The 72,089-nt window shown below is 38.6% G+C and overlaps 1 long non-coding RNA gene across 1 annotated transcript; it reads right to left on the bottom strand.

The window, feature by feature from the left end:
• Positions 1-24,017: 24,017 nt before the first annotated feature.
• Positions 24,018-56,295, bottom strand: LOC130540620 (uncharacterized). The gene is made up of 4 exons (XR_008954618.1): positions 56,119-56,295; positions 53,343-53,424; positions 50,967-51,081; positions 24,018-24,183 (listed from the first exon to the last, which is right to left on the bottom strand). It is a non-coding gene; the product is annotated as an uncharacterized LOC130540620 (long non-coding RNA).
• Positions 56,296-72,089: the final 15,794 nt, after the last annotated feature.

Below are 72,089 nucleotides of genomic sequence, written 5' to 3'. Positions count from 1 at the left end.
TTTATTTGAAGGGAGTTGTGAGATGGCTTATCATGGAACTATATAACAGCTATAGCTAACTAATACACTTTTATTTTCATTTTTCTCATATTCTGTTCAAAAACTTATGTTCCAAGTATGAGAAACTACAAATCTGTTCATTGACTTTCTCTTGACTGTAGCTATGGAGGCTCATGGGAAGGTCCTTTTAGAGGAAACCCTATTGTTCTTTTTTCCCCACTAAAGTTATCTAAGAGAAGGAGAAGTATTATTAACGTGTAACTCTAGAAACATATTTAGAAATTCCATAAAATCACTCTTGATTATTTTATTTAAAACATGCAAGAAGTATTTTTGTTCACCCACTTGACTGTAAGCTCCTTAAAGCAAGGATGTGCTTTGCGTGTGACCTTCTTTCCACATTCCTATTCCTGTTATATCAATTTCAACACTATAAAATCAACTGCAATCTTCTCATAATAATGCTAAGTTATATAATTGAATAAACACAGCTGGACAAGTGACTGAGAATTGACGATTAGAAGGGATAAAGGAGTTAACTTCTGTTGAGCACCTGCTATGCTAGATACACAGCACATTTAAACACCAATCCTGAACGGTATTATCTTTCTGATTTTACAGAGGAAAAAATTGAGCCTCAGAGAAATCAAGTATGTTTCATATTCAATGGCAGACTTATGTTTTTAATGCGAATTCATCCAGCTTCAATGCCAAAAAATGTGCATTTTGCTATAGGTATAAATACATTGGGGTTGGGATGATCTATGAGTCTCTGCCTTGATACTGCCTCTGAGATTAAACATCCTTATACATGTTGATGCTTCAATCGCTATTTTTGTCTGTTTTTTTTCCCAAACTTGTATAGCAATTATAACAAGAAGGCAATTACTTTTCACCCTGGGGAATAGATATTGGCACTAATCAGGCAAATTAATTCTAAAGGTCAGATGAGAGTGTAAATGTGGGTCAGTACAAGCTGTAAAGCAAACATTTTGGCACTGGAAGGGGCAAATAAATTAGTGTTAGAGAATAGAGTCTAAAAAGAAATCTGAAAGTACGTGAGAAATTAATATGTGATAAATGTGTCTCAAAATCACTGGGAAATATATTAAATAATGTTGGAGATATTGGAAATAAACTTAGAAGAATATATCCTTAGGTTTTGACATTAAATGCTATAAATAAAGGAAATTCTGGTTGGTTTACAATTTAAATTAAAAAAATCTATAAACATAAAAAATACATAATACATTTTTAATCTTGGATAGAAGGCAAAGGGGAAGACAATCTTCCTGCATATATGATATTCTTATATCTATTTTCCTATTATTCATCTGTCTATCCATCTATCTACCTGCCTACACATGCACACATTAGCATTTGTATGTGTGTTGCATCTATATCCATATTCAAAATTGGATTATTGGTGGCTTATTTTTTGTGTGTATTTGTACCTTTTTTTAGATAAAGTTAAATCTATTCTTCATCTATTTGCTCTTAAAAATTTTATTGTTTAAAATATAATAGTTATACATATTTTGGGGGATAGATGGCATTTTGATACATGTGTAAATTGTGTGATGATCAAATCAGGGTAATTGGGAAACCCATCACACCAGACATTCATCTTTGTTGCAATATGGATAGACCTGGAGGTCATTATGTTAAGAGAAAAAAGCCAGGCACAGAAAGACACACACTGCATGTTCTCTTTCATGTGGAAGCTGACAAAAATGGATCTCATGGAGGTGCTGAGTAGAATGGCGGTTACCAGAGGCTGGGCAGGCTATGGAGGGCGCATGAAGAGAAGTTGGTTAATAGGTGCAAAAATACAGTTAGTCAGAAGCAATATGTTCTAATGCTCTATAGTACAGTAGGGAGACAATAGTTAACAATAGTTTCTTGTATATAAATTATCTATAATATAATTGTATTTGAATTGAAATATTCTCAACATAAACCTATATTTTTAAATGAACAAAAGTCATCAACAATATTCAGTCTGTGAACAGGTACCATGTCTTTATGTGCAGCTATTAAAAGTGGCCAAATACAGAGCCTCCTTTTGGACTGAAGTGATATTTTCCACAAACTGAAAAAGAACAGATGGCCCTGGCTTTCCTGCAGCAATTGAGCCCATTTCTGGATACACCAAGGGTGTTCCTCTGCCTACCTTGTTCTGTGTTCTTCATCTACCAGCCCTGCAGACATAGCCAGAGTGGGATTCCCCAGGGCAGAACCTGACAATGTGCTTCTCATCAGTTAAAACTCGTGCAACGGCTTCTTTTCCATCTCTCTCCTTCCCCATTCTCTACTCATGTTTTCTCTGACTTGGCACTTTCATGCATAAAACACTGTAATGGTAAGCTCAAGCTTAGTATACCAAATCTGTTTCTAAGAAGTGTTGAAGCTCAGTTGGGTGGGTTTATAAGCCCTTTCTGAAAATCCAAATCTTGGGGCTTAGAATGTATTCATTCTGTCTGAAGAGAGTTCATTTACCCCTTCTTCCCTTTTTCTCTGTCATTAGCCTTCCTTCCTCTAGCCCAGCCCCCCTGCCTATGTCCTGTTTCTCTTCACCACCTCTGCCCCCACTACTCTGCATACACAGAGATAGAAAAGGATGATTGTATTCACGTGGCCAGCATAGTCTGTTATTTCTACCGTGCGAAAGTCAGGAGTGAGCGATTAGAGTCCAGCAGATCAGAGGATGCACAGAGAGAAGACGGTGACGGACTCATATTTCTGGGCCATGGAAGTGGGAGATGGAGAATAAGAGGCATAGCACAGCAGACAGGAGACAGTTTTGGTTTGGATTTAGGTCAGGATTTAGGCATTTCACACAAATGGGAAAGGGAAGACATTCTAACAAAAAGGATTCATTTCGATCAGGATGTGATCTTTTGGGTTGAGAATCAAAGGAGTCAAACTGTAGTGGCTGCCTGAAGGGATAAAGGGAGATGGAAATAAAAGCACTTTACTAATTCCTGCCACTGAAATGTGGTATTACTGTTTTTTCCCCATTGAGCTCCTGTTTATTTCCTCTCAGGTGAACCTCTTGTGCTACCTCTTATCCAATGATTGTCAGCTTCTTCAGGCTGGAAGTTTCATGTCAACCAGAAATCAATGGGGGTGGATGAAAGAAGAATTTGAAGCAGAGTTGTCTTAAGCTTTACTCAAGCCGGACAATGTCCAAATCACTATGATTTTTTTTTCAGAAGAGGAAATCTCAGTAATAAGTGGAAAAGGTACAGCAGTATTAAACAGGAAGGTTTCTTGTCATCTTTTCTAATGAGTTTCTTTGACCCCCGGCTATGCTCTTCCCTGCTAAAACCTGCTACTCTGAAGGAACATGAGCTGTTGCATTTACCTCCTTGTTGTCCCATGGCTTCAGGGCCTGCGGTGGATGGAGCTAACTTCATTTCTTTCTTCTCAATGCTAGGGATGATTTCTATTGTGTACTTCTTGTGAAGTCTTATGCCCTGATGGATATCATGTATTTTCAGAAGTCTTCTGGGAACATAATTCCATATCCTACTGATGTTGCTGATACGAACAGAAGGCAGGGAGATACTGGGTAGAAGAGGGCAGTTCCCCAGCAAAGCCTCAAGCCTGGAAACCTACAGCCCTAAATGGGAACAGGCATTTCTGTTTCTGCACCCAAATGTTGCCTTTTGGCCTGCCACGCCCCCCTATCCTGTACCCATATAAACTCCAAACCCCAGGCTCCATGAGCAGAAGAGCAGAGGAACAGAAGAGTGGCAAGGCAAAGAAGGAGAGAAGAGAAGAAGCATCTGAATATCAAGAGGAGTTCAGCTGGGGGCAGTTGGAGAGAAGATCAGCTGCAGGCTGGCTGAACTCCAGGTGAAGATCATCTTCCCACTCCATTCCCTTTCATCCCGCTGAGAGCCACCTCCATCTGACAATAAAATTCCCCGCATTTACCATCCTTCAATTTGTCTGTGTGACCTGATTTTTCCTGGATGCCAGACAAGAACCCAGCTACCAAGAGGGCACTGAGCTGGTTAACATTTAAGCTGTCTGTGGACGTCAGAGCTAAAAGGAGCACTGCAACAAGCCCATCGAGATTTCAGGAGTTGCAGGTACTCTCCCCAGACGCTACTGTGGGGCTGGAGCCCAAAAGTGCTCATCCCGGCACCTGCGCCTGCCTGTCTGAATGGTCCCCCTCCAGTAAGGGGTTTGAGCATGTGGTGGCCAAACAGATAAGCCACACCCCTCTAGAACTTCCTGTGAGGGGGGTCAGGGAACTCTCCCATCTCATTGCTTCTGGTTAAGATCTTCCATATGTAATTTGAATTCTACATTTTTGGAGTAAGCTCAGATCATGTTAATTTTGCTTTTGCTCTAGAATATCTTCTGTTTCCTATTTATGTGAGGAAACATTATAGCAGAATGTCCACATTCTAGACCTAAAGTATCTCCTAGCTGGTATGCCACAGTGGCTCATTTTCAAGGAGCTGAGTTACAGATAGGAAAAATATTGCCTGACTATTACACCTTTCTCATAAAATCTAAGCATACCCTGCCTGGCCCTGTTTTTGTGGGAATGCAGCAGCTCATATGAATATCATTAGAAAAAGAATAAACTCTCTCTACATCCCTTTCACTCTCATGGCATTAAGCAAGATCAGGCCCTGATTATAAGGCACGGGGGCTTTTGTCCAAGGAGCAAATTAAGTAAGTGACCCTTTCAAGGAAAAAGAGGAATACAGTAGTACTTAATGATATCACAGTTTCTGAGAGCAGCCTGTGATCAAAAGTAAAGGCGGATTTTGAGGAAAAAATGATGCAATGAATGTGTGAATAAAAGTAGTCAGAAATTTGATCTAAGGTTTCAGATAGTAAATCAAAATAATTTATTTGAGTCTCTACATGATCTCTCTCTTTCTCTCTCTTCTGTTGGAATTAGATACTTGGATTTCATTAGTTATTTTATTTTCTTCTTTACTCTGTGGCCTTTCCCTGTAGCAGGAACACTCAAGCTATTCAATGGAGAAGAAGCCAAATAAATCAAATTCCTTAAGTCACAGCTTAGAGATACTTGCTGATTCCTGTAGACCTTGAATCTCCAGAAAGATCTGGGATACTTTAAATGTGAGAGTAAGAGAGATTTAGAACTTTGCAACCATAAAACTTATATTTGACTGAAGATATGGGCCAGTGGATACAACTTCCTGAGGAATATAAATATGTCAAATATGCAAAAGAATATTTGATCACCCATGACTGGAGGAAAGCTACTAAGTGACTCTGCCAGGCCATACTGTTGACTTATTTGTAAAAGGAGGAGGCTGAAAATATGAAAGACACCTTTAGAATTAAGTGAGAGCCAAGAAAATACAACAAGAGAGGAACGTATTCTCATCCACTGACTCCCATAGCACACAGACTTTGGAGTCAAAGAGTTGAGGGCTGTGTGACCTTCTCATAGTTGTTAACTGTTCTGAGCCTTCGCTAACATGATTGAGAATGAAAATCATCATAGACTGGTTTCAGTGTATTGTTGGTGCCCCAAAGCAACAGAATTGTGGGTGTACACAGGCTGCTAGATGTGCCCAAGTGTGAGCGTGCTGGAAGTTAGAAAGCTGATGAAACATTTTAATCTGAGATTTGTGCCTTGAATGAGCTCTGTGTTCCTCCTGGTAGCGTACTTTACCCTAGGAATCAAAATAGAGCTTTGAACCATTTTCTTTATAAACTGTCCTCCTAACCCCCATCCCCTGCAGTTCCTACACACACTGAGGCCAGCTTTGGCCCACTTTGCCTTTCCCAGGCTTCAGGAGCCCAAGAGACACTAAAACCTGGATTTGTTGGAGTCGTCTATCCTGCAATTTCCCCAAACACATACTGAATAAAGAACTCTAAAACTAGTTTTCATGGGCTATTTGTTCTGTCTTCCCCCAATCTCTTTATACTTAAATTATGACTGAAGTCAGCTCCAAAGTACTTAAGTGCCAGTGATTTTGCTATTCGTATGCTATGTTTCTATTGACTTTAAAACTAATCTGATCATTCAAAAAGCTGCCAAACCCAGCCCAGAGGAATAAAGAAATAAGAGGCAACCTTTAAATAGGGGAGAGTGGGCATCCATGGCTGCTGGTTAAGAGAGCACTTCCCCCAGGTGTGACTATATTAAAGCCATATTTCACTTTAATGGGGAAAGACTGGAGGGGAATTGGGAGAAGCTGACCCCTCCTGACGCATGGGATTCCATTTGGGCTAATAAAAGACCACTTAGCTATGAGGGCTCATTACAATTAAATTGTCTCTAAACAGTTGCTTGCTTGGTAAACTTCAAAAGTGGAACAGCTGGGGCATATGTAGGTTGGGGGGCTGAGGTCTGTCCCTGCCCTGGAGCCAGCAGTGGATTTCAGGGGCCCTTGTAAATCTAACTGCATAGGAGGTGCTGTTGAATGTCCTTGTAGTCTTTTTCTCTCAGCAGAGGACTCCAAGCCAAGTACCAAATCTGCCCCAAACCTAATATAAACTTTTTCCTTTCTCATGCTACCCTATTCTAGTTTGGTTTCAAGGTAATATTACACTTGTTAAATGATTTGAGGATAGTTCCCTCCTTTTCTATTTCCTGATACAATTTATAAAATAGAGACTATTTATTACTGGATAGTTAAATTGAACTTGCTATAAAACCTTAACACAGTGACTTTGCTTATAGACTTTTATTTTTAATGTAAAATTGGAAAAGTTTTGATATATGTGTATACTTGTGAGGCCATGAGCATGATTAAGATAGTGAAAGCATCTGTAATCTCCCCAAATTTGCCCTCGTCCCTTTGTAATTTATCTTTCTGGCTTCTCAAATCTCTACCCTAACCTAGGCCCCAGAGGACCATTAATCTATTTTCTATCATAGTTTGCATTTCAATTATACATGCATTATAGACTTTATGTTATATTTTTATTTGTCTGTTTAAACAACCAATTATCTTTTAAAAATCTTTAAGTAATAAAAAATTGAATATATTTACCCACGTAATTAGGATTAAATAGTATTTTATTGCTTTGGTTTATCCATATATCCATATGCTATCATTTTTCATCTGCCTTAAGGACTTTTTGTAACATTTCTTGTAGTTGAGATATTTTTGTGATGCATTATTTTAACTTGTAATGATACATTACATTACAATGATACAATACATTGTATCATTTTTAAAGATTTTTTTCTAGACACAACATTCTAGGTTTAGAGTGTTTTATTTCAGTACGTAAAAGGATGTTGCTATACTGTCTCTGTGCTTGCATTGTTTCAGACAATAAATCTGCTGTCAACCTTATGTTTTATGTAATGTTCCTTTTGCTTCAGGCTCCTTTTAAGATTTCTCTTTATCACTAGTATTGATCAATTGGATTATGATAAGTCTTGGAGTAGTTTTCTAAATAATCCTTGTGCTTGACATTGATTATGCTTCTTAGATTTGTGGATTTGTAGTTTTTCTCAAAATTTGAAATGTTATGACTATTATTTTTAAAATATTTTTTTCTGTCACTGGCTTTTTCAGGAATTTAAGATACATGTGTCAGCTTACTTGAAACTGTTTCAGAGCTCACCGATGCTTTTTTCATTTTTGAAATTATTATTTTTTCTTTTATGTGAATCACTTGCATATTTATAATGTCTTCTGGTTTACTTATCTTGATATTTAATCTGTGTTAATCTCATTCAGTGTATTTTTTAATTGATACATAATATTTGTACATATTTGTTGTTCCCTTTTACCTGAGTCCTCACCAGCATCTGTCATTTTTCAGTCTTTTTAATAGCCATTCTAACTGAGGTAGGGTGATATCTCCTTGTGGTTTTGATTTGCATTTCCCTGACGATTAGTGATGTTGAGCATTTTTTTCATATACCTGTTGGCCATTCGTATGTCTTCTTTTGGAAAATGTCTATTCAGGACCTTTGCCTACTGTTTAATGGGATTATTTATTTTATTTGTTTATTTATTACTGTTGACTTATTTTAGTCCCTTGTCAGATGAATAATTTGCAAATATTTTCTCCTACTCAATACATTGTCTATTCACTTGCTGATTATTTTCTTTGCTGTGCAGAAGCTTCTTAGTTTAAAATAGTCTCATCTGTCAATTTTTTTAATTACCTATGCTTCTGAGGTCTTAGCCACAAAATATTTGCTTAGATAAATGTCCTGACGTGTTTCCTCTATGTTTTCTTCTAGTTTTATAATTTCAGATCTTACATTTATCTTTAATCCACTTTGAGTCAATTGTTGTATATGGTGAGAGATAGCAGTCCAGTTTCATTCTTCTGCATATGAATATCCAATTTTCCTGGCACCATTTACTGAAGACGGTTTTTTCCCCCAATGTATGTTCTTGGTGAGTTTGTCAAAAATTGGTTGTCTGTAACAAATATGTGGATTTATTTATGGGTTCTCTATTGTGTTCCATTGGTCTCTGTGTCTGTTTCTGTATCAGTATCATGTTGATACAAACTATGCAAAGTTACTACAGTTTTATGATAAATTTTGAAGTCAGATAGTGTGATATCTCCAGTTTTGTTATTTTTGCTTAGGATTGCTTTGGGCATTGAAAATCTTTTTTGGTTTGATGCAAATTTTAGGATTTTTTTCTGGTTCATGAGAAATGACATTGGTATTTTGATAGGGATTACATTAAATCCATAGATTGCTTTGGTTAGTTTGGTTATTTTAACAATATTAATTCTTCTGATCCATAAGCATGGAATGTCTTTCCATTTGTGTGTGTCCTATCCATTTTTTTGAATTAGTATTTTGTAGTTTTCCTTGCAGAGATCTTTCACCCCTTTGATTAAATTTATTACTATGTTTGTTTGTTGTTTTTTGGCAGCTACTGTAAACGGCACAGCGTTCCTGGTTTCTTTCTCAGATAGTTCATTATTGGTGTAATGGAAATGCTACTGATTTTTGTATATTGATTTTGTATCCTATAACTTTAATGAATTTGTTTATCAGGTCTAAGTGTGTTTTGGTGGAGTCTTTAGTTTTTTTCTAGATCATCCTGAGACTTGAGATACTTGTGAACAGTTTGATCCTTTTATTTCTTGCTTTGGAGATTTGTTGGGTAGGAAAAGAACAGCATTTAGTCTAGGCCTAGTTATGTTCCACTACTGAGATAAGACTTTCTGAGACTTTTACCTAATGCCCTATAAATTATAAGGTTTTTCTCTCTGTCTGGTTGGAACAATCCAGGTGGTGTTCCCGTACAGTGAGAATGTGAGCTACTATTTCTTCTAATCATTTTGGATGCTCTTTCTCCTGTGTCATATAATTTCCTCATACACATATACTGAAGAGTGCTCTGTTGAATAATCAAGGATAATTTTCTGCGTGTCTCTAGTTTTCTCTCTGTGTGGCTCCCTCCTCTCTGGTATTCTGTCCTGGGAAGTCCAGCCATACTGATAATCCCCGATTTTCAGTTCTGTCTTCTCAACTCAGGAGTTTTTCAGTCTTCATCTGGATTGCCTCTTCCTGAATTAAATCCTGGACAGACTCTCGAAAGAGTAAGTTGGGAAGGCCTTAGGCCTCAGCTCATTGCTTTCCTAGATCCCTCTGACAGATCATAATCTTTTGTTGCCTGATATTCAATTGTTCCTGGTATTTTGTCTGTTTTATTTTTGTTTGTTTGCTTCAGGTGGCTAGGCAAAAATGACTTCTGTTACTTTTTCTTGGTGGAAAGTAGAATCTACATTAATTCATTTTCTCTAACGGCTAACGAGTATATTTTGTTTTGTCTGTTAAATTTTTTCTTGAGTACTTTTAAAATAATCTTTTAGTAAAAGTTTCATTACATTTAAGTTGTCAAATTTATTACATGCCAATGTTCCTTATATTGTCTTTTAATTTTTAAAAGCCTATGTCATCTGCAATTACATCAAATTTTTACTCTTAGATTAATTACTTGAAAGTTCCGTTTTGCATTGACCAACCTGTCAACATTTTATGTATTTCATTTTCCTACTAATTTTTTCTGTTGCTTTTGATGGTTTGTTTTGTTTAATGTTTCATTAATGTATTCTTTCATGTTTATTATTTTCTTCTTTCTATTTTTCTTGGAATTACTCAGATTTTCTAAATTGCAGAAGTAAAATTTTAAGAAATACTTTTTACTTCCTAAAATAGACACTTAAGACTATATGTTTCATTTTAAGAACTTTAGCACTGCTTTTATTACAATTCATTGTGGAACATGTTATCAATTCTCATATGATTTCTATACTGACTCATGAATTACTTTAAAATATTTTAAAATAACCCAAATACAAAGAGTGAAGGTGAGAATACAGTTGTCTACCTTTATTGGGTTTGGTAGCTTTATTGTCTTATGATCTGAAAAAAATCTAAGCTTAAAGTTAAACATATTTTGTTGCATAGTTTTCTTAAATCTTATCAATTGTTTGGTTAATTTAATCTGTCAATTACCAATATAATTTTTTTCATTGTCTTCTTAACCTTCCTTGTTTCTGATGAGAAGTTAACAGTTATTTGAATCATCATTTTCTCTCTGTATGCAATGTGTTGTATTTCTCTGACTGCTTTCAAAATATTGGTTTGTAGCAATTTTTGTGTGATATGTTGAGGTATGATCATCTTCATGTTTAGCCTCTTTGGGTGGCTGAATTTCTTGATTCTTTAAATTTCTGAATTGCTTCAAATTTGTAAACTTCAGTTGTTAATTCTTTGAAAATTTTTTTTTGCCATTCTGTATCCTCATTGTCTGATATTTCAAATAATCATATTTTAAAACATTTAATATTGTCCTACAGGTCTCCAATACTTCCGCCACTATTCTTTTTCTCTGGGTTCTTCAGATTGGATACTTTATATTGATTCATCTTGATGTTCTTATGTTATTTTCATTACTTAGTTCAAACCACCTCATAATTTTTTAGAATTTTTGGTATTGTATTTTTTATTTTTATAAATTTAAGGGGTACAAATGTAATTTTGTTCCATAGGTTTATTGCAAAGTGATGAATTCAGAACTTTTAATGTATCTATCACCCAACTAACATACATTGTACCCATTAATTAATTTCTTGTCATCCACCCTCCTCCAACCCCTCCAACTTTCCTAGTGTCCGTTATCTATTATTCCACATTCTGTCCGTGTGTACACATTAGTTAGCTCCCACTTATAAATGAAAACATGCAGTATTTGTCTTTCTGTTTCTAGTTGTTTTACTTAAGATAATGGCCTCTTGTCCCATCCATATTGCCACAAAAGACATAGTTTCATTCTTTTTTATGGCTAAATAGTAGTCCATTGTGTATATGTACCACATTTTCTTTACCCAGTTATCCACTGATGGACACTTAGGTTGATTCCATATCTTGGCTATTGTGAATGGTGTGGTAAGAAACATGCTAGTGGTGGTATCTTTTAGATATAAGTAATTCTTTCCCTTTGGGTAGATACCCAGTAGTGGGATTGCTGGATTGAAGGGTAGTCCTATTTTTAGATGTTTGAGAAATTTCCATAGTGTTTTCCATAGAGGTTGAAATAATTTACATATCCACCAATAGTGTATACATGCTCCCTTTTCTCTGCATCTTTGCCAACATCTGTTATTTTTTGTCTCTTTAATAATAATCATTCTGAGTCAGGATGATATCTCATTGTGGTTTTGATTAGCATTTTGCTGATGATTAGCAATGTTGAACATTTTTCATGTATCTGTTAGACATCTATATGTCTTCTTTTTAAAAATGTCTATTCATGCCCTTTGCCCACTTTTTAATAAAATTGTTTCTGGTTTTTGTTTGTTTGTTTTTGAGTTGTTTGAATTCCTTGTAAATTCTGGATATTAGTCCCCAGTCAGATGCATAGTTTACAAATATTTTATTTTGTTGTGTAGGTTGCCTATTCACCTTGTTAATTATTACTTTTGCTATGCAGAAGCTTTCTAGTTAATTAAGTCCTATTTGTGTATTTTAGTTTTTGTTGCCTGTGTGTTTGAAGTCCTAGTCATGAATTCTTTGCCTAGACCAACCTTGTTCAACCTGTAGCCCATGAGCCACATGCAGCCCAGGTCGGCTTTGAATGTGACCCAACACAAATTCTTAAACTTTCTTAAAACATTATTATTTATTAGTGACTTTTATGAGCTCATCAGCTGTTGTTAGTGTTATTACATTTTACCTGTGGCCCAAGACAATTCTTCTTCTCCAGTGTGACCCAGGAAAGCCAAAAGATTGTACAGCCCTGGCTTACACCAATGTCCAAAGTATTTTTTTTCTAGGTTTTCTTTTAGTATTATTGTAGTTTCAGTTCTTACATTTAAGTCTTTTATCCATCTTGAGTTGATTATTGTATATAGTGAGAGATAGGGGTCCAGTTTCGTTCTTCTGTATATGGATATCCAATTTTCCAATTTTCCCAGAATTATTTATTGAGAAGGGTATCCTCTCCCTACTGTATGTTCTTGTCAACTTTGTCAAAGATCAGTTGGCTATAGAGATATGGCTTAATTTCTGGTTTCTCTGTTTGGTTTCATTGATTTATATGTCCAATTTTACACCAGTGCCATACATCGCCCTGTATTATAATTTGAAGTCAGGTAATGTGATACCTTCAGCTTTGTTCTTTTGCTTAGGATTTCATTGGGTATTTGGGCTCTTTTTTGGTTTCATGTGAATTTTAGGATTGTTTTTTCTAGTTCTGTAAAAAAATAACGTTGGTATTTTGATAAGGATTGCATTGAATCTATAGATTGCTTTGAGCAGTCTGGTCATTTGAATAATTTATGAACATGGAGTGCTTTCTATTTTTTGTGCCATGTACAATTTCTTTCATCACTCTTTTGTAGTTTTGCTTGTAAAGGTCTTTCACTCCCTTAATTAAATATATTCCTAGGTATTTTATTTTATTTTGTTTTGTTTTTGTAGCTATTGTAAATGATATTGCCTCTTGATTTGCTTCTCAGCTTGATCATTTTTGGTGTGCAGAAACGCTACTGAGTTTTGTCAGTTTATTTTGTATCCTGTGAATTCGATACATTCACTTATCAAATCTAAGAGGTGTGTGTCTGTGTGTGTGTGTGTGTGTGTGTGTGTGTGGAGTCTTTCCAGGGAAGGGCAAGTACAAAAGCTCTGAGGTGGGAACACAGATGGAAGACCAGAGGAACAGCGAGGAGTCAAGAGCAGCTGAAGTGGATGCAAAGGGAAAAGTAGGACAAGAGGCACTGAGTAAGTTTCAGGGCCATTCCTCTGGGGAGGCAGGAAGCATGAGGGATTTGAACAGTAACAGTTTAATATATACAAATAGGGGATTAACAGGAGACTGGAGTGACAAGGGATTGACTAGTACAGGGAAAAGAGAGGCTAAAGAACACAGAAATAGTAGCTCCAGGGAGAAGCTACTGCCTATAGGACTGAGGCAGTGTACCTGTATTAGTTCATTTTCATGTTGCTGATAAAGACATACCCAAGACTGGGCAATTTACAAAAGAAAGAAGTTTAATGGACTTACAGCTCCAAGTGGCTGGGGAGGCCTCACAATCATGGCAGAAGGTGAAAGGCACATCACACATGGCAGCAGACAAGAGAAGAGAGCTGGTATGGGCAGACTCCTCTTTAAAAAAACCATTGGATCTTGTGAAACTTATTCACTATCATGAGAACAGCATGGTAAAGACCTGACCCCATGATTCAGTTAATTCCCACTGGGTACCTTCCACAAGTGGGAATTATGGGAGCTACAATTCAAGATGAGATTTGGGTGGGGACACAGCCAAACAATATCAATACCCAAGGGAGGAACAAACCTGGAGAGGGGCCTTCCTCGTAGGGCTGAGAGCTAGACCTCGTGGATTTGCAGGATTTCTAGTGTTTCTAGATGCTCCTCTGTCTAATACATTTCTATGGTCAATGTAAAAATGCAGTCCTCTACAGCAGGATTTAAATAGCAGGCCCTGACCTGATTTGCCTGCATTCCAAATTGCAGATTCATAGTTTACTCCTTTCATTTCTTAAGCGTCTTGCACAAGATAGTTAAATTCTCTGTACTTCTGTTACCTTATCTATAAATAGGGATAATAATATTAAATCACACAGAATAACTTTTGTGATAATTTATAAATTAATCTCTACAAAGTACTCAGAAGGATGCCTGGTGCCTAATCAGCGTTCATTCAGTGTTACTCTTATGAACATTATTGGACAGATTTCACATAATTTCTATGCCTCACAAAAATGAACAGATTTTTATGGTCATGATGATTAATTAGTTACGATAAATCTTTTGAGAAAAAATACCCTCCCCATTATGTTTCGATGCAGGGACAAGTTCAAGTTAACGCAGAGTTGATTGAAAACAGTCACTCCCTCCTCCAACCAATTAGTGGGAGTGAGTACAAGAGAGTCTTTTAGGATACCCACATGTGAGTATTCCCCTAAATTTTTTATGGGATGGGCTGCTGGTTTCCAAATGTACCCACTGGGTTAAAAAGAGGGGGAATGGAGTGAGATGTTATGGCTTGGTATCATTGGAGAAAAACTGGGGAATAATATCTATTTTAGAAAGAGGATGACTGCACATTCATGAACCCTGGGTGCAGCCCCTTAGAAGGAGTAAACATTCAACCCAAGTGCATTAGCCCTTCTCCATGCACTCCCAATCAGTGCTGCAAAAATAAACAGTTTATACATTCGACGTAACCCTAGAAGACCCCCTCACCAATTATTTTATAAGTATTCCTTGGAAGATAAACACATTTCTCTAGCTTTTCTGTCCCCAGCAGGCATTTCTCTGCTATCAGCTATGGAAGTGGGATGGTAGCCCGCTTACCCCAGCACCCCAAGGCCCAGAGCTATTTTGGGAAATAGGGTATCTATATATTTACCACCCACTGGTGAAGTGTTTTATCATCTTAAATTTCCATCTCTATAAAGCTCTCCTACCTCTCCAGCTGACTGAGGTTTTCCGTCCTGGAGTATTTGAGCATGTCTGGTTGTCCATGCAGGGCACTGAGGTGGGGCCTAATGAAGCAGTGTTAGAGGTAATACTGGAACTTCTCTTCTGTTCTGTTCCATGGAAGTGATAAAATATCTACCCTCTGTTGAATACATACTATGAGCCAGAGACTGGTGTCATTTGATTTAATTCATATTACTGTCATGCCTGGTGGGTATTATTAGCCCCTCTTTAAAAAGAGGCAACTGAGTCCAAGATTACAGAGCAGGTCAATGCATGGCATGTCTCTGAAACTCCACCTACCTAATTCCAATGCTGTACTCTTTCTACTGTGACATGTTGATTTCCTATGAGGACAGGTAGCATGCATTTCATAATTCTCATGTGCTGGGAATGGTTCACAGAGATTAATGAGACCAATTGCCAATCATTGCAAGGAGCCAAACAGGTGGCATGGAACAAACAGGGAAGATAAAGTTCATTTTATTAGGCAAATGACTCGAGGTCACATAGTTAGTAAAAGATAGATATGAGGTTTGAACTCAGGTCTCTTTTCCAAAACACACTTGTCATATTGCTGCTTTGCTCTTTGAGTCAACAATCTTTTAACCCTCTCTGATCTCATTTTCTTCAAACTTACCATGATCAATAGCGGTAGGTCTGAGCACATTACTTTTCCCCCTATGAGCCTGCCTCATTGGGCAAATTTAATATGGTCTTGTTTCCCAGTATTTTTTCCTTTCATTATATGGGAGGGTTTTTTTTTTTAACTTTTCTTCTTCTTAATTAAAAAAAAAGATTATATGGAAGGTTTTCCTTTGAAGAACTTATTAAGCAACTACTATTTCTTCAAGGACATTTTGTCCTTTGTTATGAGATTCTTTTAAAGTATATGGAGTTTCAAAGTTCTATAGACTTTATGGTGAAGAACTAGATTTATTTTATTAAGTCTTGGGTAAATATGAGCTCTGGGATAAGATGCCAGAAGCTAAAACAGGCCCTGGGACTGAAAAAAATATTTTGTTTTTCCTCTGTACACCTTTGTACCCTTTACCCTCTGGAACATCTGTAGGTTAAAGTGAGCAGGGTCTAGGAAGGGGATTGAGATTATCAATAAGTGAAATTATATCAGAAATTATATCTGAGTTAGTTGGGAAACTGAGTGAATGAAAATAAAGTGACATTTATTTATAGAAACCTGACCTATGAGCTTGTTATTTGAGAGAAAGAGGCTTTCTAGAATCCAACCCAAGTTCCAACCAAAAGCTGAATTAAGGTTGTGGAGAGTCTCCTTAATAAAATATTTAGGCTTCAAATTTAATGCCAACCTAAAATTAGATTAAAACCTTTAGAGACGACACTACATAAAATTCTTTTTGTAGCAGCTTTACAGGTAGGGTTTGTTGTGGAAGCAGTAAATCTATCGGGTGCTACTTTAAGTACCCAAATCCCTCTTCTCTCAAAACCTACTAACTTTGGGTGAGAATCAAGCCAATTACATCCTCAGATTGATGTAAAATCAAATAAAAAATAGAGAAAGTTGATAATAATATTGGTTCTTGATGTCAACTCAGTGGTAACTATACTTCTCAGTAAATAGGAATCCTTTCTTGAACTCTCTTGTAAAAGAGTCTGGGGCTGGAAAGAAAGCTCCTCATCTCCTTCCTCTATGAGGGGCACCTACTACTTTACCACTTATTTCACCTTCTTCACCCCATTTTAGTGCTTGTTTCCCTCACTAGATCATAACTCTAGCATTGCCCAGATGGAGCACATAACTGTTAATGTTGATCAAACTCTAACCATATGCTAGAGTTTTCTAAAGAATTTTTCGGGGATTAACTTATTAAAATCTCTTACGACCCCTTTTGGGTAGCTAATGTCATTATATCTATTTCACACATGAGGAAATCACGACCCAGCTAGGTGAAGTAACTTGCCAAGGTCACACAATAATTAAGTGGATTTGAACAAGATTTGAACTTGAAAAACCGGGTGCCAGAGCCCAAATTCTAAACTACCAAGCTACAGTGCCTTAAATTGCTGTTGAATGAATGTCACTAGTATATATGAATCTATTATATATTGATTGTTCTATACATTCTAGAATATAATTTTACATTAATTTTATATGCATCATTTCAACATGTTTGTATATATTTACATTACTCATATAATAGTTACATACTATATATAGTTTATTATACATTACGGTTATTATTATATATTGTCTCAGTATTTGTTGAATAAATGTGTGTATATATATATACATATATAACCTGTAAGACATATGAATGTATAATTATTCCACAAATAGTTGTCAGGGTGGGATATTACATATTGTTATATATAAGGTACATAATAAATGAATGTTGCATTATTGATATGGAATATATGAATATTAAATTAACATGAATACTTCTTGAGTTAATAATTCTCTTCTCCTTGTACCTGTGACTTGGATGTTCCTCAAAGGATTCAGGGGCATGCAACATTCAGGCTGTTTTTGGAGAAGGGATGAAATAGAAGCATTATATTCTCCATTATGACAAATAAACAACCTTTGGTTCCCCATTTCCTGGAAGAACAAATTCTTTTTATTATGGTAACTTCCTATCACTAGGGCTTTTTTTTTTTTTTTATGACAACACAGCTTGTTTTTCCAGGATCTTCTGGACTCTGAAGCTTTTTAAATTAATTCTTCCCCCAACTTAGCAGTGACCTGTAAGATATAGGTAATGGCTTCCTCATTATGGTCAAATAGACTTCTCTGAAGAAGAAGAAGGATATTTGGCTGAGGATGTACCATCACGTCTCTGTAGAGGATCATCTGTGTGCTCTGCTTGAAGGCTGAGCATACCACTAGTCTTCTCTGCTAGAAGACAACCACTGTCTATTTTTCATCTTTTATTTTGACAATAAACTGAGAGATAAATAATGAAAACAAAATCCCCTACATTATTTTTCCAATGGGAAACAAAAAAATCTACTGTTGTGATCAGACAATAAGCTGAAGCCAAAGACAGGAGTCTGAGAACATCTACTCTGTTAATTCAGATTGTGGATGGAATTCAGGCAACATTCCCACATTGGAAATTGGGCAAGAGATGACCATCGGAACTAAGAATTAAGGAATTAAGAGTCCGTAATTATAGATTGCCTCATCCAGGAACCAGTGTAGACACAGAGATCATCCATGAAATAGCTCCAGCTTGCATATGGAAGGATATATGTATATATATGTATTTCTTTGTTGGTCCAATGAAGTTGTTTGCATTCATGCTGTTGCTTTAAGACCCTAGCCTTTAGTGAGATCCTCCATTTTCCCAGAACAGTTCAAATGAACATGGAATTGAAAACAGATGTGGGCTCCAGCATGTTATTGCACAAGGGCAAATGGGGCATAGGGAGGGAAAGGAGGGGGAGGTGGCAGGGACTGCATGAAGGGACCTTCAGCAGCCCCAGGACTCTCATCACTCGAGGGGGTCTGAACTCCGAATTCCACCAGCCTGCACTCTGAAAATGAACTCTTAACAGAAAACAGATGGGAGTGGACCTGGAGTTGGGGGAGGGGAAATGGAGGGAGGCCTGAGGAGGGGAGTGTGGTGAGGAAGGCTACAGAACAAGCAGAGTCGAGCAGTGTAGAGGGTGGGCTTGTTGACATTCTTGGTGTTAAGGACTCAAAAGTGCTCGAGGAGGTGATGCGCATTGGGGGCCACATATGCCTGGGACACCTACAGTCTCCTGCAGATAAAATGCCTGTTGTTTTCGCTCTGCTGAGAAGCATCAATGACATTCAGAAGTTCCAAGAGCAGTGAGAATCTGGCCAGATTTTTTTCTTCGTTTTGCCTGGGAAACATCTCATCCAAACAGACCATTTGCTTTTGCAAATGCCAGTAGTCCTGATAAATCAAACTCACTGGAGTCAGCACAATCCTCATGTTACTTTCCATAAGGGCTCTGTCTGAGCCGAGGCATGCCAAGGTCCTCGGCAGTGGGGGAGGAGGGAGCGGGGCTGGAGCATCGTCTAGACAATAATACCTCCTAGGGCTTCCCATCCTGGGAGCAAGAACTAATTCACTTCTGTCTCTTTGGACCGGCTTATCAGAGATTTGACAGTTCCCAGACTTGAATGAACCTTTCCACTTTTTTTTTTAAACAGCTTGAACCCCCCTGCTCAGTAAGTGAGAAGAAAAGGCAGATTGCTATAGGACTGTGGTTAACCTAAGGAGAATGTCATTTTGGGGTCCTGCTATGTTAGAGTTTGAGAGTGCTGCTTGTGGGTGGTGGTGGTATTTGGCCCTTGATGTACTTGTTTGGCAAGACAGCTTAAATGTTCTTGGACAGATGGATACTATATAATGACAAAGCAGTGGTTCTCAATGGGAGAGTGGGATTGGAGAGGAGGATTTTGCCCCCCCAAGTTTGGCAATGTCCAAAGACATTTTTGGTTGTCACAACTGGGGAGAGAGTACTACTATCTTTTCATGGATATAGGTCAGGCTTGCTGCCAAATATTTTATAATCTACAAGATAACACCCCACAAAAATGAACTAATTATCTGGCCAGAAATGTAAATCATGCTAATGTAGAGAAACTGTACTATAACATAATTTTTAAACCTTGTGATAATTTGAGGACAAGGATGGTACAGATATATAAAATTCAAGGATTATTCTTGAATACCATTTTAAGGACATAATTTTAGATCCTACCCCACTAAAAAAAAATTCTTTATCATGATGATCATACAATAACAATAATAGCTATTAATTATATTGTGCTATATGCCAGGCACTATTTCAAGCACTTTACACATTAGTAAACTTGTTTTCACAACAAATTTATAAGATAGGATAGGTAAGATCATTTTCCTAATTTACAGAAGAAGAAACTGAGATACAGAGAGGTTTAGAAATATACCTGAGCTCCCACAATTAGTAAAGGCACAGGGCTGACTTTATGGGTGTTTAGCCTGTCCAATCACACAGGGCCCCATTCTCAGAAGGGTTGCATGTTTGGTCTAATGCTCCGCTGTTACTGTCCTGGAAGTCATAATAATTCTATCTTTGAATTTGTGTTTTATAATTGAAGCTCAATGTGACAAGAATGTGCGTGTGAGCAGAGGAAGTATGGGCAATGTGGATGTCCGCTGTTTTTTATTGCTCCATCCACATGTAGTGTTGATGATGTTCCTTGAACACAGAACTCCAGTGGACCCCCAATGCATGCGAGTGCAGAGAGACTCAAAGCAAGCACAAAGTAAGCATGTCGTATCTATGACTAAGCATGGGTACTGCAGCCCTATGGGGCTTTGCTTTCTATTCAAACCAGAACTTGCACTGGACACAGAAGGCAGTGGCATGTCTCTAAGAGACATGAATGCCCAGGCACTTTATCACATCCCTGCTTACTCATGTTACTTCCCTGTAGTAGCCAACTACTTATGCTTGTAATGATGACATAGAAGGAAAGGGAAAGATGGGGCGAGCCATAATTCCTTTTTCTTTTCGTCCTTCCTTACTTATCAGTAAGCCAAAGATAGAGAGTGTTGGTAGAATGTGCACATATCGAGAAGTACAGTTGAGTTAGTTAAGTGCAGTTTCCACTGTTCTGGAAAGAAACAAAACACATATGAATATCTGAATTGTGGAAGACAAATTGTGTAATTTAAGTAATTCTGCACACAAGTTGAATGGTCTTAGATTTGCATTTAAACTGGTATGCACAATGTAAAGATGAATGGTAACATTTGTGCTAATAATTTACAATTTTAATTTTTTTCTCATAATGACACTTTACCCCTGATTTTTGGACAAGAGACCCTGCATTTTCATTTGGAATTGGGCCCTATAAATTATATAGCTGTATCTGAGGAAGGCAGCCATGATTAGAATTTTGGCAGTGCAGACCTAGCATCAATGTGCTTATCCACAAGAATATCCATTTCCATTCTAGGATCCAATGTGATAAAAATGAGCTAGACTTTAAGAGAAATTTCTCCATCTGTGACCAGACACCTTCCAGGGTACAACCATCACCCTTCTCTTGGAGGGGTGAGAGTGGGGTCAGTTTTCTCCCAATTGGAATTGTTGGTTTTTATGTGTGATGAGTCTGCTGCAAGGACGACCTCCTGAGCAGCATGCTAAAAACTGTCGAAAGAAGCAGCTGAACTCTTATGTGCTACCCTCCAATTTGTATGTTTTAGTATCACACTTTCTATTGGTCTAGAACTCTAGTTGGTCATAGTAGTACATTTAATTTATACATCCATGTGATCGATGTGCCAGGCATTTTACATATCTTATCTCAATTTAATCTTCTATACATTCTTAAAAGTTGACCTCTGAGTCAATGAAGAGCAGAGGTCTCATAGAAGGCAATTGTGCAGCCATTATTGGAACCCACACTTGAATGATTTTCATAGCTCATTTAGTCCTGACAAGCCCTGCCTCATCTCCCCTCTGCTGTAAAGCTGTCCATGCTTGGCTATTTTCCATCAGGTTTTTAGTTGAACATCTTTTGCAAGTTGAAATATTATTTAGAACATTTCCTGTGATTTTAAACATACCCAGTAAAATTTGACATCTTTAGAAAGTTGAATTTTTAAAAGCCTTCTTAATTTATAGCATCTTGATTTAAAATCAAACCTTGTGAAACAACTTAAAGAGCCCATCAGTTTTACTCAGTAATGTTTGCTGAAATAAGCATAAACAAAATGTTTTCCTCTAAAGTACATGAGGGTTAAAAGTTTGTGGTAAAAGAATTCTCAAATGGAACATTGCTTGGGACCATTTTGATTGTGTTGGTGATGCTACTGGTCTTATCCTGGATGAGAGCTGGTATAAAATTGTTTAACTTTTGCTTTGAACTCTTTTAAAACTCCAAGCATAGGTTTAAAAGAGAAATAGCTAAAGAAAGACAACTCTAAGCAAATTTGATCTTCATCCACATTTGTACACGTCAGCATTGCTAAGATGATCACATGCGTCTTCAGGAATGATGTTTACAGCCTTTGATCTAGCATGTAAACGAATGGATACATTGGCACACAGCCTCCTTAGGGTCCATGATATGAATGTGTGTTTTACCTACAGACTCAGCTACTCAGAGGTCTGGTTCAGGATACTCACCTCAAAACACAAGACACTAGAGCAATGGGAGGGAGGAGAATGGTAAAGATTGGTGGCACATTATACCCTTCAAAGGATACATTTCCATCAACTCTTCAGGAAAAATACCTGGAAACATATGGCCTTTTAGTGTATGATGATTCCTTAGGTGTAGGAGTCTATGTGCACATCTTGTGTGCGTGAGATCTCTTTGTTTTAGTTTTGCTCCTTTTATTTGTTTATTTTTAGCCAGCTTGTGCAAATGACAATAGCAGAGAAGTTATCATAGTCTAAGGAGTCATATGCAGCTGGGTTTCATTCTCAGAACCTCTACTTACTATACTTACTACCTTTTTTCTTCTTTTTTAACTTGAGTACAGTTACCTTACCTCTCCAAAACTCACTTTCATCTATAAATGTAAATAAAAATAATCTGTCTACTCCACAGGCATGTTAAAAGACTACGTGACAACAGTGTCAATTGACTGGCACATGGTAAGTGCTCAATAAATCAATTCATGGTACTTATTATACTGAGGCCTTTCCATGCTGATAACAAGAAAAATGGCATTTTCAGTTAATTTTTTCTTAAATGTAATGAAATATAATAAAATGTAACGAACTATAATAAAATGTAACTTAATGTGCTGAAATCTGCCCAATCTCTTCTGATACCCATGCATTACAGTACTGAAACACAATTGCCAAGCTACTACAACTGTTTTTGCAGCACTGTATTTTATTTTAAAATGATAAACATGCTTGGCCAGCCAAAACACATAATTGTGAATTACTGGATTTATTTTTTCAGTGTAGGATTTCAGTTTATTGGGAAACTAGAAGTTGTCACATTAAAAGTAAATTGTACACAAACAAATATGCAGTAATGTAGTTCTGTGATTTCTTTTTTTTTTTTTTTTTTGTGAGAGAGGAAGAGGAGAGGGTCTTGCTCTGTTGCACGTGCTGGAGTGCAGTGGCATGTTCACGGCTTACTATAACCTCCACCTTCTGGACTCAAGCCATCCTCCCAGCCTCCTGAGTAGCCGGGACTACAGGCGTATGCCATCACTCCTGGCTAACTTTTGTAGTTTTTTGTAGAGACGGGGGGTTTCCCCATGTTGCCCAGGCTAACTCCAGGGCTCAAGTGATCCACCTGCATTGGCCTTCCAAAGTGCTGGGATTACCGGCATGAGCCACCACACTCGGCCAGTTTGTGGTATCTTGAACTCCTAAATTAAAGATTCATGAATATAAAGCATCCCAAATCTCTGCTTAGGGATTTTTTTTTTTTTTTTTTTTTGAGACGGAGTCTCGCTCTGTTGCCCAGGCTGGAGTGCAGTGGCGCTGTCTCAGCTCACTGCAAGCTCCGCCTCCCGGGTTCACACCATTCTCCTGTCTCAGCCTCCCAAGTAGCTGAGACTGCAGGCACCCACGATCAAGCCCGGCTAATTTTTTGTATTTTTAGTAGAGACAGGGTTTCACTGTGTTAGCCAGGATGGTCTCGATCTCCTGACCTCATGATCCACTAGCCTCGGCCTTCCAAAGTGCTGGGATTACAGGTGTGAGCCACCGGGCCCGCCCAGGGATCTTTGTAACTGACATTAAAACGTAAATACTGATGTTCACATTGAGGAGCGTTTTGGCATATCATCATTACTTTGATTTGAAATCAATGAGTTGGAAAAGCATTTGTGTGTCTCACAGGTTATCTATAACAGCATGGATTAACATTTTGGGGTAAAACAAGTATGGAACAGTTTTTATGAGTTCTTTTTTCCTGTTAACTAATATTCACATCAGTGAAAACATTTGAATTCTCATCAATCTGTTTAAATTTTCTTATTATAATTAAGCACAACACATTTTCCCTTTTTTTAATTGACGTATAATAATTTTACAAGGTACGTAGTGATGTTTTCATACATATCATGTCTAGTGATCAGATCAGGGTAATTAGCATATTTATCATCTCAAACCTTTATTATTTCTTTGTGTTGAGAACATTTTCTTACAAACAGTTTTTCATGAGTTGGGTGGTTTTCCCTAGGAGAGACACTGAGTTTGGGCAGACCCGAGGAAAGTAAAATGAAAAGATCAGGAGTAGCATCTCTTGATGAGGCTGAAATACAAGCATAGGGAAAATTTAAACACAAGGCATTTTATTTCTTTCGATGATATTATAAAAAGAAAATCATGACTGAGTGATTCATAAATGAATAAACATTATTTTATTCACTTTTTTTTTTTCTGTACAAAGTCCTGATTCCTGATTTTCCTATGACCTTATGTTCTTCAGCAGCACTTGTTTTTACAATTAAGAGCTAATTACTATCCTGGACCCCTGGAAACTTGTGAACTTGCCAAAGGTCATTATAACTTAGTATCGGCTAAATGCAGCTCGAGAAGGTCCAAATGAAACAAAACTTAGAAACTGTGTTCTTAATCTTGTTTATCATTAATCTGGAGACAAATGGCCTTTATCTAGTTTATACGAAAACTCAGGCACTGGAGTCTGTGCACACACACACGCATGCACGTTCATGGTCAAATGTTTTGCCGAATCAGCTGAATGAAATGATTCATGGGAGGCAAACTTCTCTGTCAGCTACACATCAGATAATTGATGCTATTTATAATAGAAATGAAATAGGAGGCTAAAAACTAACAAAGAAAAGAATTCCTTGGAATTGCCGTTGTTTTCTTTGGAAGAAGGGAAGGAACCAGTGACTCAGTTTGGCAATACATTGATCTCATTAGAGAGAACAATGCCAGAGCATGGAGTAAAGCTGAATATATTGCAAATAAGTGTAACATTGAGACATATTTCACAACGGACTGTTTCCTAGCAATCAGATTCAGTATAGGGAAAGGGCTGTGACAAATTCAAACAGGGGAGAAAAGAGACCAAACACAGAATGAATCTCTCTTCTTCTTTTTTTTTTTTCTTTTGAGACAGAGTCTTGCTCTGTCGCCCAGGCTGGAGTGCAGTGGCGTGATCTCGGCTCACTGCAAGCTCCGCCTCTCAGGTTCACGCCATTCTCCTGCCTCAGCCTCCCAAGTAGCTGGGACTACAGGCGCCCGCCACCAGGCCCTGCTAATTTTTTTGTATTTTTAGTAGAGATGGGGAGAATGGATCTCTTCTAATCCCTTTTAACCAAACCCAAGAATCATGCCAATATTAAGAAAATGACAGAATGCTTTCCAGGTTATTAGAAATGTACTGTGAAGATGACATTTTTGTATGACTATGCAATGCAGATTATACAATATTTACTACACAATGTAGCCATAAGACTAAAAGAAAAGTTAACTATGATAATAGGTTTTATACATTAAGCACCTTGTATTGTTTTAAATATCTTCTGTAATCTAAGTAAATTAATCCTCACAACAGACTTGAGACTTTGCAGTATTACTTCTTTTGCAATTGTTGTATAGGAGGTTTGGAGATGATAAGGATAAAAGGAAAATAATGTAATCTTTAATTCACAACACACCTGAAATGCAAGGGATGTGGCATTCCTTACAAATACCCAGATGACCATAATGAAGACACATGTATCTGAAATAACTTTGGTAGAGGAAAAAGTTGTTTCTTTGCAGATGAAAAATATTTTATAGAGACTTAAATTTTCATCCTGGGTTCATTCATTTCCAAACCTGCTTTTCCATAAAGTCTGTGAAATAAGAGACGTAGGAAGCCTCACGTCTACCGTTCAGTGTGCCTTTTGACCCCTAGTTCTCAATCCAGTGCTGGTTGGGTGGGGTGTTCTGAATCAGAACCACCTACAGGAGCTTTTTCAAACCACACAGTCCCCCCATTGGTAGGAGAGATTCCATGCTCTGAGAGGAAGACAGAACCAGCTGAGTTATTGTATCAAAGGGGCTTCAGAGGAATATGAGTGTGCACAGCAAGGACAGTGCTATTCACCTCTTGTTCTTCATAAATAGAAAGCCTGATAGGACAGAGTGCTGATTCACTTCTAAGTGCCCCTTCTGACATCAGAAGGTGGGCTTTGTTTGGGCCCAGGACGAGTCTGTCAACACTAAAGTATTTCCTTAGTGATCTCAGCACTCAGGGCCACCAGAAGACCCCATTAGAAAAGCTGAGTGGCACATTCTCACTGAAAAAGCCACAGGGAACTGCAGGTGGGGGACTCAGAAACATTCGGGGAGAGATGACAGACAACCTGAGACTATATAGAAGGGCTAGAATTCTAATTTGATACATACGTCACCTGGAATTAAGTGTCCTGTTAATAGAAGACATTTGGAAGTTTCAGAGTGAGAGAGAGAAAGAAAGAGAAAGAGAAAGAGACATAGAGCAAGCAACCGTATGTAGATGGCAATTATAATCTTGATTTCAAAGACATCTTCCTTGTTTTATGACTGTTCCTTATTCACAGCTTCCTGTTTCTGTTATGAGTGAAATATGTATACTTGAATTTTGAAGATCTCATTTGAGTGATCTCAAATTCCTTTCCTATTCTTCAATTAACTCTTTTTTTCTGTGTATTGGGTACCTGCATGTGTGTATGTATATGTTTGTACAGAGATATTATTTCATTAGTCAGAAAACCTGATCTAATTAAAAAACTAAATTGCCTCTTTATAAATGCAAGGACCAGTGATGCTGATGGTGCCCCTTTCACAACTGGCTTCTAGTTTTTCACATGATCTTTGTCTCTGGTGTTAGCTGGCTATGCAAGGTCTCTTCAGCTCACTGTTTCTTGGTGAGCTCTTCTATATAATGTGCCTGGTGAAACCTCTTCTGGATGTAAATAACTAGGATGTCTCTGAAACGTGACACTTCCCCACTATTAACAAGGCAACAGTCTGATATTAACATTTATTTCTTAGTGTTTGTGGTATTACTTTTATCCTGTCCTGTTAAATCTGGGCATCATTTATATACATTAATAGTTACTGTGGGATCGGATGACCACACAGTTCATGATCCCTTTTATCATTTACTGAGCTTACATTTCATGAAAGATATTTAAGAACACATTCTATTTAATTTAGCGATCTTTAAAGTCATATAGTCTCCGGAATTGGTGGGTTCTTGGTCTCACTGACTTCAAGAATGAAGCCGGGGACCCTCGCGGGGAGTGTTACAGCTCTTAAGGTGGCACGTCGGGAGTTTGTTCCTTCTGATGTTCGGATGTGTTTGGAATTTCTTCCTTCTGGTGGGTTCGTAGTCTCGCTGGCTCAGGAGTGAAGCTGCAGATCTTCACGGTGAGTGTTACAGCTCATAAAAGCAGGGTGGACCCAAAGAGTGAGCAGTAGCAAGATTTACTGCAAAGAGCGAAAGAACAAAGCTTCCACAGTGTGGAAGGGGACCCGAGCGGGTTGCCACTGCTGGCTCCCGCAGCCTGCTTTTATTCTCTTATCTGGCCCCACACACATCCTGCTGATTGGTAAAGCCAAGTGGTCTGTTTTGACAGGGCGCTGATTGGTGCGTTTACAATCCCTGAGCTAGACACAAAGGTTCTCCACGTCCCCACTAGATTAGTTAGATACAGTGTCCACACGAAGGTTCTCCAAGTCCCCACCAGAGCAGCTAGATACAGAGTGTCCATTGGTGCATTCACAAACCCTGAGCTAGACACAGGGTGCTGATTGGTGTATTTACAATCCCTGAGCTAGACATAAAGGTTCTCCACGTCCCCACCAGACTCAGGAGCCCAGCTGGCTTCACCCAGTGGATCCCGCAATGGGCTGCAGGTGGAGCTGCCTGCCAGTCCCGGGCCATGCGCTCTCACTCTTCAGCCCTTGGGTGGTGGATGGGACTGGGCGCGTGGAGCACGGGGCGGCGCTCATTGGGGAGGCTCGGGCCGCACAGGAGCCCACGGAGTCGGGGGAGTCTCAGGCATGGTGGGCTGCAGGTCCCGAGACCTGCCCCGTGGGAAGGCAGCTAAGGCCCGGTGAGAAATTGAGCACAGCAGCTGCTGGCCCAGGTGCTAAGCCCGTCACTGCCCGGGACCGGTAGGGCCGGCCGGCTGCTCCGAGCGCGGGGTCCGCCCAGCCCACGCCCACCCGGAACTCGCGCTGGCCCACAAGCGCCGCGCGCAGCCCCAGTTCCCGCCTGCGCCTCTCCCTCCACACCTCCCCGCAAGCTGAGGGAGCGGGCTCCGGCCTTGGCCAGCCCAGAAAGGGGCTCCCAGAGTGCAGCGGCGGGCTGAAGGGCTCCTCAAGTGCCGCCAAAGTGGGAGCCCAGGCAGAGGAGGCGCCGAGAGCCAGTGAGAGCTGTGAGGACTGCCAGCACGCTGTCACCTCTCAATATAAGGTAACTGTTCAAGCCCAATTTTTTAAAAAAGTGAACTAAGATTTGGATATATTGAGGAACTTTCCTAAGACAGCAGAGCTAGTAAGTGATAGAACGTTGAGTCAAATTGTGATCACATGAACCAAAAAATTCATTCTGCTCAGCCTTAGAAAATGCAGGTCATGAATTTTATTATTCATTCAACAAGAATTTGTGGAGCACAATGCCACGCAATAGCCATTGTTCTAGGCACTAAATTACAGCAACAAATAGGAAGAAGCAGCAATGAGGATTCTACTCCCTACCTGAATTGCCTGATCAAAACTCTCTACCACTTTGCCTCTGCTATCCCTGGGATGTTGCTAAGCAGTGTTCAGCTTCTACTCAAAATCCATTATTAAGGATAAACAGTCGTCTTTGATTTAAATTCAGTAGCTGTGATTTCCTATCAGCCCCTTCAGAGGAGGCTACTATCATTCCCGCAGGGTCCCTAGAATTTCCCATTTTTACATGCCGTGTGATTGCAACTTTCAGTTCTGCACAACCAGAGAAGCTATGAATGGTGCATTTTCTCCATTCTTTTCACTCTTTCCACCTCTGCCTCTCAACAGGGACAGCTGTTTTCTATTACAAAACAGGCTGACAAGGTGCTGGTCTGGAGCAGAGTCTCTTTGGCAGGTAATTTTGATGAGGCCCAGAGGTAAGGGGGTGGGTGTCTCTGATGGGTTTCCGGTCCTGTTATCAGCCACGTCCAGCAACCCCAGACATGGCTGCTGTCTGTACATAGGGCTGATTTCTGGCTTGGAGCCCATGCCTGCTGAGAGCCTCAGTCATTCATCAGGGCTAATCCATTAACTTTTTCTACTTAGGCCGAGGAAGCCTGGGAATGAGGCAAACATTCAGTACCCCCCTCTGGCAGAGAACTTGGTCATTGAACACTCGGTAGTAACCCTACCAGTTCTGACTGGGCACTCATACTTTGATTTTTTGGTTGTTGTTGTTCTCATTTTAGAAAAGTAAAGTAGCAATTCTAAACACTAACAAATAGACTTAGTACAGAGAAAAGGTAAACACCATGTGAGAAAATACTCCCCTCGACAGCGAGCTATCTGCAGAAGAGAGGATCCAGTGATATTTTTTGCACAGGAAAGTTTTCTCTATGGCTTCAAACCAGACTTTATATTGCCTTTGGTTTTCAGGAAAATACAGGTATCTTAGCAACAAGGCCCAGCTAAAACCTACTGAGGTTTGTAACCTGAGTCCTATTCTACTTACTGCCCTTCTAGTGGGTACTTCCAGAAACTGGCTTTCCCCTGCACTCAACTTTACTGTTTAGATGGAAAAAACACAGCTGGAAAAGACCTAGTAAGATTTGTCATTAAGAAAAAAATTGTTCTTAGCCTTAATTGGCTTTGCTAGATGAGAACGCCTTCTTTTTCTGAAGAACACCAGATGTCAGGAGACTTGGTATGTAGTCCAACTCTGTGATTAACAATAACATTAATAATAACAAAACATAACAGAAGCATTTAACATTCAGTGACATTTAACACTAACAATATCAGGCTATTACTCTGTGTTAATATGGACTAGTGTATGCATGTCACATACATTGTGTGATTTAAACTTCATCACAGCTCTGACAATGTAGGTGTTATCAGCATTGTCTCTTTTTTACAAATGAAGAAATGAAGCCTTAGAGAGGTGAAATAACTTGTTCTAGGACAATACTTATTAAAATATGAAGGTAGAATTTATACCCAGCTTTATCTGTTTCCTCATGTGGAAAGTAGGGATGGGGACAGGGATTAGAGCATGTTTGTAAGTTTCCTTAAAATGCCATCATCCTCAAGGAAAGAAAATGACAGGTATTGTATCAGGCTCTAACATATTATATGAAGCTTACGTTAGTAATGGTGGTGATGATACCAAGTGGATTTACAGAGTTCTAAATAACTTATAAAACTTTCATTTTATTAGTGATATGAACTGAATGTGACCCCCTCAAATTCATATGTCGAAGCCCTAATTCCCATCATGATGGTATTGGGATTGGGGGGTTAGGCCCTTCAGACATGAATTCAGTTTAGGTAAGGTCCCAAGAGAAGAGTCCCATGATGGGATTAGCACCCTTATAAGAAGAGGAAGAGACTAGAAGGAGCTCTATCTCTCTGCCATGTGAGGCTGCAGCAAGACAATGGTTGTCTGCAATCTAGGAAGAGAGCCCTCACCAGAAACCATGTCACTGGCACCTTGATTTGGACTTTCAGCCTCCAGAACTGTGAAAAATGGGTAAATGTCTTTGTTTAAGCCACCCAGTCTATGGTATTTAGTTGTGGCAGTCTGGGGAGAACAATGCAATTACCCTATTTGATTGCCACAATTAATCACCTTTCTAAGATGGTTAGAGTAAGTACGACTCTTTCATTGTTACAGATGAGAAAATTGAAGCTCAGAGGTTTACTTGCTCCAGACGCATGCCTGCAAGTGTCTTCGCATGTGGCTCCTAGCCTTGATATTCTCCCATAACTGTCTGAGTTTACAGCCTGTGTGTACAATGTATTCTATACAGGAGCTATTCTAATGGGACTTTAACCACAAGTATGCACCCGGTCTCAGAACTCTCCTTATGTATGCAAATATGATGCCGATTTCAGATGGAGCTTACCAGGGCCCTCAATTCATAGATGGGTTGTAACAAAAAATTACACAGGACTTTGTACTTTTTTTTTTTTTTCTTTGCACAGGGAAGTTTTCTGTGTAATGAATAACGACATAGGGCTTTGTGCTTTTATTTTACTTTTTTTTTATTTTTTGAGACACAGCCTCACTCTGTTGCCAAGGCTGGAGTGCAGTGGTGCGATCTCAGCTCACTGCAACCTCCACCTCCTGGGTTCAAGCAATTTTACTGCCTCAGCCTCCCAAGTAGGTGGGATTACAGGTGTGCACCACCATGCCTGGCTAATTTTTGTATTTTTAGTAGAGATGGGGTTTCACCTTGATGGCCAGGCTGGTCTCGAACTCCTGACCTTAGGAGCCTCAGCCTCCCAAAGTGCTGGGATTACAGGCGTAAGCCACCATGCCCAGCCTGGACTTTGTACTTATAATTCTGTAATTTTGAGAAATTTGAATAGAATCCTTTTCCAGAATCAGAAATTTAAGCTCCTGCCAAGAACACTTTTCTCTTTCAGTCGCTCTTGCTCAGATGCATAAAATCTCCTCTGTACCCAGCCCTGATTGCTCTCCGGGCTTAGCAGAAATCCCTGCTGAAGAGCCATTTCGACCGTGAGGGCAGCAGAGTTGTCCCGGACAGAGAAGCCCAAAGGTCCAGAGTGCCCTGAACATTCTGCACAGCTACCTCTCTGGGCTCGGACCAACTGGCTTCTTTCGGTGGCTGTCTGGAGATGTACTCCTTGGAGACCAAAACTTTGGGATCCGATACCTACCCTGATTATATTTCCATGCACATATTTGGGGGAAATTAAGTTTTCACTAGCAAAGTCATTTGAATGACCTCTGACATGCTCAGCATCCTAATCATGGTGGAGGTGAGAGAGAGAAAGGGAAGGAAGGCAAGAGAAGCAGTGCTAAGGGAGCTTCTTGCCTGCAGAGCTGGAGAGGTTGTGTTTGTTCCCATTTGTCCTCCTTCGGGCTGTCCCAGAACACTAGTGTTGAGCTTTTCACTGGACGTGGTTGAGACAAAGCAGCACCCACATCACCCCTTCCCACCATTTTATCTCTTACTGCACAAAACACATTTAGTTGTGGGTCTGACCCTTGACCCCAAATTCTGAACCAGAACTCACTGAGTCCTTCAGGTTCTCTTTGAGGAATCTGCATAGCCACAAGGGTTCAATGAGAGGTACTTTTTGGTCTGGGTTTAATTTTCTTGTAATTTGTTTCCTCTACCTGGACACAATATTCTTGGAGAAGTGCCCTTCTTAACCAACATAGACACGGAGGCTAAGTGGACAAATTCCACGTCATCCCCAGAGGGTCCCCCCGCCTGGGGGAGTAAGCGAAACTTGGTGTTGCAAACACCTACACTTCTTTCACACTCTAGGTTACAATTCTGGAATATTTGACTCATCTACCTCTCTCTTGTTCAGATATAGATAAAATGAATGCCAGGCAGTTAGCTGTGTGGGAAGGGTTTGGTTGAGGCTATGAGAATATAGAATATTTCACAGATTTTTCAAGTGATAAGGATTGAGCATATGACAGGAGTAGAGTAAGGGGTACATTGAAAATGTGGACTGTGTAGGGTCATGGGATCATTGAATGGTGAAACACCCACGCCCACAGACACCGAATGTCTCAAGAACTGGGCTTTGTACTTATTTCTTCTTTTGTACAAATCCCTCTACCATTGTGTCAGGTTTTATTTATTTATTTATTTATTTTGCAACTTCCTATTATGTTGTAGAGTCAGTAACATTCATAGCATTAAAACTAGACTTTACGAGACCAAATAGTACCCTTTGAAGTTTACTTTTAAGTGGTTTGCCTTCAGGGACTCTGAATTGGCCCAAGCATCTTCAAGACATCTAACCTTGGTGAACCTTAAATTTCACAACTAGAACTCTAGTTCTTTGATTTCATAAATCTTGACATTCTAGTGGTCGTAAGGAACTTAATGATGTGTTCAGGCCTTACAGTCGGAACAATCCGAATTCAAATCTCTACCACGCATGTGATATTCACCTTCATTTGTAAAATGAGAATAATGAAGTACTACCAACCTCTAGTGTGATTTTAAGAATTAAGTAAGGGAGTTTTTGAAATGCTCTGCAAAATGCCTTGTTATTGGAGTCGACGGTGTTATCATGCTTGCCATTCTCCCCATAGCCAAACTTCAAACTATGGCAAGCATTACTCAACTCCAAAAGCTGTATTCATACCAGGTTGTACTCACACTAGATTTGACTAACTTCAGTGATAGCATCTTACTACCTCCTGAGATTGCCAAGTAATTTTTCAAAATTGTAATTGCTAGAGAATTCTTTCTTAATTTGAGGCTAATCTTCTAACGTCCATATATGGATTTTCATTAGAGACCTTGGAGCAAAAGAATGCAAGTCAGCGACAGCTGTTCTAGTATCTGAGAGAATTTGTGTTGATGGCCTCCTTTCTTCCTTCTCCTTGTTCTCTCACTTCTTCCAAATATGATGTGCTTGGGTGCCCTTACCATGGTATCTGTTCTGCTTATAAATATGCTACTTCTTGTTTGTTGTTGTTTTTTGAGACAGATTCTCGCTATTGTCGCCCAGGCCTGGAGTGCAGTGGCACGATCTCAGGTCACTGCAACCTCCGCCCCCTGGGTTTGGCCTCCCAAGTAGCTGGGATTACAGGCACCCGCCACCACACCCAGCTAATTTTTGTATTTCTAGTAGAGACGGGGTTTCACCATGTTGGCCAGGCTGGTCTCGAACTCCTGACCTCAGGTGATCCAGCTGCCTTGGCCTCCCAAATGGCTGGGATTACAAGCATGAGCCACCACACCCATCTATATGCTATTTCTTTAAGATCCTTTTTAAATTCTCTAGGTTTGGAAACCCTGTAGCCCTCACTAAGCTCCTGAATTTAGGTATTTTCCCTTAATAAAAGAAAAAAAGTTAATAAATACTCACTTATCCATTACCAAAATGGAACAACTGTTAATATTTTTCCAGTTTTCTTTACACTTTTTCGAAGGCAAAGATGTAGTAGGTAAAATTGAGACCCGTGTGATGTCCTTCCTAATCTGCATTCCCTTCCCTTCCAGAGCTAGCGATTAAGAAGTATTTGATGTGCATCCAGTTCTATATATGTACCCTTTAACTATAACATATGCACATATACAAAAATATATATAGTTTATACATATTTGCAAAGCTATATCATTCATTTGCATTATTTAAATACAGTACATGTAAAGTTTTCTAACTTGCTTTTTCATTCAATATTATATTTTCAAAGCAGATTCATGACAATACATACGTAGGTTATTCTTTTTAACCGCAGTATATTTTATTATATGAACATATCACAATTTATCCATGTATCTAACTATGTAACTTTATTCACTACCACTTGACGTTTGCATTATTTCCCCTTTTTGCTACAACATTGTTGTATGGGACATCCTTGTATATAGTTATCTTTACTCTGTAAGAGTTCATAGATTTTCTCTAGGCCAAACACACACACAGGGAAGCATTCTCACCTTGGATGGCTGGGTTACAGAGTATAAACATTTTGGGGTGATGCCACTGCTCTTTGTGATGATTCTATTAGCATACTCTCACCAGTATTAAATGAGAGTTCCGATTTGCTCTCATTCTTGGCTAAACATTGATATTTTTGCCTGTCTGGTGGATTTTAAAGTGTGTCTTACTTCTTAAAAATGTTCCTGATCATTTTTATAGGTGAGCATGTTTTCACTTGCATTTAACATATGCAGTTTTCCATTTCAGTTTGTCATTTTCCATGAATGACACATGAAGATACTTTGTCCATTTTTCTATTACATTCTTCGATATTTTTGTATTGAATATATTTATTTTCATATTCTGAGTGTAGACTTATATGTGCTGAACATATTTCCAGTCAGTGGCCTTTAATTTTGTTTTATATGCCATTATTTATGCATAAATTTTAAGTCTAAATTGGTCGGGTTTATCAGAGTTTTTCTTTATGATTTTGTCTTTTTGTGTCTGCTTTAATAAATCTTTCCCTACTCTGAAATCTTAAATATGTGCACCTATATTTTCTCCTAATAGATTTAAAGTTTTTAAACATTTATATTTTATTTTATTAATAATATGAAATAAAAAATCATTTATGCATACTATATATTACATATAATATATGCAAAATACATATTATGTATATGGATAGACAGCTCTCCCAGTGCCATTTACTAAATACTTCATTCTTTTACTGTGCTAATTATATCTTCATCCATGTCCAATTTAGACTTTGTTCCCTCTATCAAGTTTTTATTTTAATGACTGTATTTTTCACTGTATGATTTGGGATTGGTTGGTTTTATCATCCACCTGTGTTCAGTATCTACGTCTCTTGTTCCATAACACCATTTTTATTTCATGAATTTTCACCTCCAGTTTTTAAGGATCTTGAAGATTTTAATGTCAGTATTTTCAATACTGTCAGGAGTGAATTTTTGTCTGAAATGTTTTATTTTGTAGGCAATCTCTTCTGAGTCTTTTTCTTCGTGTACTTTGTAATTTCCATTTGCAAACTCTTCTTGTGTAAGGAGATGTTTTTCCTCTGCCTGTCTGTACTTTTACTTCCCTGCTTTCCCCTGGGGCCCCTTTCCCATCCTCAACAGGGTAGAACCATTCTTTCCGTCATTGCCCATTCTGCCCTGTGACTGGGATGGCAGGAGCCAGGCCATGGGCTGGCAGATCAGCACTTGAGTGACACAGCTTTGTGTAAACTGTGGGCTCAGTCTCCTGTCTTTGCCACTGCGTCCTGTGCCAATGAACTTTGTTTTTGTCCTGTACGGTGTGTGGGTTGTTTTGAACACCATGGTCCCTAAGAGTCAAATTTATTGCTTATGTATTTTAGTTATTTTCTGGCTGACGATGAGGTTTCTTTCATTTTGTAAAACTAGTGTGGTTTTTCTTTTCATTTGAAACATGATTTTGCAACATTACATATTCAGAGGATATGCACTGACCGGAAATTGGGTTCGGTGTGTTTTTCCCTTTTTTGACCACTGCCAAAAAACTGTCTTTCAAGAAGTAGAAACTACTCTGACTAATCAATCACAGTGAATGAAAGGATGAGTAGAGCGAAAGCATCGCATTTCCAATTCTGGTACAGTGGTCTGGAACAGACCAGAGCAGTGTGTCCTCAGCTTGTTGTACAGAATGACCTAGAGATTCAGGGTTTTTTTTTTTTTTTTTTTTTTTGAGACAGAGTCTCACTCTGTTGCCCAGGCTGGAGTGCAGTGGTGTGATCTCGACTCATTGTAACCTCTGCCTGCTGGGTTCAAGCGTTTCTCTTGTCTCAGCCTCCCGAGTAGCTGGGATTACAGGCATGCGCCACCACGCCCGGCTAATTTTTGTATTTTTAGTAGATATGGGGGTTTCGCCATGTTGGCCAGGCTGGTCTCGAACTCCTGACCTCAGGTGATCCGCCCACCTTGGCCTCCCAAAGTGCTGGGATTACAGGCGTGAGCCACTGTGCCCGGCTGATTCAGGTTTTTTTTAAGGGTTCCAAAGTTGATTCTTATGCTCAGGAAGGCTTGGGAAGCACAGATCTAAAGGAATGTGCTCTGGGTGAGGAAGTCAGAAAGCATGATGTTCAGCTCTAACTCTTTTTCTTAAAATCTAAATTTTATTGAGCCAAGTCCTCTGTGGCCTCTGATTCTCTCACATGTAAAATGAAAGGGCTGTATGGTACAGTCCCTGAGAACATTTTACATTCTGAATACATTTAATTCTTATACTAGTGAACCTTTTTTTTTTTTTTAAAGTAATTTTAGCATCCACACTCTACTCTTGACTTGGGTTGAGATTGTAGTTAATTAAAACCTCAGGCCTTTTTCCATGTGTTGCTCTCAAGCCAACATCTCTCCAGTCTGCAATTAGTTTTTGCATGCAGGTAAGGACTTACTATATTTTTCTGCCTAAATTTACTTTAATATTTGTAAACATTTTTAATGTACTATAATATGCATAAAGATAAGCGAGCATATTCCAGGAATATATTTGCTAATTTTTTACCAGCTACACCTGTGCATCCAGCACCCAGCTAAAAGAGCAGACTATTTGCACCACCCCAGAGCCCTTCTTTGTATTCCTTTCCAGACATTACCCATCTCCCCATGAGAAACCTCTACTATGACTTCTAACACATTTGTTTTGCTTTTTTGGGATGTATATAGAATCACAAATATATACTGGCTTCCTTTGTTTAATATTATGTTTTTGACAATTATGCATCTTGGTACATAGATTTATAGATCATTAATTCTCATCATTGTGTAGTATTCCATGGTGTAAAATACACCATGCTTATCCATTCTACTGATGGTGAGCATTTTGGTAATTTCCAACTTTGGCTAACTATGAATAATGCTGCTATGAAAGTTCTAGTAAATGTATTTTGGTGAACATACGTTTGCACTTCTCTTGGGTATATAACTAAAAGTTATATTACTAAGCAATAGTTCACTTACATATTTAGTTTCAGTAGATACTGCTACACTGTTTTCCAATGTGGTTGACTCAACTAAACCTCCCACGCACAGTGTATCAGTCTTCTAGTTGCTCCACCTCTTTGCCACATTTAGAATTTTTCATCGTAGTTATTGTAGCTTGTGTGTTGTGGTATCACATTGTGGTTTTAATTAGTAATTACCAATGATTAATCCAGTTGAATGATTTTTTTCACATGATTATTGGCAATCTTGATGTTATCTTTTGTGAAGTATCTACTCAAGTCTCTTGAGCACTTTTTCAATTGGGTATTTGCCTTTGTCTTATCAATTTGTTTTAGTACTTCATGTATTTTAGGTATAACTCCTTTTAAAATATATTTATTGTAAATACGTTCTCCTGCTCTATGGATTACATTTTCACTCAGTTGTGTCTTTTGAGAAACAGAATTTCTTAATTTTTCTATAGTTTAATTTATGATTTTTACCTTTATGTTTGATGCCTTTGTGTCCTGTTTAAAAATGGCTATTCTGAAGTTACAAAGGTACTCTTCTAGATTGTTTATTGTTTTACTCTTAACATTTAGATCTGTAATCTGTAATCCATCTGAAATTGAATATTTTGTTTGTTGGTTGCCTAGTTGGTATGATATGAGGCATGACTGTCTCTCTGTATACATACTTATGTATATATATATATACACACACATATATGCATATATATGTACACACACATACACATATGTACACACATACACATAGGTGTATGTACATACATACACATATACACACATATGTTTCTTTTGCCAGAATTATTTTCTTACAGTCTGGCATCCAAATTTAGCAATTACTCCCTGCCTCATGTCTCCTACAAATATAATTAGCATGCCATTAATACCAGCACAATAACTTTTTATTAAATAATTAAAATTAATTTAAAATTGAAGTAGACAAGTATTCTTAGGAGTCTTCTGTTGAAATGCAAATACATTTGGAGAAGAAGCACACTGAAATTTTGTAACACATATACACCTATTAGTGATTTATAAATCAGAAAGTCAGGCGCTTTTAGCAGCCCTATGGAAATTAGGTGAGAAATAGTTCTGAGAAACAGGATGGTGGTGAGGGTTAGCCAGCATGTGGTGCCTGGCTGGAAAGGGCCGGCCTCGGCAGGATGATGAAGCCAGGGCAATGTGCTAACTTAAGGCCAGAAGTGTCAGTGAGCTCTGAGAAGTGGGATGGAAAGGCAGGAAAGAAAAATATTTCTTGCCTTTAAATTGCGTGCAGGGCTGACTAAGAGTAACTAACTGTGATAATTTGTTTTTCCATAGAAGTACTAGCAAAGGACAATGAATGTTTCCATTACCCTCGCCCCCTCAACTTGTCAAGCCAGTCCCCACGAGTCACCCGGCTTTCCCCAGTCTCAGTTTCTCCTCTTCATAGAGGGAGATGGGAGGATGGCTGTCTTATCACTCTCTTTGCTGGAGCCTACTGCAGTTGTAGGGTTGCAAGACTCAAATGAGACTCCATAACCAGAAATAAATTATCTTCACTGCATCTCAGAAGACTGCTTTGTTACCCGCTTCAACCTCCATACCTTTATGTGTGAGGCTGAATGCGAGAGTGTGTGTGTCAGAATTTAAGACCAATCTACCAGAATGCAAGCTTGGCATTTAAGGATATTCTCTGGAGAGAGGATCCATGATAGTGGAATCACCCCAGCAGAGGCTGAGGTGACAAACATTGAGGGGGGACATCGAAGAAGCGTCAGGGGAGGTAGTATAGAGTGTATGAAGGATGTTTCGACTCCTGGTTTTATATAAGAAGTTGGCTCTGTGCTCACTCCACATGGGAAGTGCATCTGGCCCTTTTTGCACCTCAGTTATTAACATCTGCCTGTTCTTAGACTGAGTACATTTTAACACTCTATTTACATATACTAGTGCTGATAATTTTTTAACTGAAAAAAAATTTCTGGAGAAAATGACATTAAGGTTATTTAATTCCTTCATCAATTTGGTATCCAGAGTTAAATTGCCTCAATTTTTAAAAAAAAATTATTTTACTAAACTTGTTTTCATCTGGACAAATCCCTTTTACTGTAAATTTTATAAAAAATGTCTCCTTCGAATTTAAATCAATTTTTACCCATATGCAATTGTAAACTATCTTTTGTGGCCATAACTTCTACAAAGTCCAAATTTCATGTCTAAAAATGTTAGATCTAAATTTCTGAGAACATTTTGATATTTTAACAAATATTATTGTCATCAATATTTACTGTGTATAATTTTACTTATTTTCAGTCTATCTAAAATGATTTCTATCAAGTTTATTTTTTGTCTGTTTAATCATAAGGTGATTCTTTGCTCAATGTTTCACTTTCAACAATTTTACTGTGTGGAGTTTTAGCTATTGTTAATTTATTTGTGTGTTGATTGCTTCTATTATGCTTGTTTTTTTTTTTTTTTTTTGAGATGGAATCTTGCTCTGTCACCCAGGCTGGAGTGCAGTGGCATGATCTTGGCTCACTGTAACCTCTGCCTCCCAGGTTCAAGCGATTCTCCTGCCTCAGCCTCCCAAGCAGCTGGGATTACAGGCATGCACCACTATGCTTGACTAATTCTGTATTTTTAGTAGAGATGGGGTTTCACCATGTTGGCCAGGCTGGTCTAGAACTCCTGACCTCAGTTGATCCACCTGCCTTGGCCTCCCAAAATGCTGGGATTACAGGTGTGAGCCACTGCACCTAGCTGCTGCTTGATTTTTTTATAATGTGTCAATTGTGTAAATGTTTACTTTACCAGCTAGTTATGATTCTTGAATTAATTTTTTATCTGTAATGGCAGGTTCATAATGTTCACATGAGTAAGTTTCACTTTTACTTTTCTAAATCTGCATTAAAATGGCCTTGTACTTGAAAAAAATCTTCTTTTCTTCTTTAGAAATACATGTTCCATATTTCTCTACACAGATACAGAGGAGGGGGAAAACATATGTTCCTGTGGTAAGCAATCCCTTACACGTGGAGCCAAGGTAGAAAACAGGCAGGAATGATACGAAATCTGAAGTGAGGACTGGCTCTGAGAATAGCCATATCTAGTGGCAGCTGTGAGAGACCTATAACCAATGACAAGTGATGTCTTGGCTTGTAAAAAAAAGTTCTGACTTTTTAATAATTGCCATTCTGACTGGCATGAGATGGCATCTTACTTTGGTTTTGATTTGCATTTCTCTAATGATCAGTGATGTTGAGCTTTTTTGCATATGTTTGTTGACTGCTTAAATGTCTTCTATTGAGAAGTGTCTGTTCACATCCTTTGCCCACTTTTTAATGGTTTTTTTTTCTCATAAACATGTTTAATTTCCTTATAGATTCAGGATATTAGACCTTTGTCAGATGGATAGACTGCAAAAGTTTTCTCCCATTCTGTAGGTTGTCTGTCTGCTCTGATGATAGTTTCTTCTGCTGTGCAGAAACTCTTTAATTAGATCCCATTTGTTAATTTTTGCTTTTGTTGCAATTGCTTTTGATGTATTTGCCATGAAATCCTTTCCTGTGCCTATTTCCAGAATAGTATTACTAGATTTTGTTCTAGGACTTTTATAGTTTTGGGTTGTAAATTTAAGACTTTAATCCATTTTAATTTAATTTTTGTAAATGGTGTAAAGAAGGGGTCCAGTTCCAATTTTCTGCACATGGCTAGCCAGTTCTCCCAGCACCATTTATTAAATAAGGAATTATTTCCCCATTGCTTTTGTCAGGTTTGTCAAAGATTAGATGGTTGTAGATGTGCGGTCTTACTTCTGAGTTCTCTACTCTGTTCCATTGGTCTATGTGTCTGTTTTTCTATCAGTACCATGCTGTTTTGGTCACTGTAGCCTTGTAGTGTAATCTTAAGTCTATTTGTGGGAATGTAACTTAGTTTAACCATTGTGGAAGACAGTGTGGTGATTCCTGAAAGACCTTGAACCAGAAATACCATTTGACCCTGCAATTCCATTACTGGGTATATACCCCCCAAAATATAAATCATTCTATTATAAAGATACATGCACATGTATGTTATATTGCAACATTATTCACAACAGCAAAACTATGGAATCAACCCAAATGCCCATCAATGATAGACTGGATAAAGAAAATGTGGTGGCTGGGCCCGGTGGCTCACGCCTGTAATCCCAGCACTTTGGGAGGCCGAGGTGGGTGGATCACGAGGTCAGGAGATCCAGGCCAACATGGTGAAACCCGGTCTCTACTAAAAATATGAAAAATTAGCTGGGTGTGGTGGTGCGCACCTGTAATCCCAGCTATTCTGGAGTCTGAGGCAGGAGAATCACTTGAACCCAGGAGACAGAGGTTGCAATGAGCCGAGATTGTGCCACTGCACTCCGGCCTGGCAACAGAGCGAGACTCTGTCTCTAAAAAAAAAAAAAATAAGAAAAGAAAAAGAAAATGTGGTACATGGTACATATACACCATGGAATACTATGTAGTCGTAAAAAGGAATGAGATCATGTCCTTTGCAGGACATGGATGGAGCTGGAAGCCATTATCCTCAGCAAACACAGGAGCAGAAAACCAAACATCACTTGTTCTGACTTATAAGTGGGAGCTGAACAATGTGAACACATAGACACAGGAAGGGAACAACACACACTGGGGTCTGTCAGAGGGAGGGGGAAAGTCATCAGGAAATACAGCTTATGCATGCTGGGCTTAATACCTAGGTGATGGGGTGACGGGTGCAGCAAATCACCATGGCACGCATTTACCTATGTAACAAACCTGCACATCCTGCACATGCACCCAATAACTTAAAATTTAAAAAAGAGAAAGAAATCACAGCCAGTTCTCATTTGTGCTGAGGGGAATTCAGCAGGCATAACCAAGCAGAAGCCAGGGCTCCCTGCTGAAGCCACAGTGCAGGTGTTAGATGTTTGGTGATTGCCCTAGTAATGCACTGTGTGGAGAGGCTAAAAACTGCTTTCTCCTTTGAGATCCCCTTGATGCCTTATCTTTCCAGGCTAAGTCAATCCCCCATTTCCTCCGAAATGTGTGTTATATTCTGAAGTGGAAATACTCTGAATTCCAGTTGCAGCTAAGGGCTTACTTGAGCATAGAAGAGGTTAAGTCTTCCGACTTAGGTCTCCTTTGTGGCTATTTGAAAAAATTCAGAGATGAGGATCTCCTTGAGCTCAGGAGATTGGTTTCCCAGGGGGACACCCAGAATCAGATTCCTGCACTGAGCAGACTTTGCGTGGCTTCCCATGACCTGCTGCTATCTCAAGAATTTTTAAGTACTCAGAGAATGCCTTCTTGTTTATAGTGAAAAATAATTCAAGGTTTGAGGGATTTATTACTCAAGGCTGAAGGATAAACCTCTGCATTCTTCATTTTGGACCAAGGTGGCTCTCCCTAGAGCCTCTCAGCACCCTTGTTTCTTCTGGGCTGCACACTTCTTTTTTCAATAAGCTTCCGAGGCAGATAAGAAGAGGTGACCTCTGTCTCTACCCACTCTTCTGAAAGGTGGAGTCCAGAGAACAAGTCTTACATTTATATGAAATTGAAATCATTCATTGTTTAAAAGGCATTTATTGAGCATCTGCTATGTGCAAAATATTGTTCTTTATGTTGTGAAAAATACAAAAAATAAAAACCCAAAACAGAAAACAATCAATCAGAATACATTATCTCTTTCCTCAAGGAGACAATACAGGAGAGAGGAGAAAGATGAATAATGTTACATCTCAAGCCAAAAGCCTGCACACTACCTTGTGAATTCCAAGGGAGACATTCAAGGGTGTGGAGAAAGCCCAAACATGCGAGGGCAGAATGTATACTTTATTTATCTCTGGGGTAAACAAAGACATGGAGGCAAAGATATTTTGTAGGATAGTTCAGCCTGAGTCCACAGCACACATGTTGTGGAGTGCTGGGAAATGAGATTGAAGGTGGAAATGGTAGACTGAGGCTATGCTGTGGCATGTTTTGGATACAGAATAATACTGTCCTGCCCAAAATCAGCATTCTTTGATTGCATGAAGAAAGTGGAATTTTATGATTAATCTGGTGCAGTTAGTAGGAAATCATAAACAGGAAACTGACGCAGCATGGTCAGTGATGATAATTTTAATACACATATTAACTGGTTAATCTTCCTAAGTCATTTATAATATATAGGGAAGACATTATTGTCTACACTTTACAGATGAATACATTGAAGGTCAGAGGGGTTAAATGACTTGTTAAAAGTTACACATAAGAGCCGGGTGCAGTGGCTCACGCCTGTAATCCCAGCACTTTGGGAGGCTGAGGCGGGCGGATTGCCTGTGGTCAGGAGTTCAAGGCCAGCCTGGCCAACATGGTGAAACCCCATCTCTACTAAAAATACAAAAAAAAAAAGAAAATAGCCTGGTGTGGTGGCACACGCCTGTAATCCCAGCTACTGGGGAGGCTGAGGCAGGAGAATTGCTTGAGCCCGGGAGGTGGAGGTTGCAGTGCGCTGAGTTCATGCTACTGCACTCCAGCCTGGCCTACAGACTGGGACTCTGTCTAAACAAACAAACAAACAAACAAACAAACAAACAAAAAACAAAAGTTACACATAAGATAAAAGGACCAGCCTTCACTTAGACCCAAGCTTCTTTACTCTCTGTGTGTCTTTGGTATACCAAGTCCATCTTGTTCCAGAAACAACTAATCAGACCTCTTCTAAAATGTTCTGTAAAATTTAAGTTTTTGCAAACATAAGGTGGCTCTTGATCCACAGAGGTGGGAGGTGGACATAATTATTCAAGATATCTTTGCAGAGATTTTTTAAAAGCAGAGGAAATATATGCTGACTTTCTAAATTCCACCTTTTTATTTTTTACACAAGGTCTAATTCTGTCACCGAGGCTGGAGTGCAGTTATATAGCTCTCTGTAGCCTTAACCTCCTGGGTTCAAGTTATCCTCCCACCTCAGCCTCCCGAGTAGCTGGGACTATAGGCTTGCACCACCATGCTGGCTAATGTTTGCTTTTTTTATAGAGATGGGGCCTTACCATGTTGCCTGGGCTGGTCTCTTATTCCTGGACTCAAATGATCCTCCTGCCTTGGCCTCCCAAAGTGCTGGGATTACAGGTGTGAGCCACTGTTCCCAGCCTAAATTCCACTTCTTGAATAGTCCTGTCCATTTCAGTGTCTTGTGATGAAGAGATTTTATTTGAAGACTAGTGAAAATAGAGCGAAATTCATTCAGTGCTGAGATACTCCCTGCTAGTGAGTAATTTATAAAGGCAAGTTATTTTTCTTAGGCGAATAGGGAGTGACTGAACAATTATTATAACACTTCTGTGTTCATAGATCCAAAGCTACAGCTTTTCTTATTGCTAGAGGTGGGATGTCACATCATTGTAACTTGGCAACTGATAAGTTTACCAAGTTCTATTCAACATAACTTTTTTTTTCTGGCTCCATTTATGATGCAAGGGACCGCTGGGACTCCAGGAGGAAAAAGACTTTTTATCTAGAGAAAAATTTAGCTTATTTAGAGTCAGTTCTCTCTGGGGTTTTAGGAAAAACATCCAGAGTTGCCATGATTTGCCTCTTCCAATACTTCCTGGTTGTAAAACTTTCTTTTTAAATAATCTCTTCTACTCTTCCTCTTCTCACCCTACACTGTGCCCACCATTACAGATATATGGATATAAACTCAAGGCGCACATGAGCTGCTGAGACAGGGAGAGAATTCTATTCATTTGGCAGAAGTGGATTAAGGAAGAGACAGAGGCAGTCGGTTCCTATGACACTCACCAGAGGCTTGTTTTCTGGTTTTCAATTTCCCTTTCCTTCTTGTTTTTTTCTTGGCCCTTTCACCCCCTCACCAAAATTATTTTCGATTCACACCATTTTGGATATTGTTCCCTCTCTGTATTCTGGTATATTCCCAGATCAAGTCAACAGCTAAGAAAATATCTTGTAAGTCATTTTCTCCTTATTGTGAATTCCAGGGACTGAAAGACCAACATGAAAAGATTCCAGACACCAGGAAGACAGTGTCTCTACTTTTAATTCATTGTTGATTAACTTTTTCATTGAAGACCTGAATTCTGACAGTAAAAAAAAATTATTCTTCTCTAATAACTATTTTCAGACATGTTCTTTTGTATCTTCCTTTCCCACTTCTCATCACAGCTCAAGCATATTTCATAGATTTGTGGTCACATTCTGGGATTGCTAAATCCATTGAAACCTCAAATCTCATATGCAATACTATTTATCTGCTCTATCCAAATTCAGATTTAACTCATTGTTCAGGGATCGTGTGTGTGTGTGTGTGTGTGTGTGTGTGTGTGTGTGAGTGTGTGTGTATAGGGAGGGACTGTTTAATTTTCCATCATTCCTTTACTTCCTCTCTCTGCTGCTTCCGACTTCCCAGGGAGAAGGAAGGTAAAGGGATGAAGAGTTGGAGACAGGTGTATAGAAGCTGTGCTGGCTACTGCTGCACTCTCTCCTTTACAATGGTAGCTACTCCAGACAGTCTCCTGCCTTAGGAATGCACCATAAAAGAAGCAGTTATTGGTTTCCATTCTAGCCTATAACCTTTAAACCCCAGTGCATGCTTGTCATACCTGGGTGAAATTTCTCAGCTCAGCAGCAGTACTGATTTAAGCATAAGTGATTCTGCAGCTCCGCTTCATTAGGCTGGTGAATAAGTTGCCAATCTTGAGGCACTTCAACTCCATCTCTGTGGAGACCCTCTTGAAAAATCCCCCCAATGAGAAGGAGAGGAGAAAGGCCAGAGCGTTTCTGTCATGCTCTTCCTACTCTAACAACTCTCATTTATGAATTCCTTTTAGATTTCTGGCCTTGCTTTGTAGAAGCTGGTTGCTTCTCCAGAAGCTACCTGGCTTGAGGGGCACAGGACTAATCCTACTATTTTTTATTAAGCCCTAGAAGGTATATGTTGTAATTCCAAGATATTATCTTTAGGAGAAAGGGGCAATTATCTATTGCCCCTTAATTTGGGGCTAATAGAAAAGGAAAATTCTATTTAATATTCTGTTTAACATTCTTGTATTCTCAGACCCAATATAATGTATGGCATATAGTAGAGGTCTATTCAATATTTATTTACTGAAGGAATGAATAAATGAATTAATAAAAGAAAGATCAAATAATTAAAACTGAAGAAAAAGGAAAATCATTCTGGTTCAATGGTCCTAAAATTATATTAATGGCAATCTTATTAGTTATCTATTGTTGCCTAATAAATTTCTCCAAAACATTTATTATCTTAGAATTTGTGAGAGACAGGAATTTAGGAGGAGCTTAGCTGAATGGCCTGGATCATGGTCCCTCATGAAATTGTGGGCAAGATGTTGGCCAGAGCTGCAGGCATCTGAAACCTTGACTGGACTGGAGAATCCATATCCAAGATGGTGCACTCACAGAGCTGATGTCTCCACCACATGGCTTCTCCATAGAGCTACACACAATGTGGCAGCTGGATTTCCTCAGAGCCATAGTCAGAGAGAGACAGAGACTATACCAGAAGCTGCAATGTCTTTTATAACCCAGTGTAGGAAGAGACATAATTGCCATTTCTGACATAGTCTATATTTCACACAGGCCAACTCCAGTATAATGTGCAAGGTGACTACACAAGAGTGTGAATAGCAAGAGGTAAGAATCATTGAGGCTCATCTTGGAGGCTGACTATACCACAGCAAACTATTAATATGTTTTAACCCTTTGAATGCTCATAAATTCAACTACACAGAAAAAACAGACCAATTCCTTGAAAACCACCAGCCACCCAAACTCAGCCAAGATGAGTTTGCCAATCTGAATATTTCTATAACCATTAAGTAAATTCAATTTGTAATTAAGATGTCCGGAAGAAGAAATGTCCAGGTCCAGGTGGTTTCACTGGAGAGTGCTACCAACTTTTAAGAAGGATTGACACCAATTTTAGGTAATATTTTTCATCTCATTTTTTGAGACTAGAATTACTCTGATACCAAAAACTGAAAAGAAAATACAAATTTAAAAAAATAAAGAAAACTATAGGCAATTATTCCTCATAACAAAAATCCTCCACAAAATATTAGCAAATCAACTACAGCAATATATAAAATGAATTATATACCATGACTAAGCAGGCTTTATTCCAACTATGTGGGGCCGATCTAACATTCAAAATCGATCAGTATAATTCACCATATCAACATGTTAAAGAAGAAAAATCACATGATCATATAAATCAATATAGAGCAAAGCATTTGACAAAATTCAACATCCATTCATGATTGAAAAAAATAACTCAGAAAAATAGGAATAGAAGGGAACTTCTTCAACTTACTAATGAGCATCTATAAAAACCCTTTATCTAACATCATACCTAAGTGTAGATGACTTTCTCACCAAATTTTCTCCCTAAGTTTAGGAACAAGGCAAGGATATCTATCCACTAACCTTAATCAACATAGTACTAAAAGTTTCAGCCATTACAATAAGGCAAACGAAACAAACAAACAGGTTGGAAGTTTGTAAAGTAAGAAATAAAACTGTCCCTATTTTCAGATGACATAATTATTTACATAGAAAATTTCAAGGAATCTGCCTCCCAAAAAGTCCTCAAGTTTTCAGAATACAAGATCAACACACAAAAATTAGTCACATTTTCTGTGTACTAACAACAAATACCTGAAAATCAAAATTAGACAATTCAAAACACAATCTTTTACAAAATAACTCTAAAGAAAATGAAATACTTAGCTATAAACTTAACAGGATATGTATAATCTCTTTATGCTGAAAATTATAAAATGCTATGATGAAACTTAAAGAAGAGCTAAATAAATGGGAATACTGTGTTTATGAATTGAAAAGACTCAAAATAATACAATTGTCAATTCTCCCCAAATTGATCTATAGGTAAAATATAATCCCTATCTAAATCTCAGCAAGATATTTTGTAGACATACACAAGTGTATTTGAAAATTAGTATGAAAAGACATATAGCCTAGAAATGTGAAAACAATCTTGAAAGTAAAGAATAAAGTGGGAAGAGGCACTCCAGCCGATACGAAGGCTTACTAAGGCTGCAGTAATCAAGACAGTGTAGAATTGGTGGAGAGACAGACATAGATCAATAGAAAAAGAGCAGAATAGATAATGCAGATGCAGACCTAAATATGCCCATATGATTATTTAAACTTTTTATTTTGAGGTAATTATAGATTCACATGCAGCAGTAAGACATAATAGAGAAAGATCCCATGTAAACTTTACCTAGTCTTCCTCAATGGTAACATCTTGCAAAACCATTGTATAATATTACACCAGGATATTGACATTGATATGGGCAAGAGATAGAAGAGTTCTGTCATCACAAAGGTCCTGTATTGCTGTTTCGTAGCCACAGTTTCCTACCACCTCCCTCAGTCTTTAAAAATCACCAATCCATTTTCCATTTCTCTAATTATGTCACCTAAAGAATGTTGTATAAATGAAATCAAATAGTATGTAGGCCTTCAGGGCTGGCTTTTTTTTTTTTCTTTCACTCAGCCTAATTCCTTGGATACAAATTTTTGCATGTATCGGTAGTTTGGTATTTTTTTTTTTTTTTAAATCACTGGGTAGTGAGTGTTCCGTGCTGTGGATACAGCAGAGTTGGCTGAACCATTCATCTGTTGAAGGACATCTGGTTTGCTCTAGTACTTGGCCATTATGGATAGAACTGCCCTAAACATTCATATACAGGTTTTAACCACCATATTGATTTAGGTTGAACAAACACGTCTAAGGAAATGTTTCCATTTGTGGAAATATCTTCAGTAATTATAAAATATTACTGAGATATTTAAGAAGTTACGGGGAAGGGAAGGTGTTCCAGAAGATTTTAAGCACTCTTCTCTTTAAACCTTGTGAGAGGTGACAACATGCTGGCGGCCCACACTCGCTCTCAGCGCCTCCTCGGTCTGGGCGTCCGCTCTGGCCATTCTTGAGGAGCCCTTCAGCCCGCCACTGCACTGTGGGAGCCCCTCTCTGGGCTGGCCAAGGCTGGAGCCTGCTCCCTCTGCTTGCGGGGAGGTGTGGAAGGAGAGGCATGGGCAGGAACCTGGGCTGCACGTGGCACTTGTGGGCCAGGGCGAGTTCCAGGTGGGCGTGGGCTCGGCAGGCCCTGCTTAGAGGCAACGACTGGCACCGCCGGCCCTGGACAATGAGGGGCTTAGCACCCGGGCCGGCAGCTGCAGTGGGGGTGCCGAGTCCCCCCAGCACTGCTGGCCCACACATGTCGTGCTCAAATTCTCGCAAGGCCTCAGCTGCCTCCCCGTGGGGCAGGGCTTGGGACCTGCAGCCTGCCATGCCCGTGTCCCCCCGCGGTGCGCTCCAGCGCAGGCTGAGCCTCCCCGACGGGTGCCGCCCACTCCTCCTTGGCTCCCGGTCCCATGGATCGCCCAAGGGCTGAGAAGTGCAGGTGCAGAACATGGGACTGGCAGGCAGCTCCACCCGTGGCCCTGGCGCGGGATCCACTAGGGAAGCCAGTTAGGTTCCTGAGTTGGGTGGGGACACGGAGAACTTTTTTGTCTAGCTGGAGGATTGTATATGCACCAATCAGCACTCTGTGTCTAGCTCCGGGTTCATGGATGCACCAATCAGCACTCTGTGTCTAGCTAATCTGGCGGGGACTTGGAGAACTTTATGTCTAGCTAAAGGATTGTAAATACACCAATCAGCATTCTTTGTCTAGCTCAAGGTTTGTAAACACACCAATCGGCACTCTGTGTGTAGCTCAAAGTTTGTAAATGCCCCAATCAGCACTCTGTATCTAGCTAAAGGTTTGTAAACACACCAATCAGTGCTCTGTGTCTAGCTAATCTGGTGGGGACTTGGAGAACTTTTACTGTCTAGCTGGAGGATTGTAAATGCAGCAATCAGCACTCTGTGTCTAGCTCAGGGATTGCAAACGCACCAATCAGTTACCTGTCAGAACGGGCCAATCAGCTCTCTGCAAAATGGACCAATCAGCTCTCTGTAAAATGGGCCAATCAGCAGGATGTGGGTGGAGTCAGATAAGGGAATAAACGCAGGCTGCCTGAGCCTGCAGTGGCAACCCAGTCTTTGTTGTTTCACTCTTTGTGATAAATGTTGTGGCTGCTCACTCTTTGGGTCCCCACTGCTTTTACGAGCTGTAACACTCACCGCGAAGGTCTGCAGCCTCACTCCTGAAGCCAGCGAGACCAAGAACCCACCAGAAGGAAGAAACTCTTGAACACGTCTGAACTTCAGAAGGAACAAACTCTGGACACACCATGTTTAAGAACTGTAACACTCACGGCAGGGGTCCACGGCTTCATTCTTGAAGTCAGTGAGACCAAGAACCCACCAATCTCGGACACATTTGAGCCTCTCCACAGGCCTCTCCTTTAAACTCTTTCTTCCTTCAGATGTCCCTGACACCCCATCCTTACCCAACATTCGTTGAGACACCTTATCTCTTTCCACCAGATCCTGAAGCCTGTGTGTTTAGTTCCCTTCTCATGTCTCTCAAATTCCAGTTAGGAAAAAGAAGGATGGATTCTGATTCTGTTTGGAATGATGAAGAAGAAAAGGAAAAGAAAATGGTTATCTTCAGAAGTTATCTGATTTCCTACCAAATTCCTAAACTCAAACATAGTTCACCAACATTGCTGTTAATTTCCTTCCAATGATGTGTATCTAGTTTGCATAAAAACGTATTATCCATTTATTAACATGGCTTTTGCCTTTTTTGTTGTGAAGGAATAACCAAGATTTAGTTATTCTAAAAGTATGGATACCTATGTCTTGGCCTTAAATTCATTTTAAGGCTTTATTACATTGACTAAAAATGCCTTTGTCTGAGTTTTTTAGATAAATGGCACAATGCCAAAACTTCATCTAGCATCTTACATATAGATTCAACTCAATAAACATCTGACGAATTAATACTCCTTTTTTTTATTTTTAGAGCATAGTGGGGATTAGGGAGATAGTGAAAGCAATTTATAGTGCCACCTGAGGCATGGTGAAGAAAGCAGGGAGCTATTTACAAATATTTTAGAGATCATATGTGAAACTAGGATTGGATTTATAGAAATGGTAGATTATCATACATGTCTTTACAGAGCAGAGAGATGGTCAATGGATGTAACTATCAGGTTGATAGACACAGGCCATCTTGTGAAAGATCTTTCCAATAATGAGCTATTTAGAACTGAGAATCCACTGATATTTGAAGTAGTAATCTACCCATCATCAGGAATATTCTACTAAAAATTTCAACATTAAGGAAGAAGGTATTGTGGCATTGAGTGAAAAGTAGAGCGACATAATCTTGAAGGCCCATGCAGTTCTAAGATTCTACATGGTTATACCCATTGATTTAAAAAATTCTGTAAATTTTTTAACATTCAAAAATGTGCATAAATGTAGACTTGTGAACAAGTTCCTATTAAAATATTCCTATACATAATGCCATTGGAAACAAAGTCATCTGCTCAATCACCAAGTGGTTTGGGCGTCTTTAACTAAATAAACTGAAAAGTAGACGCATGAAGAAAATATTGACATGGACTGGCAGAAATGTAAAATCTGTTACAAACGCTGACAAATTTCAGAGCATTAACTCTATTTTGCGGAATCCCTAATGTTTTATTGAAAAGGGAATATTCTTTAACTCAACACTATACTAGTTGTTATGGTTAGTCTTCTGGTTAACTCAGCTAAAAAGCAGGTTATTTAATCAAACGCTAGTCTGGGTGTTACTGTGAAGGTATTTTGCTGATGCAGTTGTCTTTAAGTAAAAGGTATTACCCATGATAATGTGGACGAATGTCATCCAATCAATTGAAAGCTGAACAGCACAGTAAGCTGAACCATCCATCTGTTGAAGGACAGCCTAAGGGATACCCTGGAGGAGGAATTCTGTCTCAAGGCCCTAGCATCAAATCTGTAGCATCAAATCCTACCAGAGTTTCCACACTGTGAGCCTGACATATGGGTTTCAGACTTGACAGTCCTGACAACTGGGATGAGGCAACTACTCAATCAATCAAACAAACAAAGGTGGATTGACATATTCTCTTGGTTCTTTTTCTATGGAGGATCCTGACTGATACACTAGTTCTCTTATGTCCACTACTGAAATGCCTGCTTTAGGGAGAAGATGTTGTAATTTGATTGGTATATTCCAGAGTGTACTGAAGTCAAAATCATGATTGCATTAAAATGGTATAGCTCTCTTTACCTCCATTTATATTTCTTTTGTGCCATACCTTCATTTATGCAAGCATTTTTTGCATTAATTCATCTTTATATGAGCCAAATGATTGTAGTCATTTGTGGTGGCCAAGTTCAAGAATTTGATAAGATTACTCACTGTCGGACATAGAAAAGATCTTAGAAATCAACCAGGCCAAACTCTCAATAGACGTGGAAGAAAGATAGCAAAATGATTGCTATTGCTAGTACTGGGCTGAGCAGCCATGTTTCACACACACAATTTTATCATTCTACTCTGCCTTCCTCTTCCTCCTGCCAGTAGTCTCCTCTCTCCCCGAGAAAATGAAAACTGACTGATTTTGCTACCATATGGTAAACAAGTTAGCGTCTGGAATGAGGACAGATGATTATGGATGGAGTATACAAAATCATGAGGAACAGAAGTTGCTACGTTCTATTCTGGATTCCTACTATGAGCAAAGGCATTCAAGTCTCCAAAATTAGGGTGACCAGCCACATCCTTTGGTTTCTGGAGCCCTCTAGGAACTCTGGCACAATCAAACTAATACATTAGACTTGAATTCACATATGGTTCAAATATGTACCTTTCTCTGTCCAAATATAAAGCATCCAAGAATGAAAAAGATCTTTTGCTTCCAACAGCAACTGGTAGAATTTGTTTCCTCTCTAAATATAGTTTCATTTTTGAAATAAAACCAAGAGATTAACAAACAGATTATGATATTTGTACAGAAAAAGTGAAATGCAGTGTCTTAGATTTGATGCTGAAGTGGGACATCGGCTTGCTTCTTGGAAGTGTGACTCTTCATTGTATATGGTTGCGAATACTCTTCCAGCTAGCATTTTATACCCTGATGTTACTCATTTTTTATTGGGGAGCACGAATTTGGGTTATGAGGCAAATAAGTTCTTAATGCCTAGAAACAGATTGAAATACAGTGTTATAGATCTTACAACATTTTCCTACAGAGGTTAAAAATATTCAGAGATTCCTGAGTTTTAGTCACATGAAATTTTGTGCTTACGCCTTTTTCTCAATTTTGCACATATAATCCAAAGAATAAATGAATGACTCTAAATTAATGTCTCTAAAAGGTTGCTAGACATAGTACCTCATTGGATCTCGATGTTAACCCTATGATGCACATTAGGCTGAAAAAACTAAAGCTACAGTAGAGAGTTTTGTGATTTCCCAACATCAATTACCTAGTGATCAGCAGAGTAGGATCTTAAATCTATGTTTTTTTGTCTCTAAATGTCATGTCTTTTGATTAAGATTTTTAACCATATAGATTATGAAAAAGAAAAGTTAAACAATGAACCACTCTATTTCTTATTTATGATTTGATAAAGATTGACTCTCCTGGAATTTAATTCTCAGTGTCTAAATTTAATATCAAGTTTTCTAATAAAGTTTTATTTTTATATCTGTGGAATGCATGTCTGCCATAAATGTTGAGCAATTTCCACACTGTTGTAAGTAATGAATGTGAAATTCAAGTGCTTCTGTGATTTATGCCAGGTTGTTGGCATTCAACCATGACTCACAACTCCAAGCCAGCAGTTCTAAATCTCTCCAGTCCCACCTTTCAGTTGGGGAGTTCCCAGGGTTAATGGTCTTTGGAGCCAATATGCTCCCTGAGTTAGCTTTGAAGGTGATTCATTGCTCTGGTATGAAGTTTGAGGACCAGCCAGTTTAGGTGGATTCCATTCAGCACCCAGTTCAACAGACAACACAAGACTGATTCAAACCCTGGCTCTCCCACCTACATAAATGTTACAAAATCAACAAACATTCACTTTACAATAATTTGATTTGCATTTTTAATTCAGTCACCAGTTATCTACATTGGACAATGTGGAAAAGAAAAGTTGACTTGCTTATTACTGTTGGCTTATGCTGGCAGGAGGGTTAATCTTTGCCCAGAAAGTGTACATGTCACAGCTGAGTCAGTCTATCTGTCTAGAACACTCCTCAACACTTACGCTGTTACTTGTCTGAAGAAGTCTGTTTTTCATCCTCTGTTGTGATGAATGCCCATATTTTTACTCAAACTTGAGCCTTTTTTCAACCAGTAAAAATAAACCTTCTTGTCCTAAATAAAAAAGACCACCTCAAAAGATGGTTCAAAAGGCATCTTGGAAGTCAAGTAGCACTTACGCAGCATGATTTGCTTGTATTACTGTAAGTGACAATGACTCAAAATCATATGGATTAAATTTTCTTACAAATAAATACAGGGTCACTAATATAGAGTTTGGTTTGTATTTTGCCAATACTACAGCAACTTAATAAGGATTCGTAGCCTTTCTTGAACCAGAAGGATCTGCTGTTCAACAGTAGAAAGTAAAATGGATCACAAATATGTAATGTTCCAATAGATATCAAGGCATTCTAAAGTCTTTTTTAAAATTAGGCTAGCTGTTGATTTTGGTTATAGTTAAAAATTTGCAAATGCTGTAATTTTTAAGTTAACATAAACAAATACTATTGTGGTTAATTAAAACATTTCTTTTTTCATTAGAAGGCATTGCCAGTAATGAAACTAGGGACAAATATTTAAGATGAAAAGAGACAAAGAGCAAGTCACTGACAAAGCAAAACAAGAATTGAAAATTTCTTCTTCCAAGCCCCTTACTCATTTTTTGCTTTCCAACTTCATCTAGTGATTAAAGATAACATAATATTAACAGTAACACATAAGATGAAAATAGTACTAAATGCAATAATGCAACCTTAACTAAATGTAAAAAAGTAACTTAATATCCATGCTTAGAAATGGATTACTTAATGATTCAATTGTTGGACTTGTCCAGCTAAAATATAGGCAAAATATGGTTCTAAACTGGAGAAATTATTATCTGAAGATAATTGATAAGATCCTCCTTTTTTCAGCCATGTCACCAGTTATATGCAAATAGCTATAGGTTATAGTGAATAATTCAACTTCATCTGGATAATGCTGAACAAAACTCTAGAAAGGAATTGTAAAAATCAAATGTTTTTATTTTTATAATTTTGACTCAAAGCCAAGTCTTACAGGGTTTTGCTTGGAATTATATTCCTTTATTTGCAAGCAAAGAGTTCCCTAGGCTTTTAGATTGGCAGAGCTAGTAAAATACTGTTCATCTGAGGCTATTGAATCTTAGCATTCTAAAAAGTTCCAGTCTACTACTGCTGCTAAACTTAACCTCAGGTGAGCCACACCACTGAGGCATGAGGTTCACTATTCTTTCCAGTGTATGAAGTGAAAGTTCCTTCTGCCTGTGGTTTGACGAACACACTCAGACAGGATCAACCTGAGTAAGGCCAGTTCTTTAGCTTTTCATTGCTTTACCAATTATTACTTTAGTGCTTACCAGGTATTCAGGTACAGCGTGAGGTCCAAGCAATATTTTTAGTTCCAGGGAACTCAAAGTCTGGTAGTGCAGAGAAATGTTGAAATAAATAATTATGGTTGAATATGAATCTATAATAGAAGTAGACATAGAGTGCTGTGGTCTTTCAGAATTCAGAATGACTAGTTATTTGAGGTTGGAGTTGGGGCGAGGCCGTATCAATTGTCTAGTACAGTGTAACAAACCATTCCAAAAAAGAACCTTCAAACAAAAGATATTGTTCATGATTTTGCTCTGGGATCTGGGCTCAGCCACACAGCTCTTCTGTTGGCATCTCTTGGGATTACTCATGGTGTTTTGGCCGCAGCCAGAGGATCCAAGAAAGTTTCCTTCAAATACTTGGCAGTAACATGGAATTTGCAGCTGAGTGTCTTGGCTCTCCTCCATGTGGCTTTTCCAGCATATTGACCCAGGTTTTTAATATGGGGGCAGCAGCTTTCCAAGAGAGTGAGAACAAAAACTGCAAGGCCTCTTGAGTGAGACTGGACAGTCACACAGTGCCACCTCTACTGCATTCAACTGGTGAGAACAATTAACTGGGCCATTCCAGAATCAAGAATGGGGAAAACTGTCTCCACCTCCTAATGCGAGGAGCTGAAAGAAGTGGCCATTCTAAACCACAGGGGTTAGTTAGGGAATATGTCAAAGCAAGCACTTTTGAACTGGGCCCTAAAAGATTTGTATGTGTTTTCTATGCTTGAATGTGTGTATGTGTGTGTGTGTGTGTGTGTATGTGTATGTATGTGTGTGTTGGGACAAGGGATATTCCAGGAATGACAGAGGAAACATTCCAAACTTAGTGATTAGCAGGAACAATGGGTGGTGCAATATTTGTGAAACTGCAAGTAAATGTACATGGATGAATATAGAATGCATCATATCCTCTGGGGTAAGGGTAACCTGAAGAAGAATGATGGTGAAAGGAGTAAGAAAAAAAATAGGTCTAGAGAGGCAGGTTGGGCAAATATTGTGAAAGAGTTTATGTGAGCGACTCAGTGATTTGGAATTTATCCTGTAGGCACTGGGCAACCAGGAATCATTTTCACAAGTTTCAGGACTTTCAGGGAAGGCACTGACTAAATGTTTGTCACATAAATACAACCAAGTTAGTGACAGAATTTGATTTGCCATACTTGAAAAACATTGGATAAGATTAAGAAGACCTTATAATTCTCCAGCTGACCTCTGTGTCTTCTTCCATCTGGGTCCCTGAACTACCAGTAGTAGCCCTCAATCTAATGGTGGCTTCCAAAGTGTTTCAAGTAGCGATCTAACTAGGGAAGGATGAAGACTAGAAAAGATCGTGAACAGGATACTTGGCTTTACACAACTGGTGTGCTTATTTGGAGTAGGTCTGGAGGTCTGCTCAAGATTAACAGTGGGGGTGCCAAGAAACAACACGTTGGCACCAAGACTGAGGAGCCCTCTTCTCCCAAGCTGCTCACCCCTGTGGTAATGTAGGTCAACAGTTGAAAGTTAATGTTGATGTTGATTATTGAATGAAAGAAACTTTTCCTTAGCTTAAAAAAAAACTTTCAAAGTAATTATAGACTCAGAGTGTTGTGCAAAAGAGTACCTAGGAACCCCTGCACCATTCACCCAGCTTCCCCCAAGCATGACATCATATTATAATGGTAGTACAACATCAAACAATTGACATTGGTACATTGCTGTTAACTGGACTATAGATCTTATTTAGTTTTCAGTACTTTTACATGTATTCATGCATGTGTGTATGTATGTAGTTCTATGCAATTTGTCCGATATACAGATTCATATAATCATTATCACAATCAAAATGCAGAATTCTTCTATCACCACAGAATAACTCCTTCATGCTACCCCTTTATGTTTGTACCTCCTGTATTTGTTTATTTGTGTTTCTATAAAGGAATATCTCAGGCTTGTTAATTCAAAAGGAAAAGAGGTTTATTTAGCTCATAGTTCTGCAGGTTGCACAAGAAGCATGGTGCCAGCATCTGCTTCTTGTGAGGGACTCAGGCTGCTTCCACTCATGGCAGAAGGGCAAGGGGAGCTGGCATGTTCAGATTATATGGCAAGAGAAAAATCAAAAGGGGGAGAATGTGCCAGGCTCTTCTTAACAACCAGCTCTTGAGCAAACTCTTTCAGGAAATAAGAGTGAGAACTCACTCATTACTGCAAGGATAGGATCAATCCATTCATGACTGACTCATCCCCAAGAACAAACACCTCCAATTAGGCCCTACCTCCAACACTGGGGATCAGATTTCAACATGAGACCTGGTGGGGCCAAGCAAACCATATCTAAACCCTAGCACCCCCATTCCTCTGAGTTTGATTTTATAAATGTGATGGTGTCAGAATGATTGTATTGGAGAAGTATGCCTTAAGACACTAGAATCTGTTTCCTGGGAGCTTTATGGATTACATATTATGAGTTACACAAAGTTTTGTTTTATTTTCAGTCCTGAGATCAGCTAGCTTAATGTGTGTGGGTGAAGAACTGGATAATTTAAATTGGTTCTAAGTGTAAAGACTTGTTGTGCTTGAATGTTATTCTGTTGCTTAATGAGAACTACCCTATAATCCTTTCTGCCCTTCCTTCTCCCCTAGTCCACCAAAAAGATCAATCTCAAAATGTACTCTATCTTCTTTTGCAGAGGTCATTACTTTAGGTGTCACCACTGTCTTCTGAAAGCCCAATTAAATACATACATGTGATATGGTTTGGATCTGTGTACCTGCCCAAATATCACATTGAATTGTAATACCCAGTGTTGGAGGTGGGGCCTGGTGGGAGGTGATTGGATCATGGGGGTGGTTTCTCATGAATGGGTTAGCACCATCTTCTTGGTGCTCCTTTCATGATAGTGAGTGCTCACGAGATCTGATTGTTTAAAAGTGTGTAGCACATCCCTCCTCCCTCTCTTGCTCCTCCTCCAGCCATGTGAGTCACCTGCTCCAGCTTTGCCTTCTGCCATGGTTGTAAGTTTCTTAAGTTTCTTGAGGCCTCCCCAGAAGCAGAAGCTGCTGTGCTTCCTGTACAACCTGAAGAAGTGTGAGCCAATTAAACCTCTTTTCCGTATAAATTACCCAGTCTCAGGTATTTCTTTATAACAGTGTGAGAACAGACTAATACAAGATATATTTATACAATATGTAGTGTATTTGAGATACAATCATCATGACTTTAGAGGTTCTCATCCATTAAAAACTAGTGGAAATAGAGTGATTAAGTGATTAAGGATAGGAGAGAAGGTGATGACAGATACAGTGATGGTAGTGATTAAGGATGATACAGATCAAAGTCTAGTTTAGTATCATCCAGAAACAAAATAATCCTAGATATCAAAGTTATTTGATATGGATTTTGGCTATTATGGAAAATATTTGCTTGTGAATTAAAAATATAAAGGGCCTACCTTTCATTATTTTTGTCAGCATCTCTCTTGTCTCTCCATTAATCTATGGGTTTATTGACTGTTAATGGAAGAATATATCCCAAGAGGAAAATAGCACACCTTTTTTTAAAGAGTATCTTAGATAATTGAGACTTGACTATTCCTACTGTAAGATAGAATGCTATGTGAATTAGGATGCTGTAAGGGAAAGAAGAAACACTTAAATGTTCTGGTATAACATTTGTATTTCATAGTCTACAGAGATAATATGACTGTGCTGGTTACGAATATTTTAGCCAATTTTAGTATAAAATTCCTGTTTCAAAACCCTATGAATCAGTTATAGTCTGACTTATACACTCACACAAGACATACTACAACTATATTTATTTTATTTATTTCCAATCAATTCCTCAAGAAACCACCAGGAGACTTTTCATTTGAAAATGTTGAAGTTGGTGTCATCTTCAGGACAGAGGTAAATGAGAAGCCTCTCATTGTAATCAGTCCCTATGCCTGGACATTTTACTGGCTGGGGAGAAGTACAGATTAAAACTCACTCACAATGCCATGGTCAGGACAAAAATTCTTCCTGGTATGTAAGTAATCCTGACTTGTTACCATAAAACTCTCCCTGAAATAGCTGTTTTGGCAAAAGCTTATTTAATTCAGAGATGAATAATTAAGAAGAACCAGTGCGACATATATAAAATACCATTATAAAACAAAGAAAATATGGAGCAACTGGTGAATTTATAATGTTCAACAGAAATACGTGGCTATAGATCAAAATCATCTTCAAATATTTCTCATGAGTTTTTTAAAAAAATGAATACTGTAATGAAGCAATTGAATCTATAAAATAAGAATACAAAGTAATGACACAAGAGTCAGATGACTACACACTAGAAAGAAGTGAAATGTGAGTATCAAAAATTTTTTAAAAATACAAACATTTAAAAAATGTAAACATCACAGAAGTTAGTGTGAAAAAACAAGGCACACAGGGCAGAAAAGTCACTTCCAATAAGGCAGAAGACAGGAATGGTAGATGTAAGTAAATACAGTAAAATGAAACTAACATAATCTTAGTATGAATGATAAATGACATCTAGAGAAGGCAGAGAAAGCAGATTCAACATACACGTAATAAGGAGTCCAAGAAAAAGTTCAAATAATTAGTTTCAGGAAAAAGTTCAAAATGAAGTCTAGCATATTTTAAAAACTAAACAAAGGTTTAAAAAGCACAATTTTTTTCAGGACTGTCAACACTGAGACAAATATCATTAAACTTGATTTGGAAGAGATTTTTTTTTTCTTTCTAGACATAGCCTCGCTCTGTCACCCAGGCTGGAGTGCAGTGGTGTGATCTTGGCTCACTGCAACCTCTGATTCTGGGGTTCAAGTGATTCTCCTGCCTCAGCCTCCCCAGTAGGTGGGATTACAGGCACCCACCACCATGCCTGGCTAATTTTTGTATTTTTGGTAGAGATGTGTTTCAACATGTTGACCAGGCTGATCTCCAACTCCTGACCTCAGGTGATCTGCTCACGTCGGCCTCCCAAAGTGCTGGGATTACAAGTGTGAGCCACCGCACCTGGCCTGGAAGAGAAATTTTTTTGTACAACTATATAAAAAGACTTGTGTATTCATATGGGAAAAATAAAGTTAGAATATTACCTCATGAATTATACCCAAAATAAATACATAATTGTATTAAATATTTAAATGTAAGATACTAAATTATTAGATGAACCATAGAAATACATTGTAATATTGTGGTTCCAAAGGCCTTTTTAGGGAATTAAAACTAAAAAGACTAATACATTTAAATACATTTTAAAAATCACTGCATGACAAAAATCACCAAAACAAATAAGTAAATAAACTTACCAATCAAGTGAAAAAATGAGAGAAACACATTTTGATCTCCAAACTCAGAGAAGAATAGCATCTCTTAATCAAGAAGCAACATAATGGGAAAATGGGAGGTAATTTAAATAGACAAGTCACAGTAGAAAAAAAATATAAGTGGATATTCAACCTAACCAAAAATACGAAGTGTTACTTTGAATAAATTAAGTAAAAATTCAAACTTAGGGAATAAATTAAGTAAAAATTCAAACCTAGATTGAACTGAAATTCAATCTTTCATCTATTAGACTAGCAAAATTTAATAAGGTGTGAGGAGACAGGCAACTATGGCTTATACATTGTTGGTAAAAGTATAACTCGAAAAGTTAAAAAAAAAGCTCAAAGCACAGAACAGTGTGTAGAATGCTATTTGTGTGGAAACAGAATAAGATTATATATATGTATATAATATATAGATTATATATAGAATATACATATGTGTGTGTGTAGTTATAATGCATACCATATCTTTGGAAGCACTACCAAAACTCTAATAATACAATAGTTTCTTGAGAGTGAACCTGGGTGGATTGGAGAAGGGGTAGAATTCACACCTGTTATAATATGTTCTTTTGAAATACTTTAATTTTTCTCTCTGTAAATTTATTTCTTATTAAAAATATAAAAAATATGTTGTATTTATTTAAAAAATCCCACTACTTCTCTCTTAAGCCTTCTCCTGTCTCAAGAACCCGAGAGGCTTACTCTTCCCTAAGGCTGGAGTCGGGGTTCATGCCTGCTGGGATGAGGGTAGGTACCTGCTTCTGGTGGCAGATGTAGACAGAACGGTCAAGCCAGCTCCGTCCTCTACACTCAATGCGTAGCGTCTGCATTGAAGATACGGCACCTTCCCCTGGGTGCACTTACTGACTCACATATATCGCAGGGCATTCATGGGGCTCAAACTTGTGCTCAGGGTTATAGCTCTCTGTAGTTCACAGTCACCATGCTCAGCCTTTATTCTTCAAGATGGATTTATTGATGTTGAGGCAGGGACTAGAAACGTTTCCAGTATCAGCCACACACCAAAGAAACTTGAAAGCCCCCTCAAAGACATAGACGTCTAGACCCGGCCTGGTACAAAGACTCAACACCCAACTTTATCCATGTAAATTTAATCCCCAAACTTCAATGTCCTGCCTGCCCCTGGGCTTTGGCCACAGCCCCTCAGGTGTGACCTGGTCTGTTGTGACAGGTCTGCCTAGACTGTAATTATGCGAAATGATACTATGCTTTCCTGTCTGGAAAACCTCAGCCTCTTTTTGCTAACTAGTTTATTTTATCCTCCAGATCTAAGCAATGTGTATGGAGGGGCCAGGTAGTATTTTCCAACTCGCCCAAAACAAGCAAACAACAGGCAAGTAAACAAACACAAAACTCCAACAATGCCAGTTGTCAGATTATTGTTTCTCAACAGTCGTCAAATCCACCTTCATTGACAGCTTGTGATGCCGGAGCTGGATGGTGTCAACGTTTCTACTTTTCCACTGGAGAGTGTTGCAGGAGTGTCTGTTCTCAGCCTTCTCCATGGCCAGCCGTGTGGGGCACGTTCAAGTTGCCAGACCCAGGCCAATGATTCCCTGCCCACAAGCACCAGCCAGCTGCCAACTCAGGAGATTATTTCCTGCTTGTTGTTTTCTACCCTGGCAACTGGCATCACCTCTGGTCTGGAACAACCCAGCAAACTTTCCCCCCATCCCGCAGGCTTTGGCCACACCCTCAACAACAGGCTCTGAAACCCAGCCTCGGAGATGGGATTCTCCTTCCTAGTTTGTTCCTTCCTGGGGAGGGGGGGCTCTACCTCAGCCTTAGAATATTCTTCAGAATTTTCCTTCTTCCTTTCTTAGTAGCTAATCTTCTACTAACAGTTAATACTTTGCTAAAATTCGCAGTGCAAATTGCTATATGATTTCTGTCTTCTGACTGTATCCAAGGTAATATACAAACTAACTAGTTGGAAGGCCTTTGTGCATTGTTCTTCCAGGACATTGAGCATCAATTTGCTTTACATTTGCTTAATTCAGTGGGGCCTTCAAGCTTTATTCCAGGTTGTCCTAACTATATTGTGTAAAGAATGGTGGTTAGGTACTTGCACTAAAGAAGAAAGAAAGAAAAATACATTACAAGGAACTTTATTATTATATTATAGGGAATTTAACTATATTAAGTTGCTGAGATTTGGCAATATGTACATTAGCAGGAGCTTGGGGATAGGTGTGTGGTGAGTGAGGGTCAGAACTTTCCGCTGACTCTTACCAGCGGCAGCATGCTATTTTGTACACAGGACTATCTGCTTTCCATTCATTTAATATAACTACTAGGTAAACTTTATCTCTGCAAGTTTTCATATGAATTGAATTAGGAAAGTAATGTGTCACTTTTCAAAACCTCACAATAGTGGTGACGGGTGCCTGAGACGTTTGATTCATCTTGTGAGATAAAATACAGAACTGTAGCAGTCCCTCTTGGTGCTGTTAGGAGCAAGGCGGAATGAGACCACAGATTTGAAAACAGTTGAAAAACAAGTCCTTTACCTGCTGTGTCTAGTGGTTTCTAACATATCTGGAAAAAATATAAACGCTTTCTGTTTGTTTCTTCATTGCATATTCAAGGTGGTCCCTGAATAGAGACTTTAATGAGACGTTGAAAAAGAAATGCTGAGAGAGTTTGAGAGACCAATGCTGTAACGAACACTGCGACCTTGCGTTCGTCAATCTTCCAAACCTAACATAACGTTTTCACAAGCTTGTTGAACTATCTTGCACTGGTTAGAGCTGTATTCTCACAGAAAACCTTGCCATTGATGACCTTAGTTTGGAATCTTGCCAAGACTTGACACCTATGGTTTTTCTTTTCTAGCAAGACCCTTGTCCATGGATCAACCAACCATGGGCTAGAGAGGAGGCTCTGAGACATATTGTACTTTCAGCCAGTGGATAATTGAGATCACTTGTCTATTTGTGGGGTGAACTGTGGGTTTGTTGGCCAAATATATGCCAGCCACGTGTGAAACAAGATCTCCCTGCCAAACACCAACCACAGGAGGTTGTTGTTAATCATTTCATGAGTAGACAATATGGTGAGATGAGTCCCAGCTCTGCATGCGCCGGATTTCAGGAGCAGCTCTGGACAATGGGAGATGTATTGGAAAGCCTCCCCCTGCCCATAGATGTTGTCATAAACTGTATGCAATGGATCGACAGCAGCTGTGAGGAAGATTGAGTCCCTTGTCAGCTGTTGGCAGGGAGATCTATGTCTACTTTTCAAGCCTGTGAGCATGACATTGCCCAAAGGCTAAAAGGCAGGTTTTGATCTCACTGAATGTCCCAAGTCCTCCAGTGATTCAGGAGGTGTTGCAGAAATGAGAGTGGCTCAGGCAGGTCTCCTAGGCTTTCCTAAGCATATCGATCCATCCCAACCTTCCACTCTCATGCACTGTTGTTGCTGTGTTTGGCTGATTTCATTTTGATGGAGTCTCGGCTCACTACATGCATTCAAGTGTGCAGCAAAATGGCCTAAATTTTATCTACTTAATTTAAAAGAGAATGATATGAGAATGGGTATTGACAGTAAGAAAGCAAAAAAATCACCCTGCAAAATGTCATCATCCTCACTCCCTTCAACTCACTTTTAAGAGGCAGAGAACACAGAAGTCTTCACTGAGAAATTTCCCCAATGTCCATCATGAGTTTCTCTTCAGTGGGATCATTTGAAACTATGTGGTAGAGACCAGATTCTTGGTACAGATCAGCGTATTTCACATAGAGACCAATTCTTCACCAAATTTTGTCTTCCAGTTTCAAGCAAAATTAGTATGGTTTAGCTGAGTTTTCCTAGCAGCTTGCCTGTCTGTCTACTTCTGTTCTCTTAATGACTAAGTAATAGGGCATTCCTTGTTTAAGCTTTGTCATATTATTTTCTGAACACTTATATCCATATCCTGAGCTCCTAGTTGGCACTTAGTAAATGCTCAGCAATGTCTATTGGCCTAGTGAATGTTAATATTGACACTGAGCAATGTAAGGACCTGCCATTCTGCTCTTCCAACTTTCTGATTGTTTGCAATATGTCTTGAACATATCCTAATAAAATGTAAGGAACAAAGGACTTAATACTGCAAAGTGGTTAAGAGCACAGAGGTTTCAGGATCAGGCCTGAGTGTGAATCTCTGGTACGGTCTTGACCGTACAACCTCTGGTCAGTTATTTAAAATTTAAGTGTCCCCAGTGTCCTTATCTGTAAAATGAGTTTAATATAACAATAGATCATAGAGCTTTGTGAAAATTAGATAACATAAAGTGCCTGACATATAATAAACACTGAGTATATATGAGCTATTAGAGTTATTAACATTTCATCACTCATCAAGTGTGGGATACCATATTCCAGTCATTTTTAGATTGATGTCATGGAAGTCTGCCGTGCCATGTCACCCACGATGCCTGGACATGAGAAAAGATGTGGTATACACTTTCCCCAACGACATTTATTTATTTATTTATTTATTTCTGAGATGGAGTCTTGCTCTGTTGCCCAGGCAGGTGTGCAGTGGCACTATCTCGGCTCACTGCAACCTCCGCCTCCTGGGTTCAAGCAATTCTCCTGTCTCAGCCTCCTGAATAGCTGGGACTACAGGCACGTGCCACCATGCCCAGCTAACTTTTTTTTTTTTTTTGTATTTTTAGTAGAGACAGGGTTTCACCATATTGGTCAGGCTGGTCTCGAACTCCTGACCTCAGGTGATCCACCTGCCTTGACCTCCTAGAGTGCTGAGATTACAGGCGTGAGCCACTGTGCCTGGCCCCCAATGGCTTTTATTGGTAAGGACCTTTGAACTCTTTAAGGAAAGTACATTATGAAACTGAGGCATTCCCATCATTTGTGGCACCAGCAATAGCAGCAAAAGTCAAAATAACTAACAGGGTTCCCGCCACATTTTAACAACCTTTAGAAGGCAGTATTTCTAGACAGTTGTCACGTCACCAGGTTTTTTTTTTGTTTTCAACAGAGTATGGTAATGTACTTAGCTGTAAGGCTCTTATTTTCAAACAATTTGCATCATATTCATCTGTGTTAGAAAAATGGAAATAAAAAAATTTGAGTCAGCTAAAACTGATTGTCTCCTTTCATTGGCTTATGGGATTCCACTCCACACAAACAACTACAATGCCAGCTGGTATTTCAGCTGGAAACATCTGCAGGACCATAAATCCTTTCTTGCATAATTTTTTTTCCTGTTAAATTTAAGTCCCCCCTTTCTGTTAGTAATTTTACTCATTGAAAAAAAATGTGCTCTGGAGAGTGACAGTCATGAACATAGATGGAACAGAATATTAAATTACAGAATAAAATATTGAAATAAGACAATTATTGGATAATTAGGGCAAAAACTAAATGTATTTATAACTTTCAGGTAATCAGAGCTAAAAAAGCATAATACAATCAAATCAGTTTTTAACATATAGATAGTACCTCTTATTTTTGTTATAGTTTCCAATAAAATCTCCCAGTAGCACAAATTATTGATAATAAAATCATTGATTAGTGACAGTAGATAAATAACTCATAATTTTCATCTGACAGCTATTTGATACAACCATGCAGGAATATCATTTTATCATAAGAATATCAAATTATTTGATATATTAATAGTAATATAACATAGTCATATAATAATAGGATTAATTTATCACAATACACTTATGTCTTATAATACATAATGCCAAATGACGTTATGGTAGTAGGGCATCCATTTCACTGATGACTCTCATCCTCCATCTAATTTATGTCTTAGAACAAGAAGAATGCTAATCATCCTTGGGTAGAGTAATTGATTAAGTACTGATTGAGTTTCACTGAAGGCTAACTTATTTTTTAAGGCCCCTAAATATGATGGTGCTATAGGGAGTGCTATTGAAGTGACTTACTGTCCAACAATCAAGAATAAGCATAATTACTGAACCCTCTCCCCCCAATAGCTTTATGATTTTGGAGAAGACAGAAGATGAAGTAGGGAAATATCTCTGGAACAGCATTTATTAAAAGTGAACTTTAAAGATCATTTGCATCTGGATTATCTGTAGGGTATCTCAGAATACCCTACGGATATCTCGCAGAATCTGAGACTGAGATGTAGACTCCATCTTTGGGCATGGCTTGGGTCTGTACTTTTCACAAGCTACTTAGGAGACTCTTTGGTACATTAATATTTGAGAATTTCTGACCTAGAAAGTCATGAAATTGGGGAAAACAGGTTTATTAAGCCTGTAATTCATTAATACTGTGAAATGCTTCCTGGAACCACTAGCATTGATTAGTAAACACAAACACCATGGGGCTGCCAATATCTAACTGAAGATCTAATAGGGAAGGTAAGAATGGTACCATTTCTATTAGCACTATTACACCCTCTACCAGTCCCATTTGGTAAATGCTGTCCAGAAAACTCAAATCCTGGGGAAAGTAGGCATTATTACATTTAATCTCACTTCTTAAAATCACTGGGCAAACTAATTTGGGATTAGTTATACTCTGGAGTGCAAATCTCTTTATTTGGTTCTTATGTTTTTGAAGTCCAATATTCAGATAGATTCCTTTTTCCACCCTCTCCCTATAAAGAATTCAAATCCTAAAGAAATATGGAACACATTTCTTCCCAGCCTAATGAAAAACAGAATCTTTTACAAATTGTGAATCCACATGTGGGAACTCAGGAGTTTGTATACCGATGTGTGTGAATGTATGATTGTGCAAAGAATTAGACTCCGTTGCGAACACCATCTCAATAGTTCTGCTCACCAAGATCCCTAAGGCCTTACTTAACATTGCATTTTTAACTTACATTACCATTAAAACCTTTTATTGTGTTGTTTAATTCAAGAAGGTCGCTGAATCCATCAAAGTTTCTCATAGATTGACACATGCTCTGGCAATCCATGGAAGTGTCCTTCATGAAGGTTTTCATTACCTCGTGTTTCTGTTATTATCTGCAGACATCTTTCTGTAGTCTGTGATACATTAGGAGTTCAAAAAGAGAAGGTGACTGCAAGTGTGCTTTACAGTTTGACCAGATGTGTAGCCAGTGTCATGAAATACATCCAATTATACTATAAATAGAGGGCAGAGGCTTACTATTTACCACTTGGTGATTAATAAAATGTGTAGAATGCTGAGACATATCTCACTCCCTATTACTCAATTACTATAACCACTCTTCTTCCAGAAAAAGACAAGTCTTGCAGATGTTAGAGAATGGATTTCATAATGGAAGTCTTTTTAAAATAGCCTGAAAAAAATGGAGCTTAGATTGCAAACCAGAAGAGGCTGGATTTTTCCTCTTTTTTCCCAAAAGTAATAAAACTGCAGACAATAAAGATATTCAAATAAATAAAACAAATCTCTGATTTCACTAAATATTCTCTAAATCTGAAGGTAGAAACCTACACATACATTGTGAAAAATTTGCTCTTGCAATTGGGCTACAGAATTTCCTATAAAATTTACAGCAAAAAAAAAATATATTAATCTGTAGTTGTTAAGAAAATTACCTGTCTTATGTGAAAAGTTTTCTATTTTCTTTCTCCCTGTGGTTTCAGGTTTAGACAGTAAGGACATTTCTCTATTTGAATTTCATGTAGGCTCACGTCCAGTAGAAGGTGAATCATGTCTCATATCATGTGGGAGAGCTAGTAAGTTAATTAAAGTGCTTAAGAACTTGGAGAGGGCAAGAAAAAATAATATATATATATATTTTATATACAATTTATTTATTTTAAATATATACATATATAAATGTAAATATACATATATTTATCTGATAGATACTGGAAATTAAAAATCCAGAGAAATATATGTTGCATTTTTGGGTGGCTGAATGAATGTATACACTTTGTTGATGAAGTGCTTTCCACTGTAAACTTTAAGCCAGGCACTAACCATTTGCCTGCTCCCACACTGAGACCCAGGGCAGGCATGTAAACAGAAGTACAAACTTCCCAGAACAAAATTCCTGCTGAGGATGCAGGGATTATTTATCTAAATTCAAAATAAATCCAGAGTCTATGTTTGTCTAACAGCCTGGACAGACGTTCACCCATTCTCTGCTCCCTCACCACCTCAGTTTTTTTTTTTTTCCTGGTAGAATTAAATATTGTCATTTTCTGAACATGATGATGGATGCTTGGGTATTTCTTTCCTGTGGCTGGCCTTGGCTGTACTGATCTCTCATTTCCCCAGCTGTTTCCTATGTAACTGTTACATAAGATTACTCTTGCCTCTGCTCACTCCTTTACTGGGGGAACCGTTGTGGTTCAGCTGCGTCCAAATGCATTTCAGGGCAAGGCAGTATAATAGAAGCAGGAAGAGATGGCTTTTTGAATTGGTGTACAGCAAAGCCAAGTGGAAAGTAAAGAAATTACATAACAGATTTGAAATATGTTGAGCAATATTTTGGAAAATTATGAACTGGGGAAGACTTTGTGCTTATCTCTATTGAATTTCCACTACCATTGACTTCAAGTGTTGTTTAGACATCGCTGATATTTAAAGATGATATATCTGAGTGCAAAGACTACTGTGATAAATTCATTGATTTACAGCCACTTTCTGTTAGCTATTTAATTATACCTTCCCACTTCTTTTGTGTATTTCTTTATCATATAGGACATTTCTGAGCACTTGGATATAGTCACTTGCAGTTGGGGCTCTGTCTAAGATCTGACATGCTTTAAGAGTTGATGATGGATGAGGGAAAAGATGTTTGTTGAACCTTTCATATGTTTCTGGAAATAAACAACAAAATAGATGGACAAGAAGAGAAGAGACAGAGGGAAGAAGAGGAAAAGAAGAGAAGGGAAGGGAGGAAGGAAGGAAGGAAAGGAAGGAAGGAAGAGCGGGAGGGAGGGAGGAAGAAAGGAACTGTGTCAATATACTTATGGAGAAAGTTTCCAGAAATAACCACCATATGTGGCTACATGAACCACCCCTGGGACTATTGCCATTTGGTTAAAAAATGAATATGTTACTTGAGTAAGGGACACAGTCTCAAGTTCTGATTCAATAAATTGGCATTAGGGTGAAAAATACCTATTAACTTATGTCGCTGCCTTCTCTTTAAAAACAAAACAAACAAAACATAACAAAACAAATGATCCTGTAGTATTGACCTTTGGGGCTCAGTACAACCAGATTTCAAAATATCTCAAGCTTGAAGGCTCCCACCATTTCCCTCAGAGACTATTTCATCATCCAACTGATCTAAAACATAAGGAAGTTTTTTCCAGTTATTATTCCCCAAGTTCCTTTTTTTCTAAATGTCATCCTATTATTTACACTATTTCATTGTGCTTTATTTTTATACCTTGGATTTTATAGCCACCAAGGACTGGAAGATGGCTGGTCATTTAACCCTCTTTATGCAACCTGTTGCCAAGAGAACACAAAAGAGTTATTAAGTTGTGCATTATGGAGATTTGTAAAACCTACTCATAAATCAAGAATCCTTGGGGACAGGGATATGATAAAAGGAAAATTGCCTTTTACATTTACTTTTCTTTTTTCGTTTCAAACCCTTCTACCAACTGAGGTGTCTGCCAATGTTCTGATAGATAGAAACACTAGGGTGTGAATGAAAGAGCCATAGCCTGTCAGGGCAGGAAGGAACCCTCCCTAAACACGATCTAAACCAATTCCTTCATCGCCAGGAGCTTCTCACATATTTCTGTCAAGTCATCATTCATACTTCACTAGCAAGGGATATGAATGGAGAAAGATAACTCCATAAAATAAGCAAATTACCAGATAAAAAGGCACAGTTCTCGTCTTCCATGTGATGGAGCCACATCCCCTGGCCTGAAAGAACAACAGCAACCACAAAACTCAGATGAGGAGTTCTAGAAATTAAATGTCAACCTCATTTAACTCTCATATCCTCATAAAGTGGATTTATCTCCACTTCAAAATCAGAAAATAGGATTAGAGAGTTAATTAATGTGCCCATGTTCTCACAGGCTTTAACTGTTGGAGTCACAGATTGTGATTAGTAGGGAGCTCTGCGACATGTTTCACGGGATCACAACTTGAAGATTACACCTCAAGTTGCAGAACAAATGCCTAATTATCCATCAGACCAGCCACAGAGATAATTTTATTTATTTCTGTGATGAACAGCTAATTCTTTCTTCAATATTTACTGAAGACCTACTTTGTGCTTGGCAATTTTTTATTACTGGAGGTCCAGTTGTAAATGAGAAGATAAGCATTCTTATGGAACTCACTCTAAATGAAATGAATATATAGGATGCATAGTTTATCAGACAGTTACAAGTACTGTAGAGAAAAAATAGAGTGAGAAAGGGAGGTGAAAAAATAACTAAAGAAATAAACAAATATATTTTTATCAAGCCATTTTATGCGTGGAGGAGAAAAATAGAGCAAAGAAGAGGCCTAGGTGGGGCTGGAGTGTTGAGGGAAGCCTCCTCTCTGGAGAGAGTGTTTAGACCAAGACTTACAGACGATAAAGAAGGAGAAGGCGAATATCTGTGGGATGAGCCTTGAAGGCTGAGGAAAAACCAAGTGCAAAGCCCCCAAGGTGGGGAATGTCCAGCCTGTCCAAGGAAACACGAGAACTTGTCCCTC

This window comes from Pan paniscus, chromosome 9 (genome assembly GCF_029289425.2).
Source record: "Pan paniscus chromosome 9, NHGRI_mPanPan1-v2.0_pri, whole genome shotgun sequence".
NCBI classification, from domain to species: domain Eukaryota; kingdom Metazoa; phylum Chordata; class Mammalia; order Primates; family Hominidae; genus Pan; species Pan paniscus.
The sequence above is the reverse complement of the archived record's forward strand: the minus strand, read 5'-3'. Positions and strand labels throughout refer to the sequence as shown.